Raw genomic sequence first — 59,106 nt, forward strand, 5'->3', positions numbered from 1 at the left:
ATATATTTATATATATTTATATATAAAATATTTCTACAAAGCCTCTTTGTAGAAAGCTTGGATGCTCCCTCACCCCAGCACATTTATCTTTTTGAGAAGAAATAAAGAGTCCCTGAAAAAATGGAGAACAAATGTCAATACTGTTAATTTTATACATACAGCTTTTAACTTATAATCAAAAATTGGGATGTGTTTGTATAACTTTGAGCACATCACTGAACTTTCTGGCTCTAGGAATTTCTCTGTAAATGAAGGGAATGACATTAATCTCAAAGGTTATATATGAGAATCAAGAGACTGGGGACTCAGCCTAAACTGGCCTGAGCGATGAAGGAGACCACAGGCTCTGTCCCAGAGGAGTGCAGAGGTGAATGAATTGCATGCTTGTCAGTGGCCAGTTTCAGATAATGTGCTCAGACTAAGGTTCTTCTTTTCCTCTTGTTATCTCTGTTTTCCTGGAGCAGGTCCTGATGTTAAGGCAGCTCTTCTCTCCCAATGACAATAAGGCTTCCAAAAACACTTAGGGACTCTTTCTCCCTAATCTGTGTGCAGTGGGAAATGAACCAGTGATCCTAAGGAAAGGGGGTCTCATTCACAGAATCCAGTCCAAGGACTCCTCCCATATCATTGATCATGGTGAGATTACAGGTCCACGAATGAGCCAGTCACATACCCCACAGAGGGGGGAAACTGCCTAAATAGGGATTTGTTACGAGTCCTACCTCATAACATCAATGGGGACTTCTTTTAGACTGACATGTTCTTCACATTAATGTCAGTGATTGCCTCATTTTATATTTTTCACAATTTGTAAGAAGACATCAGGATGTAGGTCATGACCTGTACATGTTTCTATATATATATCACATTACAACAATAAGTCTATGAAAAAACATTTCAGACATGTGCTAAAGAAGAGAAACAATTAACATCAATCTCTAATTCAAAGCAACTATGTCACTGATGTAACAATAATCAAAATGTGGATATTTTAATACACTTGCTTCAAAATTTGAGAGACCAAATAGACAACCAAGTAATACCCGTGGAAGAATTTAAATAATAAAATTTTGATAACACTTTTTACCTCATTAACTACATATTTTATCCCAAAACATCTTTGGAATATTTACAAAATTTGTTGAAGTGTTTTGTCAGAAAGAAAATCTCAATAAATTCCAAAATCTTGGCTGTCATATACCCACCAAATTCCTTACAATAAAAGTCCTAAAACTAAAATCAAAAATAGAAAAGGAAAACTAAAGTTTTAGAAACAAGCTAAAAACAAATTTAAAAACAGTTGTATACTCTTCATTATATGAAATAAATTATATGTACATATGCCAATGTTTTTATATGCATACAAAAAACAAGAATAAATGGACATCAAATATTTTAGGTTTATACGAGGAATGATGGGGTTAGACCTGAGAGTGGAGGTATTTTTGAAAGACTTTCATATTTTTATTTTACACATCTACTTCTTGAACTTAAAATATATGAATTACTTTTGTAATAAATAAAAAGAAGTTTTCTAAAAATAGATACTGCAATTCAGGCTTTTATGCAGTAAGGTAAAGATGGTATTTTCCTTTCATTCATTCTGGGAAAGACCACACAGTGATGTAACATAAAGACTATAGAAAATAGGCACCATTAATTAATTTCATTGGTTTTGTACAATAAAACAAAGGAAAGAAACTTTGTTTATAAACAAAGTATGGGAGGGGATTTAGCCTACCAGTAGAAATTTAACAAAAGTTTCTAAAACAGTGGCCTATAAGTAAAAAAAAAAAAAAAATTAATATTAGCAAGTGAGAATGTAGGAAGCTTCCTATGTAGTTCTCTGGTCACCAACACTGGATAGGTATTTGTAAAATACTTATGGAGTATAATTTGTGTGAGTTCATAAAGTAGAACCAGTTTCGGGCCCCCAGAATAGATGATTTTTTTTTTTTTTTTACTCATTCATGGAACAGATGTTCACTCCAGAAATAAAAATTTTATCACTCAACTTGTTGGTTCCTGATGCTCTCTACTCTGTCAGTGAAGCACGGTGGTCTTCAGCTCAGTCTGAAGCAGCTATGATCACTTTCAAGAGTAATTCTACAATAGCTACTAAAATGTACAGGCACACATACTCTTCATCCCATCAGTCCTACTTTAATGAATCCATCACACAGGTATAAAGAAATCAACACATATGAACATATGAAACAAGATGTTTATTGAAGCATCATCTTAATGAAAATAATCCAGTAACAACCTGGATGTTCATAACAAAGAAATAGATGAATAGATAAAACTGTTATATGACATGTTGTAAAAACTTATTTTTAAAAAATAAATATCAGGATGCCCTGATATGTTTTCAAATATAAAATTCTCAAAAAAATCATCATACCAAATAATGCAATCTATTTGCACCATTTATAAAGTGTAAATAGAATTCAGTTGATCAATGATCCAAAAGCCCATAGCTTCTCAACACAGTCAGACTGTATGTAAAAACACTTTCTTTTGCCATAATTTCATCAATGCCCTTTTCATCTCACTATTTCGCAAACTGTAGATAAGTGGATTCAACAGAGGAGTAAGCAAAGTATAAGCTAATGACATCAGTTTCTTGGTTTCTGGAGAGTAGCCAGATTTAGGTTGCAAATAAGTCATGCTGGCTGTGCCATAGAAGAGGGTCACAGATGTGAGATGAGAGGCACAAGTGGAAAAGGCCTTTTGCCTCCCAGTGGTTGATGGCATCTTCAAGATGGTCAAAAGAATTCTAATGTAAGACAAGAGTATCAACAAGAAAGGGACCATTACAATCAAAATGGTGCCTGTGAAGGCATATATTTCAAACAAAAATGTGTCTGCACATGCAAGGTCTAGAACTGGAGGAGTCTCACAAAAGAGATGATTAATTTCATTGGGACCACAGAAAGGAAAACTAAATACCCATGTGGTCTGCACAGTAGCCACCATGATCCCTGAGACCCATGAGAATATTACTAATGTCATGAAAACTCTTCTGTTCATAATCACTGGGTAATTCAGAGGATGGCAAATTGCAGCAAATCGGTCATAAGCCATTGCTCCCAGGAGAAAACATTCCGTCCCACCAAAAAGAAGAATGAAATACATCTGTGCAAAACAGCTCACAAAAGACATCACAGTTTTTTCCGTGGAGAGGACCACCAGCATTTCAGGCAAGATGACTGCACTGAAACTCACTTCCACCACAGATAAGTTCAGGAGGAACAGGTACATGGGAACATGGAGACTCTTGTCCAGGGAGATGACGACTATAATGATGGCATTTCCCATCAGGGTCACCAAGTAAATAACCAAGAAAATTTCAAAGAGCTGCCCTTGGAGTTCAGGGAAATTGGAAAGGCCCAGGAGGATGAATTCAACTACAGAGCTCTGATTTTGCCTTTTCATTTTAATAGTTGAGTTTTATATTGTTTCTATGGACAAAAGTATGAAATCACAATTCCACAGCTTTGAGTTCAAGTCTAAAAATTCTTGACAGATGATTTAATGGCAGGTTTATTTTAATAGAACTTCAGGTTGACAATTTCTTTTTTAAAAGTAATTTAAATAGGGTGGCGCCTATGGCTCAAAGGAGTAGGATGCCACCCCAGCCAAAAACTGCAAAAAAAAAAAAAGAAGTAATTTAAATATTCACTAAAATGTAATCTAAATTTTTACTCTTGATACATGTATGTATTGATATATAACAAAGAAACAAACAGGTTGGCAATCTTGAAGAGTGGTGGTAAGTTGTAATAGTGAATCTTTAAAATACAAATAAAGAACTGAAGAATTTTGTTTCAGAAATCTTGTTTTAAGAATCCTATGTACTGGTGGTGCCTGTGTCTTAAAGGAGTAGGGCACCAGCCTCATATGCCGAAGGTGGTGGGTTCAAACCCAGCCCTGGCCAAAAAACTGCAAAAAAATAAAAATAAATAAATAAAGTGAGCTGCCCTGAGCAAACCAAAAAAAAAAAAAAAAAGAATCCTATGTACTCAATTCTAATATGACAACAATTAAGGTCCTAGTACACAGTAGGGGTTGGGGGATGGGGAGAGCTGAGAAAGGGAAGGAGGGAGGAGATGGGAGGTCAAGGGGTGTGGTACAACTTCTGGAGGTGGGACACCAATATAAGAGGGTCTTTATCTAACAAAAGCAATCAGTGTAACCTGGTTCTGTGTACCCTGAATGAATCCCCAAAAATAAAAAAAAAAAAAAAAGAAATCTTGTTTTAAAAAGTACAAAATAACCGTAGGTGTTATCTGGAAATGTTTTTGCTACGTAGGTTGAAAATTAAACCTATGCTTAAAACATACACAAATATTATATTACTTAGAATCCGATGTACATTACACTGATGAATCCATTTCTGTGTTTATTTCAATTTTATATTTATAAATTAATTTTAAAATGAAGATTTTTAAATTAAACAAATACCAAAAATATGCAGGAAATTTTAAAGCTAATAATTCAATAAAGCACATTTTAATGAATATTTATCATACGTGTCAAGTTGAAAATGCATTATATTACTTCTTAAGGATGGAAAATACAAATCATACATCTAAATGGTTACAGAAACATTCAAAAAGAGTTGAATTTCAAATGGACTTATCTTAGATGAATAAGTAAGTTGGTTTCAAGCATCAATTGCTGGTCAGGCTGGACCTAATTATATTGAAATTTGCTTTAATGGGAAACTTTAGATGTTGGTTCTCCATGACCCATCCTTGTGAACATAAAGTGGTTTTCAGAGCTGTAAAAAAAAGGCCATTTAGAGTCCTTTTGATGCTGTGGTTTAAACCCTGTCTCCCCCCCCCCACCTCCCACCCCACACACACAGAAGTTCCTTAATTCATTAGCCACTCAGCAAATGCTGACTGTGCACCTACCACATCCCTGGCTTTTGTAGGTATTTGGGGCCCTTTGTGGGGCTGCAAATACTACTGAATTGGGAGCTATTCCAGACTAGGGCTCCACTCCTGGTTCTGCCACTAACTCTAAGACAAATCTCTGCCTCTTCCTGCATTCATGTTCCCCACCTGAATGGCTGGAAGCAACAGAATAATTCTGGATATCCTCTGACAAGGATGTTTCTCTAATTTGCTGATAGAAAACTACAGACTACAAGGCTCCATCCACATGGGGGCCAAGCTGAGGGGAGGGTGAAATAGTGGTGGGCAGATACTTCTGAGGCACACATGCTGCCCTAGTCACTTGGAGCCTGCCAGTCCTACATGGAGCTGGCCATTTTCTTCCCATTCTAAATGCTCTTCCAAAGCCCCTCTCTGGGTAAAGCACCTCAGTTCTCCCCACTATCACCCAGATCAACCCTCCCTATCCCCGGCAATCTACTCACTGTCAAGGCCCACAGGACTTTAAAATCTGGAATCCCTCTGGCCTCAGCAAGTCCACCTCCACCGGCAATGCCCAGATCATTGACCCTTTTCCTCCCTTTCATCTGCCCCCCCAGTAAGTGGAAACATAACTGGTTACTCATGTTTTCTATCTTCTCATTCAATCTGTTCCTCAAACCTCTGTCAAAATAATATCATTCTCTCTTCCAGAACCTTCAAGATCTCTCCTTATCAGTAGAATAAAACACCTGACTCTCAGGCTGCCATTTAAGAGGAACCTTAGTGGTAACAACTGTCTTAGAAATTTAAATGAGGAAAAGATTATTTCTGAATGGAGAGTGAGGGTAAAAAAATCATAATCACAGGACCTCATGGGTGAGAGGGTTATTAGGCAGAAGGACAAAAGCAAAAGGAGGAAGGCTGAATGCTGGAGTCCAAAGTATTTCAATGCTTTACTACTAGATTGGAGGCCTACTGACCCTTGAAAGCCAGCAGAATTTCATTTTGGGACATGAGGGAGCAGAGGACAAAAGGCCACAGCAAGCTGAAGACATGTAATGTAGGGGAAACTGAGCCCTGATCCTTACCATAAAACTCACTTCCTGCTTGAGAGATCTGGAGAATCACAAGAATGGCATGTGAGTTGTGTGCATGCCACAGAGCAGAAAACTGGCCTCCAAGGGAGAATGTATGTGTGAGGTGTGGCAATAATAATTACAGTAAAGATTCTCTAGACTCCAAAGGTCTCTTGATGTTGGAGGCAGAGATCGTGCTGAAGGTCTGCAGTTTTGCAAAAACAAAGGTGGAGACATTGTATCTGTCCTTGTCTATGTCCTCCCTAATCAGCACTAATGTCCAGCAAGCAGCTTTTGTCTACTTCTTCCTGTTTTCTGATAATAAATATGGACCTGAGGTTTACTTCGTGGGAGGAGTGCCTCCCAGAGTTCCTCAGTACCCCCCGTCCCCCAACACAGACTTTGTGTCAACTCTTTTCATTCCTGGCACCAAGACCTCCTCATCTGGTGACCCCAAACCCTTCACTGTAATACCTTCAGTTCAGATCAGTAGGATATTAGCTGAGCATAAAAGGTAAGTTGATTTACTATGTCCATAGTGAGGTATGAAAACCAAATGTCTATGTTAACTGAAATAATGTATTTCGGATGTCAAAAATTCTCCTAAAATTAATGTAATGGACTCGTCAGGAAAAAGTGTTTATATACCATTTCTAATAGACAGAAGTGGATATTCAGCTCCAAACTTATAAAATAAGTTTGTAAAATAAGAAAAGTTAGAGTATCTTATTAAAAGTAGACAAACCATAGGAACCTGACAAAGCAAGGTTGTGGAACAAATCTAAATTACTGCTTTAATGAGTGATTAAAAAATACTGAACTCAAGTGCTTCGTCTCTTCCCTTTAACATATTGTCCAAATGCATGCTGATTTGGCTAATTCACTGACAAGGTTTAGTTAATTTAGCATTAACTTTCTGTATGACCTTGAGCAAATAACTCTCTCCTGTGGTTTTAGTTTTCTACTTGATTGCCCTTATTTCTGACAACCTTCAACCCCTTCCCCCTCAACTACATACCTCTATGAACTGATGATTTGTGCAAGCAAACTACTTAAAGACCTAATTATTGCCCATACTTTTAAGTGAATATGAAAAGCAGAGCCATTGACTTTCTTACCTGAGTACAGAGTTATTATTTGATAAATACCTCCAATAATCAGTGAGAGGAATTATAGATGGCCAACCCAGATACCAAACCAGAATCTTCAGTTCCTTATCTATTGACTATCCCTTATTCTCATGCCATTTAATCAGTTATTTGTCCTCTTTGATTAAAAACACTCCCATAAATACAACTTATGATGCAATGAATTGATTTTACAATACTGTATAGCATTGAATTATGTGCCCTGAGAGAAATCCTCCTTGGGGACTTATGCTCAATTTATACAGACTTTCCTATATGGGGAAAAGGAATCTCAACTGCACAACTTGAAGCACCCCTCCCCTTTAGCTTTCCACAGGGAATAAACACCTCTTCACATAGGAGAGTCAATTCCACCAGGAACTTGCCCACTGAGAACAGAAAGCAGAGATTGAGTGAATGCTAGTCAACAGGCATAATGGGGAAGGGGAGAAAAGGATTTGGATATGAGTGAAGACAGGACCTAACTGGACAATACAGACAGCTTGTACAATTGTAGGAAATGTGTTAAAACAAGCAAATTGAAGTTACTTTGGGGGAAGCCTGGATGTCAGTGCCAAAACATTTTCTATTTTCTAGTAGGACTATGGAAACACGAAGTTTGGGTGGGAGAAGTCTTTTAGATAATTTTTATAATCAGAACTTTTTAACTTGAAGTCAAAACATCTGGACAAATTTGAGAAAATCATATAAATTCTCTGGCTGTTACTTTTTTGGTGCAATCAAAATAATGTTATTAACCTCACAGGGTAATCATTAAGAATCAGAGGACTCAGGATTCAGTTAACTCAAATAATCAATGAGACCAATGGTTTAGTCCAAGCAAAGTACAGGGTTGGATGAATCTACAGATTTTGCTTTATCCAAAACTCAGATGATGTGACTATTTCTTATCTACATCTCATCTGTGCTTTCCTTGAGTAGGTTTTTTTCTCAAGAAATACTTCCCCTTTTAGTATCTATAAGGCTTCCGATAACAATTGGGGATACATCCTCTCTACTCTGTCTCCACTGAGAAGTGTAATAGTTATCCTGAGGAAAAGGAGTTTTTCTTTACAAAAACAAATCCAAGGATCCCTCTCATATTACTTACAATGATAGGATTACACGTCTATCCACAAACCAGACACTATGACTGTGAATAGGATGAAAAATTCTACCAAATATTCAATTTCCATGGTGTCAACTCCATAACTGGGTACAGCATCAATCCCAACATGGGATTCATGAATACATGAAAATGTTTAATGAAAAGATTCCCTAAGGGAAGTGAAGTTACCGCTCATAGAGGAAGGAGATTAACACATTAATACCCTATACATAAAGCACTGCACACTTTAAATTATTGTGTAAATACAAAGAAATAAGATGAAAGTTAAGACCCAATAAAATTGCATGAGTTGTTTTTGTAGGACAGAATAGACAAAGTACTATTAGGGTGGAATGGATAAGCAAAACAGTAAATATTGTAGGAAATAAATTTATGAAGGATATAAATTTGGAAGGTAAGGAATAGAGGATTTAAAATGTTGACAAAAGAAAGAATAAGAATATGGCTAAGTGAGGTGGCTCATACCAGTAATACTAGCACTCTAGGAGGCTGAAGTAGATATACTGCTTGAGGTCAGGAGTTCGAGACTAGCCTGAGCAAGACTAAGACCCCATGTCTACTAAAAAAAAAAAAAAAAAAAAGAAAGAAAGAAAGAAAAAGAAAAATTAGCTGGGCATTGTGGTAGGTGCCAGTAGTCCCAGTTACTTGGGAAGCTGAAGCATGAAAATCACTTGAGCCCCGGAGTTTGAGGTTGCTATGAGCTAAGGTGCCACAGCACTCAACCCCAGGTGACAGAGTGAGACTCTGTCTCAAAAAAAAAAAAAAATTAAAAAAGAAAGGATGGAGAATAAACAGAAACATGGATAGAGAATAGGATAGGGAAGTCCATAAATAAATCACTTTAAGGGCTTGCATACCTTTGAGACTGGTTTCCAAGTCCAGTACTGAGAGGGAAAGGGATATACCTGCTCCCTTAAAAGAAATCTACTAATGAAAGAGTCTTCTTGGAATTGACTGTCCCTTCACTGAACATGCTGAGAGTCTGACTATAAAATGCATTGTCATGAGCCCTATACAGATGCCCCAATCTTCTCTGGCACTGTAAAAAATTAAATTAAATTAAAATATGGGTCCACTAAAACCCTTGAAGTGGGCATGGGAAATATGGCATACAGAGATTATCATCATTCTTGTGAGTCTCTTATGAACTAAAGAAAAAAAGCAACGGTTAAGTCTTATTCAGCAGGCAGTGGAATCAGCCGCAGTTGAGGTGGGGGGGGGGGATGTTATGGTAGTGGTTATTGTCCTATCACTCCTAGATATCAGACTCCCTTGAGCATTTCTTGTAAGGCCAATCTAGTGATGATAAATTCCCTCTGTTTTTGCTTGTTTGAAAAAAAAAAAAAACTCATTTGTCCTTCAATTCTGAAGGATAGCTTTTCAGTACGATATTCTGATTCAGTATTGTTTTTCTGATTTTGTTGCGTTATCTGTATGTATTCTCTTGTATCTCACTGAGTTTCCTTAATATTATTATTATTATTACTATTATTATTATGTTGCGCTCCTTTCCTGGCAATTCACTCCTTTTCTTTGAGGTCTATTACTAGATATTTGTGTTTCTATGGTACCGTTGTATTTCCTTTGTTTCAGTGTCCCTGTATAGATTTCCTTTTTTGTGTGTCTGAGCATCTGGTGGAACAAATGCATCTTCCAAATTTTATAGAGTGAATTCCAGAGAAATACTTTCACTTGCAGTTGGATTTTTAAGTGTCCCTATTTAGTCCCCCTCTGGCTCCAAGTAGATGCAATGGCATAGTCACCATTCAGTTGTGCTCAATGTCAGTAAAAACTGTGAGTGCCTCAGTGACATAGGCAATAGACTTTTGTGGCAGAGACATAATTTGTTGAGGTCCTTAGTGGCAAGAACTTTCAGTAGCCACCTTTCTCATCTTCTCCCAAATGAAGAGTCTTACCTTGTTATCAGGTCTGACATGGCTTACAAGCAGCTGTAGCAGTGCTAGCTAGGTTCCAAGTACAGGGGCTCAGAGCAGCTACAGAGCTGTGGTCTAAGGCTCAGGGTCTCATGAACCTATGTGGAACCTGGGTTTTTGTGCGCAGATTCACTCTTTGTGACCAAGCTGGATGTAGATTGCCCACACAGCCAGTATCTGCAACTTTGAGGCACCTCATAACAGCTTGGGCCTCAGGAGCCAGACTGACCCTGGGGCACAGGTCACAGCAATGGTCCAGCTCTGGGAACGGAGTGCTGTGGAGGTTGGAGCCCAAGGAGCAGGGTACAGCTGGAATTCTAGAACCAGAGCTAATAGGATTTAGCAGCAACTTGGGTCCCAGGGAATGAGCCATCATATAGTGGTGATGCTAAAACCTGGAATGGTGTGAGTTGGCAGTATACCAGACTCTGTGTACCAGGTGCAGAATGGTGTAGCACAGCTGTCGTGTGGGCCCTGGGTGTAGCACAACAATGATTCTTCACCCTGGGGAGGGGGATGTTTCAGCAGGTCAGAATCTAGGGAGTTAGTTCATCTCTAGGGAAACAGAAAACTATAATGTTTTGGCCTGTAAGATGGAGTGTTTTTGCTCAGCCACTGCTGTTTCCTTGGGATGTGTGGTACTATGTCAGCTCAGCCCTGAGATGCATGGTTACTTAGCTTGGCCAAGGTACCAGTGGAAATGTGTCACTTCAGCTCTGACCTGGGGGTATAACTACTCTGCGAGGCCTAAACATTTCCCTAGAGTCCAGGGACTAGCCTCAGCTTAGGTGGCCCTAGGGAGGCTAACTACAGTGAGTAGCAGGGCACCATTTCAACTCACACATGGGAGGTAGGTTCCAGCAGTGACTGAGAGTTTCAGCTCCACCATACCACTATTTCCTGGGAGGCAGTGCACAGCTTCAGATGGAGTCCTGTGGGGCACAGTGCAGCAGCAACTAAGAAGGGTTTTTAGAGTGGCTCTGTCAATGCACTGTGTCCCTGGAGGGGAGTGCACAGCTTCTTCTCTGGCTTGAAGCTGCCTGGAGCAGCAACAAATGGGAGGGGTAGGTAGAGTGGCTCACAGCTAGGCCTTGGGATCTTGGACCACAAGGCAAAGGGGGGAGTGGTTTGGTGGTGGCACAGTCTCAGGGATGAAGGTGAGCCCTGGCCACTCACCCCCAGATCAAAACACTCCAGAGGAATTTCCAGTTACAAGCTGACATAATGCAGTAGCTTCTCTGGCCACAGGGGAGGTAGGGGGAGTGTGGGAAGGGTCTGTGGGAATGGAACATGCCAGGGCACAGTGTTGGGAACATCTGGGTTGGGGGGAAGTTCCCTCAGCTAGGCTTAGTGCCTATCAGAACTGTTGAGGTTCCCCGTAATGAGGACTATATGTGCCCGAGGTGTTGAGGGCTGCTAAAGTTGTCTCACTTACCTTTTCCTTACAAGAAGTGCCCACCGGTTTTCTGAGCTGATCCCAAGTGGGGAATGGGGTGATGGAAGCCAGATGTTTCCTTACATTCTCTCTGTGGCTATCCTGAGTTTCTGTGCTGTCCAGGGTTCCTCTGGTTCCTTTCACGTGCTCTGGTCCTCTCCTTTAATTATTTTTATCAGACTATAGTGATTTATTTGTTGTTTTGGCTATCTTTGCAAATGTGGGCAACAAGTGCTAGGGACTTCTAGTCAGCTCTCTAAAGCAGCAATGGAAGAAGTATTCTCCAGGGAGAGGAGGATCCAATGCTCTTGCTTCTTAGGATTCCCTTTGAACACTGTAATCTTATTTACACTGTGGGAAGCAGGACAATAGGAGTCAGCACAGGAGAGGTATGACGGCCAGTTAACATTTCAGACATTAAAAGTCTCAGTAGTATTGTATATCCTCAAATAATTCCCATCCCTCAGAGTTAAAGGAAGAAGCTTATTCTATATATTCTCTGAAAGAATACCTCTTTCCCTTTCTTTTGTATAAAAATGCAAATATATCACACCCAAGAAGGATGTAAATTTCCATTATAAAGTCCTCCAGGAACATCTGTAGTTGAGGGTCCCTGAGGTAACAGCCCTAAAACCCTAAGACCCTCAGGGCCAGCCCCTGGAGAGCCAATCCCTAGCAATTCCTTAGTGCCACCTGGTCTTGCTTGCAGAACCTCATCCATAGAGTAGAGGTTCCTCCATTCTTCCCTCAGGTTTACCTTTTAGAAATATAATTGTGGGAGCATGTGGAGAACATGTTGAGAGGCTGTCAAAGTGAACCAGATGAGCAATGAATGAGCTTCAGAGAAATTAATTGGGGCAGGCAATTCCTGGGCTCAAGCGATCCTCCTGCCTCAGCCTCACATGTAGCTGGGACTATAGACGCACACCACCAGCCCCAGCTGATTTTTGTATTTTTTGTGGAGACAGGCTCTCGTTCTCACTCAGGCTGATTTCAAATTCCTGACTCAAGCAATCATCCCACCTTGGCCTCCCAGAGTGCTAAGATTTCAGGTGTGAGCCACCTCCCCTGGCCAAATTGTTCTTTTAATAAATGCATGCACACATGTACTGTTTCTTTTCATATATTATATATATGCATACAACCCATGTGTTCAATATGCTGGCATATAATTATCAAATTTCAAGCCACCAAATTTCCTGTGTGAAGAATAGTTAATAGTAATTAATGTCACGGGGTCCCAAGTTCCGTTTGTTTCAGACATTCATACATGTCCAGCAAAATTGGTACATGTGGAATCAACTTGTGGGAAGTCAGGGCAGCAATAAAATTGTGTGAAGAGCAAAACGAAGAGAGTCTGCAGCCTTTCTGTGGGCACTGAGGGTCCCACTCTGAGATGCATGGGAGTCGGCAACAACCACTGACATGAGGTGGGTTTGAGGTACCTGCAGAGAGTCTCTGTAGGTCTCTACGCTGTCAGCTAACTGGGGAGAACTAAGAAACCTCTCTGAGAAATCCTGGAAATCAACAGACTCCTAATTGATCCTAAATTTCCTCATCTAGGAAATGAGGGCTGGGAACTGACAATATCTATTACTGGAATTCTTTATTTCTTCTTCTGTTTCTTTTCTATACAGAGGGAACTGCAGCAGAAAAAGAGATTATGCCTTGAAACTGACTGATCTTTCCAAAAAGAAACGTCAGTTAATGGCACAGCTGGTGATAACAAGGACATATTGGTATAGAACTGAATCAACTCACAGTACAGCTTCCAAGACTAAATGACAGGGCTGTGATAAGCCATGACTCATTTTCAACACATAGAAATTCTAGAAGTCTCTAGAAAGAATGGGAAGGCAATCTTTATTTAAGCAGAAATTGATCACAGAGTCCATTATCCCGTGGTATATTTCCTTTAATTGCTAACATTGATAGGTACCACATTTTTCCATGTTATAGAATACACACAATCCACACTTTACTATATCAAATAGTTTATAGGGTAGAGTGAAAGTCAAAACTAAATGGTTGGTTATTGACATTCACAGATGAGGAGCTACTGAAATGAGACTCTATATACATACAGGAGGTTATATACAGCCTCTGGACAAGGGGTGCTAAATAACTTAGGCCCTTCATAGTAAATTGGGGTATTCCTAAGGACTCTTTCCAAATGGCATTTGCCCAGATGCTACGTTCCAAGTCTTTTGATCCTCCATAATCTAACACTCTTTTCTAGTTGTTCTTCACTCCTAGACCCTTTTAGTCTGACCTGTCAGTGCTCCATCCTGTTTTACTTGCTGTCTGTCTTCCCCATCCTCCCGTCCCTCCGTCCTCCCCCATTCATCTGGCTCTTCGGTGCTGTCAGGCCCATTTCTCTGCCTCCCATCCTACTGTTCTTAATTTGCTCATCCGGTTCCTCTGCCCCTCTGCCTTTTCCATTAGAAGCCTCGTTTTGTGTTTCTGCTCCATCACCTTTGCCCACAAGAGGACATTTTGACTCCTCTTTCTGTCCATTATTCAAGCTGCTTTTGACAGAAAATGACGTGCCACTTTGGGAGCTCCTTTCTTTTAAACGTTGCATATTGAATGACACGTTGCTCACCTGAATACTTCTTACCAGATTCTTTATTTTAGCATCATGCAGAGAGAACTCCAAATCCCACATCCTCTTGCACTTCCAAGATTCCATCTGTTCTTTAAAATGCCTCAGATCCTGCATTAAACAGGGAGAAATTTCGAGGCTGAGGTTTAGCCCAAAGCTGGAGAAGCTCCCTTTTTTTGCTATATCCAATAAAAACTGCATGCTGAGGGTCATCTCCTTGCTCTCTTCCAGCTCGTTGACCTGCAGCAGTCTTTGCACTTCTCTGCGGGACTCTTTCCCCAGCTGGCTCTGGTCCTCTTTCACCAGGTAGGACATGGCATGAAAAAATTCCTGGAAGCTGATGTGGTGGAAGCTGTAGAACTTTTTCACCTCAAGCCCCTCTTGGTAATCACTGCTGCTTAGGAAAGCAGCAAGGCTGGAGCCATCTAAATTGTGTTTCCTGAGCTCAGCTTCTTCAAACAGAAACCTCTGGTGCTGGATCCCCTCAGCTGCCAAGGCACACAGACTCCTCAGGACCCTGTGCCGGGAAAGCTCAGAGCAGGCCTCATCATCAGACGGCAGGAAGGTGGACACATAGGCCATGAAGATGTCAGTGCTGTTTCTGGGTGTCTCTGAGACTTTCTGGCCTCTCTCCATCTGCCTCTTCAGCCAGGAGCAGACCACCCAGCAAAGGCCTGGAACCTGGCATGCTTTGTACAGGATGTCATTTCCTTGGACAAATGCAAAGGCACTCTTGGCTTGCTCCTCCTCCATGAAATAGGAACTAAAATACCCCCTTCTCTCCTCCTCAGAGAAGCCTAGGATATGGACATGGTGTGCATTTTCTGGCAAGGGCTCCAGATTCTGCAAAGCCAGGGACCGGGTGGTGATGAGCAGGGAGCAGGTAGGAAGTTTCCTTCTCCTAATCAGAATGTGCAGCACGTCCTCCTTGGAGCCTGCGCTCCTCTTCTTCAACTGTGCTGCAAAGGGCCTCTGCAGCTCATCAAAGCCGTCCAGAATGAACAGGAGCCGCTCTGGCTGCCTCACAATCTCTGTGACAGGGGCTTGGTTGTCCTCACAACACCAGTAGAGGAGCTGGTCCAGCTGGCCCTTGGGCAGCAGTAGCATTTCTTTGCAGCTCACATAAAAGACATAATCAAACCGGCCTGGGTACAGGGTACCAGAGGCCCAGTCCAGCAAAATTTTTTTGGCCAGGGTTGTCTTCCCAGTGCCAGCAGATCCCTGTAGCACTACAAAGGATGGGTCTGGGTAGGGCTTTCCTCCCGAATCAAATAGAGTTTCCACCGTGACAGAGTCCAGCTCCTCCTCCAGGATGGGACAAGCAGGTGATTCTGGGCTCCCCAAACTGGGCTTAGCCACCAGGAGCAGCTGTCTATAACTGCTATCAACTCCCCCTTCTTTCCTCTCCTCTACTTTGCGCACGTGCTCTCGGTATGTTTCTCTGTAATCTGAGCCAGAAAAAATGAGGCATTAGGCAGGGGTTCAGTGGGGATTTAAACAGGCAAAATGGACCTTCTGGACTTTGACTGTACTCTTTAGCCTCATCTTCTTCTGTGCTCCCTAATTTATAACTCCCTGAAGATTACAGTTCTGGCTTCTTAAGGACAGTCCCCTGTATGGGCATGTGAGTGTGTGTGCATGCATGTGGGGTATGCGTGTGCGCATCTGTGTGAGTGTGTGAGGGTGTCTGGGGTGGTACGTGTGGGACGTGAGTGGACGTGCGTATCCACACGTGCCCTCAGGCATGGGCTTGTGGAAGTTTGCCTGCCGTGCTGGGAAGGGCTGTCAGCGTGCAGCAGCAAGCGTGTTTGTAAGAATTACATGTAAGTGAAAACGTCTCTGTATGAGAGAATGCATAAATGTCCGAGTGTCCATGGGACATGTCCCCATGTGAAGAGGTAGGAACAGAGAGAGGAGGAAAGAAAGGGATGCCAGAACATGGTGAGGTGATAGGAGCCTATTCTCGGGAAAGAATGGGCCAGATGCTAAAGATAAACTGGCTTCTGAGCAGGAGCTGCAACTTGGAGTCTGTGACACCCTCCCCTCTTTTTGTATAGCAGAGGAGCTTTTAGGCTTGTGACATGAAGGCTGTGTTGACCAGTTGATGGAAGTATTTCAGATTGCATGTGAAAACCCCACACTGTACCCCAGAAGTGCATTAATGTACATAGTTACCGTTCAATAAAAAAAAAAAAAAAGAAAGAAATGAGCCTATAGAGGGAGCACAGACACCAGCAGATCCTCCCTCCTCCCCGGCACCTCAGGAGAAGGAACAGGAGGCTATTTAGGCTCCATGCCCACCCCACTCCCTAGGGTGGTTCCTTCAGAGGTCTGCGTTACAGAAGATTGTGAGAAGCAGCCTGAGCTGCCTGCCAGGAAGCAGCAAGGGCAGAGCTAACCCGCCAACCTGATGCCATTTCTCCTGGTTGATGGAAATACCATCACCAGCACCATCCAGATCTCTAAGCCCCCCTCTTCACATGCTCCCCTTCTCTGACACCAGAAGTAAGAGGTGGCATGTTATGGCCATAAGATACTATAGTATTTTTATAAATAAACCTCTACCTTTGGCTCAGGCTGCCACCTGATAGTTGTCAGTACCCTCAGCTGGAGACCACCCAAAACCCTGGTGCACTGGGGACTCCCAGGGAAGGGCAAGGGCAGGAAGGCAGAGAGCACAAATTACAGGCCATGGAAGTATGGAAATGCCATGGGGACAGGAGGCCCCAGAGCCACCGCACCCTCCTCTTCTCCCCCTCCACACTCACCATTCAGACAAATATGGCTGAGCTGGTCCACAAGTTCCAACAGGTTCATGACCTTCAAGCCCTTGAGCACCACTCTCACAGCCTCCTGTGCTCCATACACTGAAATCAGTTTAGATGCCAGGTCCACCCGACTCAGACCCTCCAGCTGCCCTCTGGCCAGGTACAGATGGCCTTCAGCCACGGTTATACCCCGTAAGTGGAATTTTAATGTCTTGAAATCATTCTCCTCAAGGTCATGCAGGGCCCAGAGCAATGCCTCCTGGGGGTCATGGGGTAGGAACATGGTGAAGGATCAAGTTCAGACCAGTGACTTGGGAGCTGAAGGATCAAGTTCAGACCAGTGACTTGGAGCTGCTCGGACGGGAGAGCAGCTAAGGCACCGCCCTGCTTCCTGGGTGCTTGGCAAGCTGCAGGGTGGAGGCCAGGGAGAAATCAGAGGCAGGCAAAGGGCCAAGAAAGGTGAGAAGATGAGACAGCAGAGGAATCTGCCTTGTCACTCCCCCTGCCTTTTTATCATGTGGCATGTGTAGCTCGTGTTAAGTGGCATTTCTGTCAGCAAATAGCAAGGTGTGTTGGTGTGTTGGCTTCTCTCTCTCCACCCTCCATCTCTGTCTCTGTCTCTCTCTTTGCTCCCTCCTTTCCTCCCTCCCTCTCACACACATTTTCCAGGTCTTGTATGCTCCTTAGACAAAAAGGTTATGAAAAAAAATTATTTTTAAGTTTCAGTGTTCAGTTTTAAAAGTAAGCCTATCCCTGGCCATGTGAACCTATCCAGAGCTGGTGCACATTTGCTGGGACTGCTGAGGAATGGCAAGAAGGTAAAACTCTGTACTCATCAGCCCACCAGCCTCACATGTGGGCCTCATGGACTCAGTCACACCCTATTTCAAAGCTGGAAGTCTTCTAATTCAGATAAAGTGACAAGCATAAGCAATGATCAGAAGAGAAGCAGCCCCCATTGAGTGCTTATTTTGTGCCCTGTGACTTACACAAATCATCCTTTTTGGTTATTCCCAAAATGATTTCAGGTACTACTCCAGATGTGAAATTCAGTAGTCATGGAAAAATGGTTTTCCAGAGTATTCAAACAGTTAGGCCACTGGACAAAGAGGTGGGATTTCGACCCCAGTCTATGACCTCGGGGGATGAAGAGAGACAGAAAGAATCAAAAGATAAGGACACTGACAACAGACTCAGAACCCAGGCAGCTGAGCTGAGTACAACCGGAAACTGGAGACATTCACAGATACTAAAGTAGCAGAGAAAGGAGAGAGCAGGATTTTGAGCTATTTTTAAAATGTGACACTAAAAAGCAAATATTCAATGTACTCTATACTAATACGAAGCCAGTAGACAAACCAGTGCATGCCCAAATAGGAGAAAAATCATTTCAATTCTAGCTGGGGGGGGGGGGGGGGAAGGGATAAGGGGTTGGGTGTGCTCACTGATGGGCACGGGGTGGGGAGGTGGCACACTTTTGTGGGTGATACATAACCACAAGTCAAACTCTACCTAACAAAATCAAATATTTTGACCTGGTTGCTTGTATCCTCATGTTAACCTGAAATCAATTTACTTAAAAAGATAAATAACACCTGTAGAAAAAAATAAAATAAAATGTGGAACTAACATGCAGACAGGGTAGCAGTCATTGGAAAAACATAAACAATTAATAGAAAGCTCTCAGAAACCAGAACTATGCCTCTGATTTAATGCCAATGGGGAATTCCTCTTGGTGGTACCATGTCACATTTGTCACTGGGAGTTCTCAAAAGAGTATTTGAGAATGGAGAGAGTGGCTGTGATTTAAATATAAGCATTCTGACTGCACACTGACAGGAGAAAGAGAGCTGCCTGGAGTGTGTCAGGATACATGAGACCCTGGCCACAGTCACAGGCCAGTTTGGAAAAGCAGGACTATTAAGGAGGAGTTTCAGCCTGCATGAGAGGACTCTGGGATCCTCAGCAACTCTCTGATGTTGGTAAAGCTAATTCAAGAAAGAGGAGAAGACAACACTGGAACCTGCCAGGAAGATGTCCAGTCCAGACAGCTCACCCCAGCTCAGACCTGGAGAGTCAGAGACGAGGCAGGAATGAATCAGCTCCCCATACAGGGACCCAGAGAGCAAGGCCCTGGGGAATGAGATGAAGCAGATCCCTTCTCTGATCCAACAACTCTTCAGGCCATGCCCGGTCCTCTTAGCCCAAACAAACAAGTTCGCTTATGTTTGCTGGTACTGATATCAAAAATCCAGGTGTGATTGTCCAGACACCTACTGTACAGTATGTGCACACATGGGGCTGGAACAGAAGAAGGGTCCCCCAAGCCTCTGCAGAGCACAAACACCCACACACTTCATCTGTCAGTGGCGTGAGCAACTGCTCACCAGCAGGGACATGACCTCATCCTTCCATATATTAAAGTAGAGAAACAAGGGAGGGGCTGAAGGAAGAACTCTTCTGTCACCAAAAGAAAAAGAGCCCAGCAGCTTTTCACTCCCTGAAGGCCACAGACCTCTTCCACAACCATCCCAATACAGGCTGAACTGTTTGACTCAAGAGACAAACAAATTGGAGAACTGCCACCACCATCCTCAGCCACTGCACCATTTCTTTAAGTTGTTGAAACCACTGCAGAATATGCTCCACCAAAATGAAAAAGGAAGAAGGCATGAGCTCTATGAAACGAGAAACCAAACCAAGAGAAAACCCAATTCCAAGAAGGCAGCTGGTCAATCGGCCTGGAAAGCTCAAAGTTCTCGAAAGCCCTGACAGGTGACTGGGTTTCTCCAAAAAAAAAAAAAAAATGTCCTCAAAAGAAAAGAAAAGAGGATTGATAGATTAACTGACATACTGGCCTCTGAAAGAATCTACTAAGAGGATACTACAGGGTGGAAAAACTAGCAGTAAATTCTAAGAAAACTAGATAAATGGAAGTATAATGAGGCGGGCAGCACCTGTGGCTCAGTGAGTACGGCACCATATATCGAGGGTAGCAAGTCAAACCTAGCCCTGACCAAACTGCAATAAAAAAATAGCTGGGTATTGTGGCGGGTGCCTGTAAGTCCCAGCTACTCGAGAGGCTGAGGCAAGAGAATCGCCTAAGCCCAGGAGTTGGAGGTTGCTGTGAGCTGTGATGCCCCAGCACTCTACCAAAGGCAGCAAAGTGAGGCTCTGTCTCTAAAAAAAAAAAAAGAAAGAAAGAAAGAAAAAAAGAAAAGAAAAGTATAATGAAGAAATTACTAGTATAAGAAGAACAAAAAAAAAGGAAACATAAATAGTAAACTACAAGAATCAGGTGTGAATAATATTTGCATAAATATAATAATGTGGCCAGGCTAAGGTATTATCACACCTATAATCCTAGCACTCTGGGAGGCCAAGGCAGGATGATCACTTTAGGCCAAGACTTCAAGACTAGCCTGGGCAACTTCTCCCTCTCTCAATTCTAAAAAAAATTTTAAGAAACTAGCTAGGCTCAGTGGTTTGTGCCTATAGTTCCAGCTACTTGAGAGCCTGAAGCAGCAAGCTGGCTTGAGCCAAAGAGTTTGAGGTTGTAGCAAGCTATCACAGCACCATTGCACATCAGCCTGGGCAACAGAACAAGACCATCTCTAGAAAAATAGAATAAAAAAGAAATAATAATATGACCACTGAACATTCATTTAACTAAAATGTATAATATGGAGCGGTGCCTGTGGCTCACAGAGTAGGGCACCGGCCCCTTATGCCAAAGGTGGTGGGTTCAAATCTGGCCCCAGCCAAAAACTGCAAAAATAAGTAAATTAATTAATAATAAATAAATAAATAAATAAAATGTATAATATAGCCATATTGAAAGAATAGTGGTAGGATATACTAGAATAAGAAGTCAATAGATAATGCCTAAAATAGATGAATCAAAAGGTAGCAACATGCAGTACACATATTATTTAGAATAAAGCACAGAGATATGAGAAGAAATATTATAAGCTTTTTATTGCTAATTAACTTCTTAAACCATGAGCACGTTTTACTTGAATAAAATAAGAATTAATCTAGCAAAGAAAGGATAGGAGGTAAAGAAATAGAGTTAACCTGTACAGGTAAATCTTTCAGGAAGCTCAGCAACAAAAGAAATTAGAAAGGTCCCAAGGTAAAGTGGAAAACAGAGAGTTAACATGGGAGGGGATGGCATGTACCTAAACCCCAACAGAAAGCATCTGGTAAAGGGGTCAGGTTAGCAATGAGGTGAGAGGAGGAAGTACTGGAGGAACGAAGACAGCATGGAGATTAGGATAGGATTCAGAGCAATGGCAGGAGGCTGGAGGGAATACTCCCCATCCATATGAGGAAAATGAGGCAGGGTGTTTGGCAGAGAAAGGCAGATGTGTGGGGTTTGTTGTCAGAAGATGAGTGCAGTCACGTCTGAGGCCTCTGCATTCTCTGTGCAGTATGAGTAAGAGCATCTTCAGGGCAAGGTGCCTGAAGAGGGGGAAGGCAGCCGGAGGTGGTTGCTACAAGCCTTGCTTCTAGGCACCTCCCTTCTCCTCCAAGGATCTCATGCCCATTGCTCAGCTAGAACTCCCAGAGTCCAGAGCAATAGGCAGGAATGGGAACTGTGGGAGGCAGCCCAGCAGCCTGCCTGGGCCAGGCCAGCTGTAGAAGGGTGGAGTGGCTGGCCACTAAGGTGTAGTTCCTCCCCAGCTGTGCCCCATGAGGAAAGTCTCAGGTCACACTTGCAGCACAGTTGACATAGCCTGGGCTCCCCTCATGGTCCTCCACAGCTGGAGTTCCTTTCACTCCAGCCACTCATTGAGGAGTTAGTGGGTACATCAAACTACAGGTCCCATCTTTTATATGACCCTGGTCTTTTCAGTCAGGAACATCAAATATGTTCCCTAGCACAACCAGGAACCCATGTGTAATGGTCAATTTTATGGATCAATTTGACTGGGCATCAGGGTGCCCAGATTTTTGGTCAAACATTATTCTGGGAGTGTCTGTGAGAGTATCTGGGGATGAGATTAACATGTGAATGAGTAGACTGGGTAAAGCAGAGTGCTCTTTCTATGGGTGGGCTCATCCAATCAGTTAAAGACCTGAATAGAAGGCCGACCCTCCTGTTAATAAGAATGACCTACTCTTGCCTAACTGCTTTAAGCTAGGACATAGGCCTTTTCTAGCCTTTTGACTTAAACTGAAACATCAGCTCTTCTTGGGTATCAAGCCTCCCAGCCCTCACACTAGAACTTATACCATTGGCTTTCCTAGGTCATCAGACTGTCGGCTGCAGACCTTGAGACTTCTTTAGCTTCCATAATTATAAAAGCCAAATCCTTTTATTAAGTCTCTTTCTAAACAAAGAACCCCATTTCTTTGTTGGCAAGAGACTTGAACAGAAACTTCTCTAAAGATGACAGGTGCATGACCTACAAACACATGAAAAAATGCTCATCATCTTTAATCATCAGAGAAAAGCAAATCAAAACCACTTTGAGATATCACCTAACCCCAGTAACATTGGCTCGTATTACAAAATCCCACAACTGCAGAAGTTGATGTGGATGTGGTCAGAAAGGAACACTTCTGCACTGCTAGTGGGACTGCAAACCAATGAGGCCTTTTTGGAAAGAAGTACAGAGAATTTTCAAGGAACTAAAAGTTGACTTATCATTTGATCCTGCAATATCATTACCAGGTATCTACCCAAATGAACAAAAATCATTTTACAACAAAGACATTTGCATCCAAATGTTTATTGCAGCCCAATTCACAATAGTAAGACGTGGAAAACAGCCTAAATGCCGATCAACCCATGAATGGATAAACAAATTGTGGTGTATGTATACCATGGAATACTATGCAGCCATAAAAAAGAGGGAGACGTTCCATCTTTTATGTTTACCTGGATGTAGCTGGAACATATTCTTCTTAATAAAGTATCTCGAGAATGGGGGGGAAGTATACAATGGACTCAATATTATTATGAAACCAATATATAAACACACATTCATATGAATGATAAAACACAAAGATAGTCCAGAAAGAAAGGAGAGGGGGAAGAGAGGAAGGCGGGGGGAGGAGGACGAGTACAGGCAGGGTATTTGGTGGGATCTCACATAATATATGCAATGCAAGTGTACGTTTCAAAACAACTAAGAGTATATTATAAATGTCTTAGCACACAAAAACAAGTAAGTGAGGTGATGGTTATGTTAGTTTGATTTAAGCACTCCACATTGTATATTAAATCATCACATTGTACCCCATAAATGTATACAGTTATGATTTAATAAAAATTAAGTTAAAAAATAAAAAAGAGACACCAAGTTAACAACAACAAAAAAAAATAATGAAACAGAAAAATAAATAAACAAATATCCTGTTTTTTCTGTTTTTCTATAGAACCCTGACTAATACATTTGTACAACACATTTCCCATTTATCCGGGGACACCTACTCTCTTCCCATGACTTTTCCCTTCCCCTGATAAACCTGGGCCACAGTAATCTCTCAGACAGCCACTAAAAATCCCATATCCAGGATATATGCACTCTCTCATCCCAGCCAGTCAGCATCCCTGGAAAGACCATGCCAACTATCTCTCTCCTTCTGCTTCTGAGCTTGGTGGCAGGAGAAAATTCACAAAAGCTGGCCAGATCCTTCAGCTCTCCAGCCTCATCAGACATTTCCATAATTGGTCAATGCCTTTGGTGGCTCACTCTCAGACCTTCATCCAAACACTGTCCATTCCCCTAAGGCCAAATTCTGCCCTTGCACTGCCATTCTCAGCTGATCTCCTTGTCTCAACTTAGTTGAGAAAAACCTCATTTGACAAGAGTTCCTGCAACTTTCCTCTCATGCCAACTCAATACATCTCTGAGTCTTCATCCATCCCCTTCTTCTTTCCTCCTAGAGAGAAAGGTCTTTAGGTCAGTAATATAAAAGCAAAGCTCTTAAAGGTGAAATTTCCACACCTAACTCAGATAACAAAAATGGGAAGTCTCAAGAGTATATGGTCAGCTTGAAGCAGCAAAACCTCTATGTCTGGGTTCTCTCCTCTGGCCTTCTTCCCAGAGGAGATCTGAGGATGATCTCAGAGGACTGGCCATATCCCAGAGCAGTCTCTCTGGCATATCCTTTATCCTGTAAAAGACTATCCCTCTTCTCTAGGCTTCTAAGTTTAGATCCACCTTCCACCCCACTTGATAGATACTTTCTCACATTCTCACTTGTGTCTTCCTCTTTCCTCTGTATATTTGCCCTCAGTTTAAAATACTTAAAACTTTTCTATTCTAAATTGTTTGCCTCTTAACCCTGCTGTTCCCCTGGCTACTGTCTTAAATGTTTCCTTTCTTACCAGATAATTCATTGAAAGAGTGGCCAGTACTCACTGCTTCCAATTCAGACTGGCCATTCTCTCACACCTGAATTCTAGTTTCTGTGTCCACCCTGCACTCAATTCCACTGACACTGCTCTACTAGGGTTGCTGAAGACCCCAGATTATCAGATCCAAGAGACACTTTTTAATCCTCTTCTGATAAGATATCCACCTCTGTTGTGGAGACTTAAGAGAAAAAATATATGAGTATACCCAGAACACTTACAAGAAAGCAGGACTATGTGGATAGTAATTATGGAAATTAGCTCCAAGGAGAAATCAATGCTCAGGTATAAGAGTCAGGGCTAACAAGTCCAACCTTGCTCATCCACTTTGCCAGCTGGATGCTGGGACTTTACCTGCTTAAGGGAATTGGCAGGGTTTTTTAATAGGTAGATATTATCACTGCCTATTATGCCAAGAAGGAAATTAAGCTCAGAAAAAAACATGTTGATTGCCCTGTTACACAGTGAATTAAGATAAGAGTACCTTCCATCACATAGCAATGACAATAGCTACGACTTAATAAAAACACTGTCTATCAGGCTTATACTAAGACCTTTACAAACCATTACCTCATTTAATTCTCTACCAAAGTACAGACTACTATGGACAACTCCACTTGGACATCTAATGGATCCCTCAAAGGTGACACCCGAAATAAAATCAGGATCCTGTTCCAATAACCTGCTACAAATGTAGTGTTCACTATCTCAATTAATAGCAGCTCCACCCTACCAGTCACTCAGCACAAGAAAATGGAGTCATCCCTGATTCTTCTTTCATACCTCACATACAGTTTCTCAGGAAACTGTATAGTCTCCATCCTCAACCATTCAGTCTTCCTACTTCTCACCACTCCCACTGCCACCAGCCTAGCCTGGCTTCCACCACCTCTCACTTAAGATTACCCCATGGGCTCCCAGAAGGCCTTTCTGCTCTTCCTCTCTTAGCTCCTTCTCCCCACTATCCTCCCCCAAACTATTTTTCTCAAGCAGCCAGAGCCATCCTTTTAAAACTCAGACAGATCATGGCTCTTCCCTACTCAAAACTCTGCAAAAGTTCCCCAACAACTCAGTCAGACTAAAAGAAGGAGGTACCTACCTCATCTCCCTCAAGTCTTTGCTAAAACTTCACATTCTCATTGTAACCTACCCTAACCCCCAACAACTCCTGATTCCTCCCAGTGTTCCCTTTTTCACAGAACTTATCATCATCTTAATATATTATGCAATTTATTTATTATTCGTCTCCTTCTGCTATAATGTAGACTTTTCAAGGACAAATAATTTTGTCTTTTTTTGTCCACATATATATTCTAAGGACCTAAAAAAGAGTGTGGAATATATTAGATATTTAAATTGTTGAATGCATAAACTGCCCTATTGACACATTGCTATAGAGAACAAACTCCTTTTACTTATTATTTTTTATTTCAGATTAATGCAAGGATACATACAATTAGGTTACATTTTCATTTCTCTGGTGATTTGGGAAGACAAGCATTTTTTCATGTGTTTGTTGGTCATTCATCTATCTTCTTTAGAGAAGGTTCTGTTCTTGTCTCTTGTCCACTGATAAATGGGACTGTTTGCTCTTTTTCTGTTGATTAGCTTGAGTTCTCTATAAATTCTGGTTTTCAGCCCTATTAAATATTTTCTCCCATTCTGCAGTTTTTGGCTGAGGCTGGGTTTGAACCCACAACCTCTGGCATATGGGGCTGGCACCCTACCCCTTTGAGCCACAGGTGCTGCCCCATTTTCTCCCATTCTGAAGGGACTTTGTCAAACTTCAGGTTACACTACAAGTCTATAGTGATCAAAACAGCATGGTACTGGCACAAAACTTAACACATAGGTCTGTGGAACTAAATAGCAAACCTAGAAATGAAACCAGCCCTGTATTGCCATCTGATTTTCAATAAACCAAACCAGAATAAACACTGGAGAAAAAAAAATCTGTATTTAATAAATGGTGCTGGAGAAACTGGTTAGCCACATGTAAAAGTCTGAAACTGGACCCGCACCTCTCACACTTCCAAAACTTGATTATAATGCTGGATAAAGGATTTAAATTTAAGACATGAAGCAATAAAAACTCCAGAAGCAAGTGTGAGGAAAACTCTTGATATCAGCCTGGGCAAAGATTTTATGAAGAGGTCTCCACTGGCAATCTCAGCAACAAAACAAATTAATAAATTGTACCTAATCAAGTTAAAAAGCTTCTGCACAGCTAAGGACACAACAATTAAAACAAAGCCCTTTTTTTTAATTGAGCAATAATAATAATAATAATAATGCAAAAAAGTAACATTCACATTGTCAAATAAGTGTATGTGTATTATAGAATGCTTTGACTCTGAGGTTCAGTATGGAGCCATCAGTTTACTTCTTAAAAACAAGTTGTTCAGTTGTTCTTAAAAACAAAGACCTTTTTAAAGATGCTTTGACAAAACACAAAGGGTTTAAGGGTTTAAGTCAAAACACAAATTTTAATCTTTGCGCTGCTCTTTGGCTCCACCTGGCGGCAGCTTCACAGACTGAGTAGTTTCTCTTCTGACGTCGGCCCAAGTTTGCTCGGAACTATTTAGCCCACTATTCGCTGAGTGCACATCGGACCAAACACAAAGAGCACAAACCCCGGAAGAAATTACCAGAGAGAGCTATGTTTTAATGCTCCGAGCAATCTCTTCAGTAACCAATAGGCAAAGATGTAACTCACGTGGTACATAGTCGGCCTATCAGGCTCCTAATAGTCGCTAATTCACTCCCATCTGGTCTTGGCTCCTTCTTTCACAAGATGGCCGCCCCGGCAGTAACAGCGAGTGATCCTCCCGCCAATCCCGGCCCAGCCCCGGCGGCGGCTCCAGCGTTAGCCCCAGCTTCAACCCCAGCCCCAGCGCCAACGCCAGCTCCAGCGCCGGCTGCGGCTCCGGCCTCATCTTCAGACCCGGCGGCGGCAGCGGCTACAGCTACAGCTCCGGGTCAGACCCCGGCGTCAGCGCAAGCCCCATCGCAGACCCCGGCGCCCGCACTGACTGGTCCGGCTCTCCCAGGGCCCTTCCCTGGCGGCCGTGTGGTGAAACTTCACCCAGTCATTTTGGCCTCCATCGTGGACAGCTACGAGCGACGAAATGAGGGAGCTGCCCGTGTTATCGGAACTCTGCTGGGTGCGTAGTCGGAGAAAGTTAACTTCCTTTTTTTCTTGTCACCTCACCTTTATCCCACTCCCCTTTTTTTTCATTAACTCTTTCATCTCTGGCATTCTATTTCCCTCTCCTTGGGTCTCAATTGACCCCTTATCCATTTCTCCATCCCATCTTACAGCTGCGACTTACCTTTCCAAGCGACTCGAACCTCTCCTGAGCTTTTCCTGCCTGGTTGCTGTCATTTCGAGTGACATAAAACAGTCAAGGTTTATTATTATTTATGAAATAAATGTTATATGCTAGTAGTTTACATTTTGTTTTCAATGTTCCCAACATTTTACATCAAGTGTGATTGGCCCCAGTCTGTCAAAAATGAGCTCAACCACCAACTAGAAAGTCAGGAACCCTTGGCTCCTTAAGCCTAACAGCCCCTCTTTTCTCTCTTATCATTGACTAAATGTCTTTGTTTTCCAGGAGTTGACAAATAATTTTCTAGCCAGTTGACAAAAGAGCAGGGACATTTATAAAAAGATGTCCCTCTCAATAAGTGAGTTTGGCTGGGACCCATTAAGGATTTTATAATATTATGCTTCCATAAACGTCTGAGACTGCTCCTGTGTCTCTCAGTGTCCCTTTATATTAATACTGAATGTGATAAAACCTGTTCTCACAGTATTGTCTCTGGTTTTTGATTCAAACACAGACAGTTGTATTATCTGCTTATAATTTTATGCTTAACTTTCAAATTGAAGAATAATCTTTACCACTTTACCATGCCAGTGCTCCAGATTTGGGAAATTGATATTATATGTTAAAGTAGTTTGTAAAATTGAAAACCCCTAACGAGGGATTGTTGATAATAAATTATTTTGGGGGGCCCTGCTGATCCCATGAAATTCATTTCCGCTCCATTTAAAACCTGATCACAGGTTTTAAACCTTTGTGAACCCACTTGATGTACATGCATCCTTTCTCTTTTATACTGTTCAACATGGAAGACAATTGATGTATTCCAAAGAGGGTAAGATTTGTAGGCAATCTCCACTAATACTAACCCGGTGCCTTGGGGAAAATTACCTGAAATCTAGTTTAGAAACTAATTTACACTTAGTCTTTATGAGAACTAAATTATTACAAAAAGCTTACACTCATTAGGTATAGCTATTGGTTGCCATCACCACATCAGGCCTGTACCACCTGTAACACATGCACACACATGATCTGTCTTTGACAGTATAATATTTTACAGAAACTTAAACTCATATCTTCCAAACAATGCCATGTCTTTTCTCAAACCAAACCTTTTTATTCTCTTTGCTGCAGGTATCTTCCCTGCTCTCCTTCATTTGTTTCTGTAAGTTCCACCTGCCTTCCTGGTTCCCAGAATCAGTGTTAAGTTTCAGTCCTCTATCTCATACCCTGACCTTCACCTCAATCTTTAACTTTCACAGTACGATAACATTCTGTAATTGTGCCCTGCTCTGAGCTTCTATAATAAATAATTTTTGCATCACAGCACTAGACAAATACTCTTTTAGCTACACTATCAAATTTCCAAACTCAGTGGAGCTATTTAACTAAAATAAATAAATAAATAAATAAGTAAAAGGTCAGGTACAGTGCCTCATGCCTGTAATCCCAGCACTCTGGGAGGCTGAGGCAGGTGGATAGCCTAAGCTCACAAGTTCAAGACCAGCCTGAGTTAGAACAATACCCTGTCTCAAAAAAAAAAAAAAAAAAAAAAAGCCAGGCCTTGTGGCAGATGCCTGTAAGTCCCAGCTACTTGGGAGGCTGACAAAAGAGGATTGCTTGAGCCCAAGAATTTGAGGTTGCTGTGAGCTAGGAGGTCATGGCACTTTACCAGAGTAGACAAAGTGAGACTGTATCTCAAAAATATAAAAAATATTCTCTACCCAAGATTTGTAAGTAATACCCCAGATATTACAGTGACCCTTAGTCAGGCTATAGGCTAGATCCTCAGATTCTCTTGCTGAGTGAAATCATGGCACAATGCTGTAGGTTTTATAGAGGCAATGGTTACAGAAGAATGAAATCTAGATTCTGCATGCTAGGAACTTAAGATTATAAGACATTCATTCATGAAGCATTTGCCTTTTATGTACCATAAAATTGTTAGGTACTTAGAATTTGATTATGTGAGCTCTGCTGTAACCTTAAACTCAAGATAGAATTATGCTCTTATATGCAAATAATTAGAATATAATGTGATAAATGACTTAATAGAAGGGTGTCATAGTGGCAGGGAAATATGGAAGACTTAACTATTTCAGAAGATTGGGGAAGACTTCACAGAAAAGATGACATTTGAACTACACAGTAAAGCAACTTTTGCAAGAAATGTAACAGAGCATGGTAATCCCACCATCTGAAGAGTTCAGGAATGTAGGAGAGAGAAGAAATGTAGAAGGAAATGAAGCTAGCAAAATAAGGAGCCATAAAAGGTATTAAGTAATTACAAATCTAAAGTGCTATGAAAGACAATTACCAAGAGCTATGAGAAGACAGAATGTAAGACTGACCTAGTTTGGGGCTCTTAGGGGAAGATCTTGACCAAGATTACATTTCAAGTAAGACTGAGTAGGAATGAAAAGATCACCCTGGCTACTTTGTAGAGAGTAAGACACAGGCATGAGCTGTGCACAAGACAACAGAAGCTACTCTAGTAATAAGGAAACGCTACAGAAGTGAGAGTGGAATATAATGGATGAGTAGGAAATAGAGTTGATAGGATTTGATGTGATCTGAACAAAAGTGAGGGTTTAGAGAAAAGGAAGTATCAAGGACAACACCTACATCTTTGGTTATTGTGGAAGAAGAAAGGAAATGTAGTGGTTGACTTCTATTTGGGATATATATTCCCTTTGAGATGCCTATTGAGCATTCTGGTAGAGTTGTCAAGTAGAAACTTGAATATAAAAGTCTGGGGTTCAAAAGAGATGTTGCCATGTACATCAATTTAGGTATTATGTCATTGGAATATGTAAGTTCATTAAAACTGTAAAAATAGATGAGATCACTTAGCAAAGATTGGCAAACTTTCTGTAAGAGATCAGACCATAAATATTTTAGGCCTCGTGTAGTCTCTATCACAATTACTTAACACTGCCTTGTAACAAGAAAGCAGCCATAAAAAATTGGAGTGTAAACTTTGCTTGACAGAATTATTTCTAGGTCTGAACCTGACCTAGAAAAGGAGCATAGAATGAAAAGATAGAAGACAAAACCCTGAAAACTTGAGAAGTCAGAGGGAAGAATAGAAGAGACTGGTGTCATGGAAACCCAAGAAAAGACAGTTTTAGGATGGATAAGTGGTCAAGTCTGTTGAACTCTGGTGAGAGGTCAGACAAAATAAAGAATGTATTTGTAATGCTATATCCATTTGGTTTAAGGACATAGTGTCAGCTAAGGGAGCAGAAACAATAGAGACCTGGAATTAGACAAATACTAGTAGGTATAGGCAACATTGTGCTCTGTTGTAGAGAGAGAAGCACTTGAAGCCTACAATAGGAGGTGCCAAGAGATTGGAAGTGATTGGAGAAGTCAAGGAATTAGCAGTCTTCATAGGGTCAGGAAAAAATGTAGTGGGAATAGAGATTTCAGAACTACAGGAACAAAAGTTTGTGATGGAAAATGAACTGTAGACATTTAAGGCTCATAGGTAGAGGACTTCCAGATGATAATTGGATTGAAGATACGACCTTGGGGACCAGATGGCTAAAGGGAGATAGAGGCAAGGCTGCTGGATTTGACATTCTATATAAACGTTAAAATCTTCCATGTAGCTCTGCAGATTACATTATGGGGAGAGCATCTAAAGGCTGAAAAGGGTAGAGTGAGGTCTGAAAGAGGGCTGGTAGTAGAAAGTAGCAGATAGGCAAAAGGATCTGGTGAGGGAAGAAAACCCTCTTTGGTGTTAGTTAGAGGGAGGAGATGGAGATCACTCCAGTTCTTTGGAGAATCCTAAACCTGTGGATTCACATGGCTAAACTTGGAGCTAATGACTTTGGTTTGACTTGGAAGAAACCACCAAATGCATTTCAGAAGTAGTCAGACTGTTGGGAGCCTTGGGATTATATAACACATGGACGATTCTTTCTTTCACAGGAACCGTTGACAAGCACTCAGTGGAGGTCACCAATTGCTTTTCAGTGCCGCACAATGAGTCAGAAGATGAAGTGAGTGGAAATTTGAGCTGCTTCTCTGCAGTTTATAGCTGTTCATTTGCTAGGCTCCCTTCAAGGCCCCTCGTGTACTGTATGTTGTGTTCATAACTAGAGCTTCAGCCAAGGAGCTTCATTTTCCATTTGTTTGTACTTCCTGTGCCTCTTCTGTCTGGTGGTGGTGGTCTCTTGTCCTTTTTATCCAGTTTTTCTGTGGACTTCTCACTTCTTACCTTCCTTTCCTTCCTTTCCTTTTAGGTGGCTGTTGACATGGAATTTGCTAAGAACATGTATGAATTGCACAAAAAAGTCTCTCCAAATGAGCTCATCTTAGGCTGGTAAGTTGGGGGTGGAAAGTCTCTCAGTGATTGCCAAGGTCCTTTGCCACCAGACTAGATTTTGAACTCCTTTAAAAACACAGTATTGAAACATAGTACTTGGGTAATCTGAATTCAGTGTGTTTGCTGGAAGCCCTGAACCTTTGAGGGCAAAAATATTTTGAACTGTGGCTTTTACTATGCAAGTCTTTTTTTGACATGCTGGTGACTTGGAATTTTTCAAGAGCACAAAGTCAGCCTTTGATTTGATTTAACTTAGTTTTTAATGTATGTATGGCTTTCGGCATTTGGTATTACTATGTGTCACTGCACAGGGATGTCAGGTACCCTAGAGACACATGCACCGCTCTTGTGTTTGGTGTTGACTTTATACATGGACACGAGGGTGCAACTATGCTCCATTTTCCAGGTATGCTACAGGCCATGATATCACAGAACACTCTGTGCTGATCCATGAGTACTACAGCCGGGAGGCCCCCAACCCCATTCACCTCACTGTGGACACAAGTCTCCAGAATGGCCGCATGAGCATCAAAGCCTATGTCAGGTAACTACGGTCTTGAGCCAGAAGGACCTAAAAGGCAGTCTGGTTCAGACCATGCTTAGGTGGCACCCCACCCCCACCCCAAGCGAGTTTAATTCCTCAGTATATAACTTGCTGCCTCCTCAGGAAACCTATTCCTCTTTCTCAGCAGTTATTTGAAAGGTTTTATTCTGAAACAAAATATGTCCCTGTAATTTACAGTAAGTAAGTAATCCTCCTTGTACGCCAGGTTTCTCTACTCACTGCTCTTAACCAGTTTCAAATTGCAGCCCTTTTGGGTATTTGAGCAAGCTGTTATGTTCCTTTGAAGTCATCTTTTCTGGAACCTAACTACCCACAATTTCTACAGCCAGTCCTCACAAGGTATTCTTGTCATGACCCTTCACCATGTTTGTTCATTTTTGAGTTACCCTTTAGTTTGTCATTATGTCTAGAACTCAACACAGTACTCAGGGTAGTACAGATTAAAGGATAACCCTCCTTCCTTTGAACACATTTATTAACCCAAGGTTGAGTGTAGGTTAGGTGACAGTGACATTACAGTGCTGGCACACTGAGCTTGGAGGCAGTTAAAATGCAGGTTGATTGGAGTGAGGGGGAAGACCCAGGTGGGATTCTGAAGGAGAGCTGCTGTGGGAGTTGAAAGGATTATATCGTCTGGTGAGAGTAGGGGCATTCGTTGACGTATCTCTTGCCCTATTTAACTTTGTGCTTGTTCTGTGTCTGACACTGCAGTGAGTTGACTATTGTACAATAAGAAAAAAAGAAAAAGATGGTGAATGCCAAGGCCTTGTGAGCCAGTTGGCATACCACTGAAGTCTAGCCATTGCCTGACTTCTTAGCTATTCCAAGTATTTCGGTCGTCTCAAGATCCCAAGTGTATTTGTGTGTGTGTATGTATATAGGGTGTCCTAAAGGTCACCATACATATGTAGGGAAAATAGGAAACTGGTTAAATGTACCTTTATTTACAAATATTCATAACATTATATTTATCTACACTGTATTTCACAATACATAATATTTCTCTACATGTTGGTATATAAATATCAAAAATATAAAATATAATACTGTAAAATATGACTTGGTAAATATTTCCTATTTGTGGCTACCTTTGAGACACCTGTATATACAGTTAACATAAGGGGTATCCAGCCTTTATTCTTCTTTGCCACACATTACAAGAGTTGTCTTGGGCCACACATTAAATACACAAACACTAATGGAAGTTAATGAGAAACCAAAAAGGTCCGTGTGTAATTTTCATGATAATTGACACCACAGATAAACAAAAAGTCCTCACATAATCCACATGCAGCCTGTAGGGCACAGGTTGAACACCCATATGACCAGTACAGAATTGACATAGTAAAGACAATACCTTTAATGAGTTTATGTGCAGTGCTCAGTCTAGTCTTGGTGTTCCAGAGTCATTTGATTTTTCAGTGCTAATGAAGGGCTTAGTCCCAGAAAAGACCTGTCTCTATCTCTTCTTTCCCTGGGGGTGGGTGTCTAGGTAGCCACCTCCACAAAGAAATTCAGAGTCCTATCTTCTCATCAGTGACATTACATGGTCTTCTAACGGGACCAACTCAGATCCAAAAGCCCTTCTTGCAGGCCAAGGGTTTGGTGTGTGGCCATAAGCTAAGGAGAAAAGGTGATTTTTGCCCCCTTGTGACTTTGGGGGTTCAAGTGATCCCAACCTTTTTATCTGGAACCTTGGAAGCCATACCCCTGTCATGACTGCTTTCCTAGCCTGGATTAGGTCTGGAAGCCCTCTCCCAAGGCTAGCTATTTACCTTGACTTTTCCCTCCCCAGCACTTTAATGGGTGTCCCTGGGAGGACCATGGGAGTGATGTTCACACCTCTAACAGTGAAATACGCATATTACGACACTGAACGCATTGGAGGTGAGTAGACTTCCCTTATACTCCTTACAGGTCTGAGGCATTTTCAGGAAAAGGAACTGCTGTTTTGTAACAAGGATGAAGGCCTTGGGTGGTTTAAAAAGGAAACAGTGGGCTCAGTGCCAGCCACATGCACCAAGGCTGATGGGTTCAAGCCCAGCCCAGGCCAGCTAAACAACTATGACAACTGCAACAAGAAAACAGCTGGGTGTTTTGGCAGACACCTGTAGTCCTAGCTACTTGGGAAGCAAGAGAATCGCTTAAGCCCAAGAATTCGAGGTTGCTGTGAGCTGTGACACCACTGCACTCTACTGAGGGTAACATAGTGAGACTGTGTCTCCAAAAAAAAAAAAAAGAAAAAAGGAAACAGTGATAATAAGGTTTATGATAGCTAGAAGTCACCGTCATTCTCCTCTATAAATGGGATTTAGGAATTATTTGAGAAATTGTTAGATGTGGAAAATTATCAGTACCAGAGGCCACATACCCATTTCATATGAGACCAAAACCAGCAGTTGACATAGTAGGTGAAGGGACTGAGCCCTGTCAAGAGGAAGAAAAGCTAGTAAGGGCAGTGCTGGGAGTTTGGGGAAGGTACTGGAGTCCAAAATGGGGTAGGAAGGAGAGAAAGGACAGTTAGAGGCCATGTCTTTTTCTGGTGGGATGACTGAATTCTCTTGTCACTTGTTACCTACCACTACCCCCATGCCTGGCAACCAACTCTCACAGTTGACCTGATCATGAAGACCTGTTTTAGCCCGAACCGAGTGATTGGACTCTCAAGTGACTTGCAGCAAGTAGGAGGGGCATCAGCTCGTATCCAGGATGCCTTAAGCACAGTGTTGCAGTATGCAGAGGATGTACTGGTGAGAGGGGCACCAACAAAGGGGAGGATGCAGATCTCCACTCCTGCTGGGGGACGTGCTGATAAAATGATAGTGTCCAGTGGCTAGAATTAATTGTGCCTCATTGAATCTTTGTTTTGGTGCTTAGTCTGGAAAGGTGTCAGCTGACAATACTGTGGGCCGCTTCTTGATGAGCCTGGTTAACCAAGTACCCAAAATTGCTCCTGACGACTTCGAGACCATGCTCAACAGCAACATCAATGTGAGTGCCATTCCCGATCTCTGGGAGCCTGGTTCTTCCCCCACCTCACCTTTGGGTGAGGTGTCCAGAGTAGGAAAGAGGAGGCAGGGCTTCCTCTCTAGCCCCCTCACAGTCCAGGGAGGCTTCGGAGGAAAGAAGGGGTGGTAAATGTGCTTGGAGACTCCCTTTTTTCTCTTTCCTTGATTCCATTGTCTCAGTTGTTGATACTCCTATGACATACTGTCTAGGTTCATGATGGAAATTCAGAGGTCTAGGAAAATGCAATTTTTTTTTTGAAAATGCAATTTCTTGTTTTCCCCATCTGAGTTCACAGACCCCCCTACATTCCACCCATGGGTCTCAGCTGCAGCACCCCTAGCCCATATGTGTATCCGCAGAGATGAGCAAGTGTTCTCAAGCATGTCCTTCCTGTGTTCCACCTTTGCCTCTTTCTCAGTCTCTCACAGCTATCATTTATACCAAGACTGTCCTCATACCTGGTCTCCACTGTGGAGGTTGCCTCTGTCAGCCTTCCATCTCTGTTCACCCAGCTCCTTATTTATTGTTTATTCTTTGTCTTTTAGGACCTGCTGATGGTGACCTATCTGGCCAATCTCACACAGTCACAGATTGCCCTCAATGAGAAACTTGTAAACCTGTGAATGGGCCCCAAGCAGCACTTCTGCCAGGCTGGTTCTCGCGCTAGGACTCAGAATGAAGTAAAGGAGAAATGGCTTCTTTGTGGTCTTGAGTCGCACTGAGTGAGTCAAGTGCTTGTGACTCTAATAAACATAGCCTACCTTTTGTAAGTGAATTCCATCTAATGTGAGTTTATTGCTGATTAGACGGAAGGAAAATGTTCTAGAGCTCACACAGAAACCAGTGCATACTGTAGTTAGAAACTGGTTACGTGTTTGGTGTGACTCATCAGGAGCTGCACCCACAGCCCAAACCACTTTAGCATCACCTTACCCCACACCAGATACCTTTCTTGCATGCTAGTTTTGCCATGGCACTTTCTCCCCCACTCTTTTGCCTGTGATCAGGGCAAAAAACCAATTTCTGTCACTTCACCATAGCATCTTAAGGGGATGGCAGGATAAAAAGGGTTATTTTGTGCACAGTGTTAATATACCTGGAAACATTCTGGTGAGTGAGAAGAGAGGAAAAAGAAGAGGATGGATACAGATCTCTGTCCTGGGACCCATGAGCCCATGCTGGTGGAAAAACAGCCTTCTCCATGGTGAGGATTAACTGCTTTACCAAATTCTTTCAGTTTTCAATATGGAAAGTGTCCATTGACAAAACTGATGGCTCCTGTGGTTTCCATGGAGAAAAATTGAGAGAATTTTATGCTTAATCTGAATTAAAAGAGTAGAATATGTAGTTGATATCTTAAAATATATTAATAGTAGGATGTAGCTATTCACCACTTTGGTTCAGGGAAGCAGAATTAGAATTTATGAGTTAAAGTTTAAAGAGATTTTCCCCAAATTGTCAGGTACTGTTTAACTTGAGAGCATCCTGGGTTACGCTGAGGTCTGCCAATGGCTGAGAGTAAATGACACTTCCTAGAGACCTCATAGGGTAGAGTGCTTGCCTAGGTAACCTCAAACATGCCTTTCATCTTAGACTCTGGAGTTTTATCTGGCCACTGTGATATCTTAGATGGAGAAAAAATAAGTCTTTATTCAAGGACTGAGGAGCATATCACACATGGAGTGAAAGATGAAGGAAGGCAATTGGGAATCAAAAAGGCCTGGATCCTAATGTTGGTTCTGATATGTGAAACCTTGTGAAAGACAAAGTCTAGGCATCTTAAGATGTGGCATAAAAAGATGTGTATCATCATAATACTTAGTCCATGAGAGTGTTGTGAGGATTTGATGAACTAATGAATGTCAGATTAACACTTGGACCTAGTATACAGTAGGCATAAAGAGGTGGTAGGTACTATGTCTAAAACCGAATGCAGTTTGAAAGTAATAAGCATCTTATGTCCCAGCCTGAATCTCAACTCTGATTCTGAGATATGTAACCTTAGGAAATACAAGTTCTGAGGGTCATAAAGTATGGATAGTAATGATAATTATCTTACATATAGGGAAATATAAGCAGGTGTTATCTGCAAAATAATGATGATTGGCCAAATTATGAGATTATAAATAAAATGCATGATAGGAAGAGGGTTGATCGGAGTTAAAATGTTTCATTGTTCTTTTATTTTTGGGGTGGGCAGTTAATATCAACTTTAGTCTTTAAGGTTAAAATTCCAAGATTAATTAATGGAAACATATAATCTCTAAGTGAGTAGAGATATGAAATAACGAAGAAACAATTTTTTTTTTAATTTGAGAAGTGTAGAAAAGGTGAGTAAAACAGTAAGATGACAAAAGTACAAGTACATCAGGACTCACCATGAAAAGGATTAAACTAGCCAAAGGTCGGGGGTGGGATTGAATATTAAAGCAAAGCAAACCCCAGCCATGCATTGTTTATAGGAGTCACATCCAAAACAAGGGGTAACAATGTTGAAAGAAAAACAGTCTCAGAAGACAATGTATATTATGCTACAGTCAAAAACAAATGAAACTAAACTTATTTAGACATAAAGCTGGTCCTTTGTATATGGGGTCCACATTCATGGATTCAACCAACTTTGAAAAATACTTGGGGAAAAAAGATTGCATCTGTATTCAACATGTACAAACTTGTCATTATTCCCTAAACAGAATAGAATTTGCATTGTGTTAGGTATTTTAAGTAATCCAGAGATAAAATTTAAAGTAAATGAGAGGTTGTCCATAGCCTATATGCACATACTCCACTGTTTTGTATCAGGGACTTGAGAATCCCAAGGATTTTGGCAGGGCAGGCCTAGCACCAGTTCCCCACAGATACTGAAGAACAAGTGTATGTAAAAATACGTGTCTGTGTGTATACAGTGGTTCTTGTTACTCACAGTAATTATGTTCTACAAAGTTGTCATGAACACATTACTCCTAGTAGAAATACAGGGTTAGGTTCCTACAAACCACTGGTCATATTTTCATCAGCTTGTAAATACATACCTTTGTTATATGTGTATTTCTGTTTAAAGATACCTTATTAACACATATGCTTAATTCATTAACATTGGACTCTGCCGATAACACACGTACTTTCTTCATAAGGCACATCACAGCCACCTTAGGAATGCTCAGTTCTATGCTTGGTTGCCATTTTAAGCAGCAAAATAAGCAAAAGCACAAAAATGTAAAAATCATAGCACTAAATAGACTATAAAAAGGATGCTTGTTTATGAAAGCTAAAACAAGGCCTGTTAAACCTCAGCTGAGAAAATAACACTGCATCTCCACAGATAACTGCAAGAGCTCTGCATTGATCGTGGAATTAGAAATAAATACAGAAATGAATTCACAAATACAGAATCTGAATAATGAGAATTGACTGTACGTATGTATATAATACACTATGATAAAAAGGAAAAGAATGAACTAAAAATTCACAGTCATGTTCATCTCAGAAGAAGCAGGCAAGTAGAATAGTAAGTTATTGACAGTGATCTAGTTTGAGGTTGGGTAGTGGCTTTGTTAACAAATAGTCCAGCATGAACTAGTGAGCATAAGAGAAAAAATAGAAATATTGAAAATAAAGTAGAAAGGAGGAGGGACTTTTTATTATTAGTTGATAGTGAAGAAAACTTTAAAATCCCCATAAGAAACATAAGATGTAATCACTTGAAGACATACCAGTGTTATTGGATAAGAAAAATCAACAGGGCTCGGCGCCTGTGGCTCAAGTGGCTAAGGCACCAGCCACATACACCTGAGCTGGTGGGTTTGAATCCAGCCTGGGCCTGCCAAACAACAATGACGGCTGCAACCAAAAAATAGTGAGGTATTGTGGTGGGTACCTGTAGTCCCAGCTACTTGGGAGGCAGAGGCAGGAGACTCGCTTGAGCCCAGGAGTTGGAGGTTGCTGTGAGGCACTCTGCCCAGGGTGACAGCTTGAGGCTCTGTCTCAAAAAGAAAAGAAAAATCAACAGTATTTTTAAAAAGTGTTGAGTTTTCCCTAAACTAATCTATAAATTTGTCATGATTCCAGTAAAATACAAAGATACTTTTTTAGAACTGGGCAAGCTATTTCTGTTGATGTAGAAAAATAAAAATGTCTCCCAAAAATTCCTGCAAGGAGAGAGCAACTAGTCCTACCAGATACTAAAACATTATAGAACTACATAATTAAGGTAATATGAGACATGGTTCATAAAAAGACAAATAATGAAACGAGATAGATCAATAGACCCAAATGCATGTAAGTAACAAGTGTTAGGATATGGAGAAATGGGAACCCTGGTACACTGTTGATGGGAATGTAAATTAATATAGCCCTTATGGCAAACAGAGGAGAGTCCTCAAAAAATTAAAAGTAGAACTCCCTATATGATCCAACAATCCTACTACTGGGTATATAGCCAAAAGAAATGAAGTCAGTCTGTGAAAGAGGTATTTGCACTCCTGTGTGTGTTGCAGCATTATTCACAATAGCCAAGATAAGGAGTCCATCTCAGTGTTCATCAGCAGATGAGTGGACAGGGAAAATAAGATACATACACATGATGGGATATTATTCAGTCATAAAGAAGCTGAATAATACTGCAAATGAATCTATCCTTTGCAACAACATGGATGCACCTGGGGGACGTTACAGTAGGTGAAATGAGCCAGAGAAAAATAGCACATGATCTCACACGGGTATATGGCATCTAAAAAAAGTTGAACTCATGGAAGCCGAGAGTGGAAAGGTGTTCCATAGGCTAGGGAGAGGAGGCGGACAGGGAGATTTGGGCAAAGGGTACAAGGTTTCAATTAGGAGGAATAAGTGCTGGAGGTATTGTGCAGCAGGGTAACTATAGTTAATAATCGTATACGAGAAAATTGCTAACAGAGTAGACCTTAAATGTTCTTACCACAAAACATAAGTGTGTGAAGTTATGAACATGTTAATATCAAAACATCACATTGTGTACCATAAATACATGTTTTGTCAATTTAAAAATAACAAAAATGCATATAAGAATTCTAGAATATAAAGTTGTTTTGCAAATGAATAAAGATGGATTACTTAAGTGAGGAGAAGTGAGTGGTCATTTGGAAACAAAGATGGATTCCTACTTCATGATTTGCATTAAAATAAGTTATTGATGGAATAAAATTTATGAAAAATCCATGTATGTGTGAAGGAGGAAACAAAATGTCTTAATCATTATTTATGAGTAAGAACTTTCTAAAAACTGGAGATCCAGTTATTTTTAAAAAAAAACAAAACTGATAATCTACATTTTAAAAATCTGGATGGCAATATACACAAATAGTCGAGACAAATAGAAAACTGAGAAAATATTTGCAGTTCATATCAAAGGGTTAATATCCTTGTTATATAGAATTCCTACAATCAGAATTTTGAAGTCCAATGATCTATTAAATAAGTATGTGAAAGATATGACCAGTTTATGCACAAACACATAAAAAGATGCTGAAGCTAACTGATAAAAATAGAAATCAAAACTACAGTAAGATGCCATTTTTGTCAGATTAGCAAATTCTGAAACTGGATAACTGATGGCCAGAGTAAGGGGAAACAAGACAAAGGCATACTTTGCTGATAGGTGTGTGATTTGGCACAGCCTTCTCTATGGAGGCACTGTGACTATCAAAATTACAAATGTAACAAGAATTCTGCTAGTTATATATCCTACAAAAGAACCGGCATGGTTGTGACATATTGTAGTACACAGATAATTATTTCAATGCTTGGTTGTAATGCATAAAGATTTTAATCATCCCAAATGACTATTACCAGAAGATAGTTTAAACAAAGTTATATGTTCATGAAATGTAATACTATGCAATTGTTAAGAATGAGACAATTCTCTCTATATAAATATAAACAGTCCTCAAGATATAAGTTTTAAAAAGGCAAGAGAAAATGATGTCTATAATATACTCTAATTGTGTGCAGGAAAATAAGGGAATAGTAAATACCTAGGATATTTGTAAAAGTATATCCAAGTAATTGCTGTCAGCGGTTGTCTTAGAATATACTGGTGGGGCACAGGAAGGAAGAGAAGTACTTTTTATTGTTTGTTCTGGGTAACTTTTGGATCTTATACCATGTTCATGTAATGCCTTTTCTAAAAATATAAAAATGTGAAGAAACAATACCTTATATTATTTACATATATATAAAAAGTAGAAGACATGCAAAAGAATGTTACAATCAAATTGTCGGTATTGACTACTGGGGAGGGAAAGAGGAAGAGAGGGAAGGGTATGGGCAACAGATACAGAAGGGCTTTCAGTGCTATCTTTAATGGCTGTTCTTTACCAAAAAAAATAAGATATGGTTGAACGTGATGGCACATGCCTGTAATCCCAACTACTCAGAAGCAGAGGTAGGGTAATAGAGGCTGTAATGCAGTATAATTGTGCTTATGAACAGGACCCGTGCTCCAGCATGGTTAACATAACAAGACTGTGTCTCTAAAGAAAAAAATAATAAGGTATGGGGCAGCACCTGTGGCTCAGTGGGCAGAGTGCCAGCCCCATATACTGAGGGTGACAGGTTCAAACCCAGCCCCGGCCAAACTGCAACAAAAAAATAGCCGGCCGTTGTGGCAGGCGCCTGTAGTCCTAGCTACTCAGGAGGCTGAGGCAAGGGAATCACCCAAACCCAGGAGTTGGAGGTTGCTGCGAGCTGTGACGCAACAGCACTCTACTGAGGGCGATAAAGTGAGACTCTGTCTCTACAAAAAAAAAACAAAAAAACTAAAGTATGAGATAAATATGACACAATATTGTCTTTATAAAGCTAAGTAATATGTACTTGTCATTTTCCATAATTTTCTGTACATGTATACAATACATGTATTTCATTAAAAATAGAGGGTTTACCTATATCTTGGAAACATGTACATACTAATTTATCATGTGCCCAGAAAATTAGGTCACCACATGAGTTTTCACTTGTGTGTGAAATGGCTCATAAACAAACTAAAAGGAAGAGTCAGCCACATCTCTTGTTTCCAGAGTGCTTCATGCTCTACCGTGGAGGTGACCCCTCATGCACTACTTCCTCTATAGGGACAAAAGAAATGGGACCCTGGCTGTCTCTTAGGAAGCTTAACTCATTCATGTCAAGGGCAGCCAAAAGAAGGCCCTCTTTTCTAGAATTGTGAACTGCCACAGGAGCCCATAGGAGTTACTGCAGAAGATTTGCCCTGAGGAAGTGAGATCAGACCCCTGGAATAGAGCAGACTGGCCCCAGTATACCTGAGGCGAGAGTAGTGAACCAGGCAGAGGGAGGCTGTGGCCTGGACACAGTGAAGAGAAAGAGAATGGCTATGAAGCCATGTCAGACCTGGATAGCTGAAGAAGATCCCCAGAAGTTTCAGAAGATGGCTTTCAGGATGGTCTCACCACTGGCCATAGGAAAAATTGACTGGTCTGGTCCAAGCGAGCAATAAAGACATCCCGAATTAAGGCAGAACAGGTCCAGGAAATGGAGTGGCAGAAATACACAAAAATAATGGCCTAGCACTCCTGAGACAGGCAGGCGCTCCCGCCACCCACCCTGCCTGTGGGTGCTATACACATATCCCCACTCCATGCTAAGTGGGAGATGGAAGCAGTGACCCTGGGGAACATGAAGTTATGCCCGAGGGAGATTTCCACAGCATGAGGAACAATCTGTGGAAGCATTTTATACGAGCCTTTATCTATCACTGAGGTATTATTCTGGAGTTGACCTCCCCCTCCTCCATCAGCCAAGTCAGAGCCTTATGAAAATTAATCAAATTAATTTTTGAAGGGTAAGGCAGGTTCTAGGGACTTGAAAACTGAAGGCAGTTCCCTTTCCCTATCGCCAATCTGTCTAACGCTCTCCTGAGCCTGTGGGTTGCTTGGGGCTAAGTGAGATCTTGAGCTGTGCTGGAATCCTGAGAGATAAATGATCTTAGGGGTTTATCTCTAGTGGGCCAGCACAGTCCAGGGAAGCCAGTAAAAGATCTCTAGCAAAGTCCAGGAAGCCATGAATCTCACAAAGAGTGGGATCTGTGGACCCTTGAGGGGAAGGAATTGTGGGGGCTCTTTCCGGATTCTTGTTCTGGGCAAGGATTGAAGAGGTAAACTGAGGCAGGAGAGTATAATGAGATCAGGGCTTTTGCAGAGCGCTTGCTCTGACCCCACCCCCTTGCCAGATGGAGAGACCAGCATCCGCCTAACAGCTAATAGCAGCTAGCCTCAACCCAACAGGCCTCCCTCCAGCCTCCTTGAAGCATCAAAACATCAGTTCTCATGTAGATTTACTCAGTACAGCCTGTAACTGTGGCAGCAGGTTCGAAGAATATCTGATGAAGAAATTAGCCCTTCCCTCTCACAAGAGCCATAGCCAGCATGTCCAGGAGTGTTCAACCAGAGCCCAAAGTTGTTTAAGATAGGAATCCGACAGTTGGACCTGACTTACTTCTCATTGCCATGTCTAGGAATCCAGCGATGCAAGTCCTTGCAGACTAACAGCGTTCCAGTTGCCACCTTCCCCACTCCACCCCCATGTCTCTCAGAAGGCAAAGCCACTGTCCGTAATGACCTAAGCTGTGAATTTGTCCCTGGTGGTTTGTCTGATTCACTGTCTGTCCTGTGAGGATGTTTTCTGTCTAATAGGGGTCTGCTATCCCTTCCTTACGTTTCTACCCTTGGTGGTCGTCAATTTTGTAACGGTTCTCTGTCCTGCAGTGTTGGTCCTTCTGTCCATGACAAAGGGCCACCCGCCTTGCAAGAAGCGCAGTTCTATGCCTGAGGCGTTCTGAGTGATGGCCACTAGAGGGAGCCCTGATATCACTGAAAGGGTTTGACAATCGCTGGTTGTCAATTACCTTCCCTTAGTTCCTATGCAGTTTTCTATTGGCCTGTCCAATAAAAGCACCTTTAGCTTTGGAGAGGCCAGAAAGGTGCAAAATAAGTGCCCAAAGTGCCCCAGCAGTACATTCAGTGAAAAACTTCCCATGAAGAAGTAGAGCAGTGTAAGACTTTCTTTCCCCAAACCAGGACCTCTAGTCCAACAGAGCCAGATGCAGAAATAGGAAGCAGGGTTTCTGCAAGGAGCTGGCTGGAGTAATGAGGAAAGGGGCCAGTCTTCCTTCCACCGTGGTTGCTCTGGCCCAAAGCTTCTGAAGATGCTTCCCTTGGCCACCTGTGAGCCTCAGAGTAATGACACCAAAACATCATCCATTATCCCCACTCGAAAATCATTCCAAATGAGCACAATCTATCTCAAAACTTTGTTTAGAAACACAGTTTCAAGTAAATTCCCTACGGCCCATTCCCCTTGCAACCAGATTATTATCTACACACCTGTCTATACAGAAATTATGAAACTGCTTCTTCCCAGGGTAAAGTCTAGCTCAGGCCCTAACTACCAAAAATGGGGTTTCCGCGGCTTTCCATCCAGGGAAAGGGTGATGTCAAAGCTAATGTGTGGTCCTAGGGCCCTTAGAAGAGAACCTAGTTTTCCATATGGTGCTAGAGTTTTGGAAAGGAAAAGGAGAGGCTTTTACCAAATTCTGGAGTTTGGAGAAGATGAACAAGATAAAATTATGTCCAACAGTCCCAATAAAATTAATTAAATGATTGGGAGTGCTATGATTTAGGGATAGATTGAGATAAAAGTCAGCTAAGAACAGAATCCCCAGATTAGAATTAGAATCTAAATTAGAATTTCAATCTAAAATTTCAGCTGGAGAGGGAACATGTTGAATTCGGGTCCACTGGAAGCAGAACATGTGACAAGGACTTGGGGAAAGTAGTTTATGTGTTAAGATGATCTGTAGTCAATTCCTATGGTTACCATAACAACAGTCCCCCTTATCCTTTGGGAATGTGCTCCAAGACCCCCCAGGAATGCCTGAAAAAAATGAGGACAGTGAAAAGCCCTATATGTACTATGCTCTCTCCTATGCATACACACCTATGATAAGGTTAATTTATAAAGTAGGCACAGTAAGCGAGTAATGACAAATAATTACGAAAATATACTGGAATAAAAGTTATGAGAATCCCCCCCCCAAGGATACCTTATGGTATTGTACTTGGGCAACAGCAGAAACCCCCCAGAGATAAAGAGGGACTATTGTGTCACAAACTTGGTGGCTTAAAACAACAGAAATTTATTTTCTCACAGCCCTAAAGGTTAGAAGTTTGAAGTCAGGATGGTTTGCAGAGCCACACTGCCTCCGAAGCCTCTAGGAGAGTTCCCTTCCTTGCCTTCTCTGTGTCTTCCATCGCCTGATAGCCCCAGGTGCTCCTTGGTAGCTGCCCACTTCAGTCTCTGCCTCCATCATCACGTGGCAATCTCCTTGTGTGTCTGTGTCAGATTTCCCTCTTCTTACGGGGGTTAGGGCCCACTCTAATGAACCCATCTTAACTTGATTATATTTGCAAAGACCCTGTTTCCAAATAAGGTCACATTCACAGGTAGGGGGTAAGACTTCAACATAACTTTGGGGGACACAACCCATAACACGATCCAAGAAGCAAAACAAGCAAAAATTAATAGAGGCGAGGAAGATAGGGACTTAACACAACCTGAGGCACTAAGCTGGTTATTAGGGCAACAACAGAGACAGTTCCATTGGGGAGCCATGTGTATACCCGTCCGAATTCTCCCACTGGAGACTGGGGCACTGAGCCATATTACTGGACTGTGACACTGAGCAGTTTTCACATTGATTGAAGAATTCTCTTAAGAAGTGAACTCCCTCACACCTACCCAATTAAGAGACTTCGAAGCAATGCACACCCAACTGTCCACTCCACTGTGCTGAAGCCAAGGAAGTGGCCCCGCTGCCTGGGGAGGTACACCCCTCACACTCCTCTGATCTGCTCCTGCCACACACAAGTCCACCCTGCCAAGACTCTTTAAGGTGATAGTCAACTTACAGCTCTTAAAAACAAAAGAACTTTCAACAGGAAGTCGTAGAATACACTATAGTCCTCTGCAGCAGCTGGTCCTCAGCCACAATCAATATTCATCATCCCCCACCCCCACCCTCCTTTCTAGATTTCTCCCACCCCTGGTCAGCACTAAAGCTGGTCTGGGTTGCTTTTCCTGACAGTCCTGAGGCCTTGATTATCTCACACTACCCTGCTTTGTTGGCTGTGATTGCCTATTCACTGTCATCACTGGGCCTAAAAGCTGCAGGAGACAGGTGGCACCCAAGTTTCAGATTAATTCTCCCTGCCCCATTATGCGACTGCAACCTTAATGTCTCAGGACAATGGAGGTTGATGGTCCCTCCAATATGGTAACTCTCTTTTCATCTGATGGTCCACTGGCAAGAGGAGCCCAAAGTGCCCCAGCAGTACATTCAGTGGAAAAGTTCCCATGAAGAAGTAGAACAATGGAAGACTTTCTTTCCCCTAAACCAGGACCTCTAGTCCAACAAAGCCAGATGCAGAAATAGGAAGCACGGTTTCTGCAAGGAGCTGGCTGGAGTAATGAGGAAAGGGGCCAATCTTCCTTCCACCCATGGTCCCTCTGGCCCTGTGTGATCTAACTACTGGAGACACAGCACTATATACCATTTGGTAGTTTAATGCCTATACCACATCCTGGAGGACATTGACCAAATCTACACGGTGCCATCCTAAAGCTGGCTCCTCAGCTGAGCTGAGCTGTAACAGGCCTTTCCTGCTTTCTACTCTTTGCTCCCAAATAATGTGGTATACCCACTGTTTTACAAGACCATTGTAACAATCCTTTATCATAAAATAGATCTTTGAGCTGAGATTTCATCACACTGGATCCCAAACTGATAAATCAGATGCTTTATAAACCACTGGTAAAGCACTGTGGGCGTGGAGGACAAACCAGAAGAGGCGTCAGTTCCCAGAGGACAAACTGCTGCCCTCTTGGGTAGAAGGAATCTCGGGTAATTAACTTACCACGGAGTGCTGGGGCAGTACCCTCAGGAAACGACTCCATGATGAGGACCCAGTCTCTGCTACTGCAAGCTGGGCACTGAGCAGAGGCAGCATGTAAATAAGCCATGGTGACAGCACGTCCCTGTGTTTGGGTCTGTGTGGATCCTTCGTCTCCACTGCAGTCCCACTCCATGTGTGGGCCCAAGCACTTAGCTGATAGACAGGGTAGAAACTGACTGATAGCCACCAGACAAGTCACCTTTACCCTGGTCATCGAGAGCCACCTCCACAGCAGATGCTTCCTGATGGGTGTTGATATGAGGCATGCAGAACTGCACGGTCTGGGCCCAGTCCCATTTGTCCCCCCACATGCCTCTTCCCCAGTCTTCTTCAATATTCCAGCTTCGCTTCCTCCAAGCCTCTGACCAGCCAGCCAAGTTGTTCTCCACTGTCCAGAAGTCATGTGTATTCTTGCCTCAGGCCACACCTCCCTACATGCAAAGTGGATGGCCAAGTGTACCATCCAAGCCTTTTCCCCAAGAGATGTCCCTTGCCACTCACCTTAAGGGCCTCTCCTGAGTCGGTGTGCTGTTCAGCTGTAATTTGTTTTTGGGTCACATGACTGTAGCAAGCCAACCATCCACGTATCAGGCTCAGATTTGTTCCTCCTACAGCAGTGGTCATAGGCAACATACCCACCTGCAGGAAACCTTAAGTATGACTGGGGAGGAATAAGGATGGTGCAATGGCAGTATACAACATGAAGTTTGAATTGTGTCTTCATGGAGTTTACTTGTGCCCTCGGTACTTCTGGATCCAATCCCAAAGTTTCCACTATCATCGTAGAATGCATTGCCAGTTTGTGACTGAGGAACCGGTAAACATAAGCTAGTTCATGGCTAGGTGAACTTATGACTGGTGTCCCCGAATATAATGGGCAGTTTCTAGCCATGCAGTGTCCTGGTGTCCCACTATCAGGCATTCAAGCTCCACCGGGGCCTAAGAGGATCCCATAAGCCTCCTTTTCAAATATGAGTAGTTCTGCGCTGCACAAAGCATGACCCAGCTCTCAAACCTACAAACTCCGTGCAGATTTGCAAAGACTCCATAGTGTCCTTATCTAACAAAGACACCTCTGGCACATGAGACTTGTCAACTCATAGAACTTAAGATTCAGGGCAGCTGGCACTCTGCTTGAGCCTGTGGAAGCTGCCTTTTTGCTTAACTCCACATTTAAAACTGAAACAGATAGTGAGTTCTCTGGTCTCATATAATAAATTGATTCCATCCTACCTCCCTGAGCTTCCTGACCCTCAATAAACTGCCAAGGTAACTCCTTTCTTAGGCCGGGGTCTCCAGAAGCAGACCCTAAAATCAATACTCACATACTACATACAAGTGATTTATTAAGTATCCTAGTGGTATGATGGTACATGACGAACAGCTGGCCCTCTGGAAAGAAAATAAGTGAGCCTTGATTTACAGCACTTTCCAATTTCCATAAACTCCATGGTGAATACCCCCACCATGGCTAATTCAAAGTTACCAACATGATGTCTCTGGACGTGGAGTTGAAAAGAGTTGCTAACTACTGGCTCTTAGGGTCAGCCAGGGTCAGGACATGACTGAAATGCTGGGGAGACAAGTAAAGGAGTGGGTGCAGGAGGACAAGAAATAGGAGGAAGTCAAGCAAGAGGGTGATGTCAGATGAAGTCCCAGAGGCTGGAGTCAACCCAATCCTACGGGGAAACTCCGGGTGCAAGTTACCTTTCAGGTCATCTTCATGAAAGGCAAGGACGCTGCACTTTCTTGCTTCTGCTCCTGCCAGGTACTAGGCCACAGCCACCCCAGAGTGGAAGTTGATTCCTTGGTCCAATAAGCTTTTTGCATAGGTGAGCAAAGTGGCTCCAGCACCGGGAAGGCAATTCTCTGGAGAAGAGGTGCTGGATCTTCTGGGCCCGTGGAATATTCTGTCTGATAAGAATGCTTCTGTATGCCTGAGACCCTGGGACACGCTAGGCCGATTTGAACAGATAAGTGTATCCTAACAAAATGACTTATGATGAATGCTCAGTTTTGTTCTGGGAGCGGGGTGGCAGCTGAGATCAGCCATAAAGGCGTTGCATGTCTCATTACTGACGCTGAATTAGGAACTTTGGATACAAGGCTTCGGTGAGCTTTCCTGACTGGCAACACAACATATGTGTTATCACACATTGTTGCCAGGAGAATGATGTGAGTCCTCATACAACTCCACTGGGACAGATCACCTGCAAGATTGTGGTTTCTCCTGGCTTTTCCCCAAAGCATGTTTCCCTGTGATGACTTTAATCTGTGTTCGTTTCACTGTCATAAACCATACTGCGAATACAAAAGCTTTTTCTGAGACCTGTGAGTCCTTCTAGTGAATCATGGAGCCCGAGATTGGTCTTGGAGACACTGACACAATCTTTTCACCATAATAAACCACACCCATGAGTATAACTCTATGCTGAGCCCTGTGAGTGCTCCTAGTAAGTTATCAAACTCAGGGGTGGTCTTGGGGACCCCTGACACTCCCGATCCTCTTCCTTTCCTAAACTCCTGAGAGGGGCTTCTGTATGACCCTGTCACCTAGAGAAAGGAAAGTATCTGATACCCATTTATCTTCTCCATGAGAACCACTGTGTCTGTCTGGTCCTTATCATACCATCACCTCTCCTCGTCTTTGCCTTCCCACCATGACCTCTCTGGTCACATGGCCTATGTACTTTGCATCTTCCACACCCAAACATCCATGCACACTTGGGCCTACCAATCCTTGTAGCCCTCTCTCCTTCCTCGGGGGAGACCAGAACTATTCATGATGTATCTGACACCAAGCTAAGGAGATGACACACTGTGAGAACCCTGCTTTCAGGACCACTAGCCTTTGTTGATTTTCCCTCCTCTGGCACCAACTTGATAGCAGGGCACCATCGGACTCCCACCAACTTCACTGAGGTTCTATTGTCCCAGCTCTTCCTATATTCTGCCTTTTATTATTTACATCATTATAAATATTTGTGGCTCCAGAAAGAATATGATGCTCTTTCAAAAGTTCCCTAGGTAACACTCTCTTAATATTTAAATGAACTGCCCACTGAAAATTCCTAATAATGGCCACATTCAATGCAGAGCTTTCAAAATTATCATAAATACTGTAGCAGACAGTCATGCAATTATAGATACACATAGTGAGATTTCAACCTACAAAGCATTGTGAGGTTATTTTTTCCTCCAAGTTCTACCTAGAATTGCCTATATTTGAAGGCAAATATTAATAATAAATCCAAATAACATTGTCCCTTCATGCTGTGGCTGCTGTACGCAGGTTTGAGATGATGGTAACCCACCCACAAGCTCAGGGATGCCAGAAATGGTATTTAGTGACCTGAACTTCCACATGCTAAAGTTTGCAGAGAGTTTCTGTCTCTCCGTTCTCTGTATCAGGAAAAACCTGCTATAAAAAGAACTGGGCAACAACAAAACAGCATATAGGCAAGTGTTTTACCAATATCTTTTTCTTAATGCCAGAACCTTAACTCATGACACTCAATAAACATTTTCATTGCATAAACAGTCCTGTCACAATTGCCCTTAAAATCTCTGGCTCTCACACTTACTGACTCTACCATGAATTTTAAGTGCCCCCCTCCCAACTTGGGAACTAATAGCTGAACATTTACCTTCATGACTATCTCTCCCCCTTCAGCCCTGCCCTGCCCTTGCTCAGACTTCCAAATAGCTCATGGTGGGCATCTCCCTCTCGCTAAGAGCTAGAACTATCTAGTATGGGGTTGCCTACCTGGGAAGATATGAAGGCCTGCTCCTGCCGCAGACCACAGAGTTAGAGATGTTAAGAAAATTACCTCTCACATCCTTGTCTTCCCTCTCCTTCCCCCACATTTCTTCACTTGCAGAAAGACCTAAAGACTCAGAGAAGGGCTGAGAGGGTGCTCTGCATGAGAACCTCCTAACACTGTGTGACTTTGGGGTGGGGAGGATGGGATTGGGGGGTATCTTAGTCCATCTGGGCTGCAGTAATACGAATACTATACACTGGGGACATCTATTTCTCACAGCCTGGAGTCTGAGAAGCAATGGTCCATCTATGGTCCAGGGAGCAAGCCCTCGCCAGACACTGAGTCTGCCTGCACCTTGGGCTGCTCCCTGGACCATAGATGTCTGTCTTCTTGCTGTGTCCTCACATGGTGGAAAGGGCTTTCTCAGGCCTCTTTCATAACGGCACTAATCCTATTTATGAGGGCTCTATTCTTACAATCACCTCCCAAAAGCCCCCTGCTCCTAATAACATCACTTGGGGGAGTTAGGTTTCAACATATGAATTTGGGGGGTGTGCATGTATATTCAATCCATAGCAAGGATTAATAGGCAATGTGGTTATTCAGTTGGGCTTCTAATGGAGAAGCCACCCTGCCCCACGAGTGTGGGAGTAGTGATAACTCACCAAATGGTGAGGTTTTCAAAGTGCTGGTCATCTGCACACAAAGCCCATATCTCATAACAGAACCATTTCTATTCACTTCTTGACTTTGGGCATGCAGCTATCAGGATGTTGAGGGAAGAGCTGTAAGTGAGTCCACCTTTTGGAATCAGAGTACAGATGTTTGCAGATGGCCCAGGGAAGGGTGCAGGGTCCTGGACACTGCATTTATGTATTTCATGTGATGGCTCTGTTTATTTTCCGGTCTTTCCTCTAAATTTAAATTTAAGATCTAACCCTTTATAGCTGTACTAAGGGAACACAGGATTGTGTCCACCAGAACTAGAGTGTTTAAAGGAAGCATTGTGTCTAGGTAGCAGTGGAAATGGAAACTAAAGGGGAAAGGTGGTATTAGGGGCATAGTGTGGTGTGCGCTTGGCTCTAGCTAGCAGTGCTTTTGTCCAGAGTTTTACCCTGAGAGTATGGACCTTGTTTTAGCATAGGTGGTGGTTTCTCTTTGTAGTTCTCCAACTGTGCTGAAACAGAGGATTTTTTCTGTAGGAGAGGCCAACATCCGAGCAAGATAATCTGCAGCTGAGGCGTGGACCTCGGGCCATTCGTCCACAGGAGTTCCTTGTGGAAGAAGAGCCCATGCCCTCAGCCTGTAGTCCTTGTTAATTTCTCCCCTCACCTGTGTTGTTCTGGCTCAATAAAAGGCTGGTGCAGAGGTTGCTCAGGGCCACCTGGAAAGTAAGGGCTAGCCCGCCTTCCACAAGCTTGTACTTCTAATCCACTTCTCGCCTGGTTTCTTCCTGCGCTAACCAAGACCAGGGCCACAGGAGCCCAACGGGTCACAACATTTTTTCCTTCTGAGTTTTATTCTTTGGGGACATAGACGCCCAAGTCCCTGTTCATCATTTTGCCATGGTGGACCCTTAGTCCTATGTCCTGGTTTTGGGTTTCTCCATTGCTTATTTGCTCTCTCAGAAACAGACTGGAAAGTTTGGCCTTGAGATGGCTGAGGAATTCCACCTTGCTGTAGACTAGCCAGGTCCCTCATTCCAGGACCACTGGTCACATATCTTCACAGACTGACTGAAACCCTCCAGTCTTTTAAGATTATACTTTCCTTTATATTCCAAATAAACTCTCTCTAGCCTCTGTCTTTTCATTTTGAGAAGTTGAGTACCCTCACTGATATGCCCAAGACGTCCTATAAGAGGTATGCTCTCCTGGTTGCCTTTGCCTTGCATTCCTGCCCCAACTTACCCCTCAGTTTCCAACAGGCTGCTATGGTTTCTGTCCTCCTACATGTGGGCAGTGCCTTACCTTCTGCATTCCCCAAAACATCATTCAAAGGAGCTGATAGCGTATCCGTGTCAGACTTTTACTGAAGATCTGGGGATAGTAGAGCAGCCCCACAGGGCAGGAACCAAATTCAAATAGAATGTTAGACATTTTCATTCTTCGAGTTCCTTGGCCATCCCTGCCCCAGGAATTTCTCACCAGCTACTTTCCTCCTTAGACTCTAGCCTTCTGCCATTTCACCTTCTTTTCCTATGCAAGCCTTTCTCCTGTATTATCTCTTCTCCCACTTCCAGCCACGCATCATTTAGCTGCCAGAGGACAACCACTAAATTCCCATTGCTGTAACTAAGCAGATTTCAGCTCTTCTCTGCAGACTACCTGGGGCCTTCCTGTCATAAGCAAAAGGCCCACTAATCAACTTTCAAGGAAAAAGAACCAGCTCCTCTGAGATGAATTCCGCTTGACTGGTTAATGCTCACAGATTCTGTGGGTCAAGGCAGGGCACAGCAAGCCAGGATGGCTCGTCTCTTCTCTGTGTTATCTGGGGCTCAGTTGGAAGACTCAAGCAGCTGGGGACAACTTGAAGGGCCAGGGGCTATAATCATCTGAAGGCTTCTTCCCTCATATGTCTGACTGTGGTGACTTGAAAAGTGGGTTCAGCTGGGACTGTCAATTGAAGCACCTACATATGACCTTTTCTTCCAGCTTGGGCTTTCTCGCAGCAAGGCAGCTTCACAGTAGTCAGACTTCTAACATGGTGGCTCAGGGCTGCAGTGAACAAGGGGATTCTACAGAGCCTTTTAGTACTTAACCTCAGAAGTTACATAGCATCAGATTAAAGGGGAGGTAACACATACCTTACTTCTCAATGAGAGGAATGGCAAAGATTTTGTGGCCATGCTTTCAAACTGCCATATGTCTCCCTCCCACAGAACGTTCCCAACATTGATAGTGGTCAAGGGTCCTATCTCTGGGGCTTCATTAGGCTCTTCCATCTGCTTAGCCCAGAGTTGCTCTAGAGATGTCTGGGGTACAGCCTGTCTATAGCTTTCAGTCTTGCTCAGGTTAGATGGCCTTGGACTTCTTGTTTGAATTTCTAGCAGGTAACAGGATTTGAAGATAAGGCCTAGGAGCCCTGTATACCTACTATGGAATCTTATAGCTACAGAACTCTGATCTTTTGTCAACTAAATGTTTCCTTAGGGAAACAGAATCTTTATTACTACCACATCCAGTAGCCTCACCAAGACAGACTGGAGGAGCCTGGCAGCTGTACCCAAGGTCAGTCTCAGGAGGCTTTGTGACTGCTGGTTCTGAGTTAGCAGCAGATTGGAGTGAGGTGATGCTGCTGGATGGACCTGGACCTTCTCATGTCCTACTACTTTATTACCATCCCTTTGGAGAAGGGAGATCCTTGGGGCTTGTCTTCTACAAGTCAGGAACAATAGCTTCTGGACCTACAGTTGCTGTGGGAGACCCCACAAACTCCTGCACATTCTCCACATAAAAAACTCAGCCCTGACCCTACCTGTAAACAATGAAATAAGGCTTCACACAATCGAGACAAGTTGATTTTGGAGTGCCAATTCACTACTCCTGAGGTCAAGGGTCTGCCAAGAGTCTATCAAAATGTGGTTCAGAAACAGTAGTTCTGTTTGGGCGTCAATCCTTGCAGGTCAGTCTGTAAACTCCACAAGGAGCATTAACAGTGACTTCTTGGTACATGTAGCATTTTGCTAAGTACCTGGCCTTTGATAAATACTGGTTCATGATGCATTTGGGCATCTCTTCAGTGGTAACAGAGATGACTGTATCTCACAGGGAAGGCAAACTTAAAATCTATGGAGACCAGACAGTTATGTAAGTAAGAAAAGCTGATTGGTCAGGGCCTGAGGCTTGCAGGAAAACAATAGGCTCCCTGCTTTCCCAGCAGAGAATAGCCATTTCTCTGCCCAATGCCTGCCTTGCTGAAGGCAGGCCCAGACTTGCTGGATTTTCTTAGTTTTCAAGAGAAGATGGAGAGCTAGATCTTTCTAATCTCCCAATTTTAAATGGCATCGATTTATTAAATGAAAAAAAAAAAACTATGCAGGATAAACAAAACACATTGGTAGGCTGGATGCAACAGGTGCCCTGCCAGTTGCAACCTCTGTAAGCCACAGAGTTAGCTCTAGCCCCCAGGAGTCCACAGGAGCCCTGGATTAGTGCAGCTCAACAACCCCCCACCCGGCCCCCAGGAACCTTGGCATCTCTACCCACCCTGACCCTGGCTTGAAGTTGGCCGGCAGCCCCACAACAGCTGCGCTGAAAGGTCCTTCTTAGGCTTCTGTGACCTCTACAAGAAGATTATACCTGTAAATCCTCAAGCTAGGAGACAAGGTGCGGGAAGAGGAGGGACAGAGGGGCTGGGCAGGCAGGAAGGCACCAGCTGGCTCTCCCTACCAGGGGAATCCCTCTGTCCATAGCCTTCCCTCAGTCACAGTCAGCCAGGTCACTGTCACTCACTCTCCCCTGCCTGAGCCAAGACAGCTGGATTTTTTCCAAGGATTTTTAGTAATAATGAAGAGAAAGCACAAAGGGACATAAACAGAACAAGATGGCCTAGAAATGGAATGTTTACAGAGCTTGGTTTTTGGAGCTCAAGAAAGCTACAACCTGCCAGATAGCAGGGCTGTGGGAATCCAGAGGGGGAGGCAGGGAGGAGTGGTTTTCCATTCCCAGTAAGAAGGGGAGCCAAGCTGGGGAAGAAGGGCGAAGAGACGGTGGGAATCTAGGAAATTAAGGGATGGATATTCCCATTCCTGAGAAGGGGAGGAACTTAACGGGGCGGGCGGAGGGGGGGGGGGGGGGGTGGGGGGGGGGGTGGCGCTGAGCCGATGAAGACTCCCACGATAGAAGGGAGGGGGCAGCTCTGAAGAATGGGCCGCAGAGGGAGAGCGTCTCCTAGACTCGTAGGCCACCAGGGGAAGGAGCAGCCTCTTAGCAGTCCCTGTCCCGGGAAGGTTTGAAAGCAGAGGTGCCCCGGTGACGCTGGAAAAGATCGAGCGGTTGTCATGGCGACCCGGAGCACACAACGGAAATAAATAAATAAGCCGTCCGGGCTGCAGCAGCCGCGCCCCCGCGAGACCCGAACGCGGGGGAGGGGGCCCCGTGGGCCCGGGTCCCTGCAGCCCGCTCATCTCCGCCATTGGCAGAGCCGGAGGGGGGGGTCACCCCCGGGGGGGCGAATGGTACAGTCCTCCGCCCGCGCCCCGGCCAGGCCCGCGGCAAGCTAGCAGGCGAGCTAGGAGCCCAGCACCGCAGCCGCCGCCGCCCTCCGAGTCCGGAGCGGAGCCGGGAGGCGGCGATGGAGGGAGTCAGCAGCCAGCGGACCCTGTCCTACAGCCGCTGGAGCTATGACAGGTAGGGCGCCCGCCGAAAGGATGGGCATCGCGGGGCCCTTCCAGGTGGCCCTGCGTGGGCGTCCGCGGACTTTTTGCTCTCCTGCGGGAGAAGCCAGTCTCAGGGATTGAGAGCGGGCATGAGCACCCAGACGCCTAGGGTGGACTCGTGGTCCTGGACTGTCAGGCGCCTGGGACCTGAAGCCTCAGATATCAGAGCCTGAGCCCGGCGAGGGTGTCCTCATATCTACCGGGCAGAGCTGTCGGGGGAGGGCATGCTGGCATGAGACCCGTGAGCTGTCACCTCTACCCCCAGCCCCCTTACACCCTACTCGGGTTACCCCGCAGTGGACCGTGAGCGCTGGAACCTGGCGAAAGGGCGGGAGGGGCTGCGGGGCGGGGCAGGAGCCGGGGTGGGCCCGGGCCAGGTAGAGCGCGCAGGGGCGTTCCTCGGCTCCGCGATGCGCCCGTACTGCACTACTGCTGCCCGGGTTTGCTCCCCGCGTGCCCGCGGCGGGGACGAAGGCTGGCCTGGGGTGGGCCCCCAGCTCGCTTCCCTGGACCTTCCCGTCAGTGCCTGCTGAGCAGGGTGGGATAGCAGCCCGAGGCCGGCTGCAGGGGCGCAGGAGCGGCGCAGGAGAGGTACTGGGCGCCCGCCGGGTTGCCAGGCTCCGCGCCCGCCCCGCGGGAATAGAAAGCTACTGCGGCGTGGGCGGTTTGGAGCGGCGCTCCCCACGCACTCGTACTGGAGGAAGGAATCATCCTCCCTGGCGAAATGAGAAAAATAAGGACAACGGGATGAGTTGGTCATAGAGCCAAGGAAATTGATTCCGAGATTATGTCCATCCTACCTTTTTCAGTATGTTAAATGTCACTCCTCTGTTTAAAATGAAACCATGAAGATGAGGGTTTTTTTTTTAATTTCGTAACCCCATATCGATCTCTAGAATTCTGGAATTAAATTTTCTGATCCACGGCCCTAAACCCTGAGGGCTGGAGGAGAAACAGACAGCGCTGTGCTCACCTCCATGAAGTCCTGCTTCCTGCTGTCTTCCTTCTCTTCACTCTGCCGAGAACCCTCCCGCTTCTTTGACAGCCCTTGTTTTCTTACATTGGAGGAACAGGTGTCCCTCCCGCCTGAGGCTGATGCCCTTAGCGCCCCTCACCTTCGCTGGGTCTCTGCCTGTTGCCGCCACCTGTCCTCTCTTCACCTTCCCCTCCTGAGGATCTCTCCTCCGCCTGTAAACCTATTCAAGTTTATCCTGTCGCCTTCCTCAAGAGGGGTGCAACTAGTCTATCTTTTTCTTAGCTTACTCGACTTCTTTTGGGACAAATATCGTCTGAATTGGTTTTCTGTTTCCTCATCACCTCTTCCATGTACAACCCTATCAATCTGCTGTCCACTTCACAATTCCAGCAAATTTGTTCCTCTGAACAAATGGTGCTCTCTAGGGAGAACTCAACATTATTGAAATATTAAACTTAAAATAACAAAACCTACAAGTTTGTGTTCAGATTCCTTCGAAATCACACTTTCTTGCACTTATTCAGCAAACATGTATCCAATGGAAACCATGTAGGCCCTGGAGATAAGGAGATAAAAAGACATAATTCCTTCCCCCAAATAAGCTCACAGTGTAGTGGGGATAAGTGGTAGCATATTCCAAAGGTCTGATATACTTATGAGAGAAAAAAATTTAAATTGAACTAACTCTATATAATAACTATTTTTTTCCTGCAAAAACAAACAAATCAGAAAGATTTTTGAATTGGACAATCTGGATTCAAATTCTGATTCCACCTACCCATCCTTAGACAATCTATTTCACCTTTCTGGGCCTCAGTTTCTTCGTCTGTAAAATGGGAAAGTGGTATGCGTTATAACGCATACTAAGCATACCCAGAGCTTAGCATACTGCCTGGGACATAGTAATAATGCAGAAGTGGTACCTTCTACTGTTTTATTAACAAATATTGTAAATATTTGGGGGAACTCTATAGTCTTCCACAGAAGCTCAGTTTGAAAATCATTGTTCTCCCTTTTAGACCCTTAAATAAAGACATGTCCTGGAATTCTATATTCAGAACTCTTTTCTTCTCATTCTGTAACAACCCTTCACATACAGCCCTTCACACAGGGCTTACCCTTGTCCAAACTAACTGAATCAGAATATTCAGAGGTAGGACCCTCGACTCAATATTTGTATAAAACTTTGCAGTTGACTGTGATGCAGTTGATTTGGCTACTCTCTGAAACCACTGGTTCATACCAGCCGCCTCTATTTTCTAATGAGGGCTTGGTTTTTAAGACACAAAATTATTCAAAAAATTATGCAATCCTCTGTAAAGTTGTTAAAAATATTATACAAGCAGCATATGCATGGAGTACACAGGTATTTAAAAGTGAAATTCTGTTATTCTTTTGCATCCACCCTGCCCTACC

The 59,106-nt window shown here is 43.1% G+C and overlaps 3 protein-coding genes across 3 annotated transcripts; 1 reads left to right on the forward strand and 2 right to left on the reverse strand.

Annotated features, from left to right (window-relative positions):
- Positions 1 to 2,484: 2,484 nt before the first annotated feature.
- LOC100942851 (olfactory receptor 10A3) lies at positions 2,485 to 3,498 on the reverse strand. The gene has a single exon (XM_003781073.2). The coding sequence runs from the start codon at positions 3,436 to 3,438 to the stop codon at positions 2,494 to 2,496; it is 945 nt and encodes a 314-aa protein (XP_003781121.1). The 5' UTR covers positions 3,439 to 3,498; the 3' UTR covers positions 2,485 to 2,493.
- Positions 3,499 to 13,880: 10,382 nt separating this feature from the next.
- Positions 13,881 to 17,243, reverse strand: NLRP10 (NLR family pyrin domain containing 10). The gene is made up of 2 exons (XM_003781507.1): positions 16,961 to 17,243; positions 13,881 to 15,640 (listed from the first exon to the last, which is right to left on the reverse strand). Exons 1-2 carry the CDS (start codon positions 17,241 to 17,243, stop codon positions 13,881 to 13,883), a joined length of 2,043 nt encoding a protein of 680 aa, XP_003781555.1.
- Positions 17,244 to 27,108: 9,865 nt separating this feature from the next.
- EIF3F (eukaryotic translation initiation factor 3 subunit F) lies at positions 27,109 to 36,343 on the forward strand. The gene is made up of 8 exons (XM_003781074.3): positions 27,109 to 27,493; positions 31,598 to 31,668; positions 31,912 to 31,991; positions 32,401 to 32,538; positions 34,355 to 34,446; positions 35,173 to 35,309; positions 35,437 to 35,550; positions 36,114 to 36,343. Exons 1-8 carry the CDS (start codon positions 27,124 to 27,126, stop codon positions 36,189 to 36,191), a joined length of 1,080 nt encoding a protein of 359 aa, XP_003781122.1. The 5' UTR covers positions 27,109 to 27,123; the 3' UTR covers positions 36,192 to 36,343.
- Positions 36,344 to 59,106: the final 22,763 nt, after the last annotated feature.

The sequence above is a fragment of the Otolemur garnettii genome, unplaced genomic scaffold (assembly GCF_000181295.1).
Source record: "Otolemur garnettii isolate 467f Iridium unplaced genomic scaffold, OtoGar3 scaffold00001, whole genome shotgun sequence".
Taxonomy (NCBI): Eukaryota; Metazoa; Chordata; class Mammalia; order Primates; family Galagidae; genus Otolemur; species Otolemur garnettii.

Coding starts and splice junctions, on each gene's coding strand:
- LOC100942851 (XM_003781073.2), bottom strand. CDS start 3,438: ATGAAAAGGCAAAATCAGAGCTCTGTAGTTGAATTCATCCTCCTGGGC.
- NLRP10 (XM_003781507.1), bottom strand. CDS start 17,243: ATGTTCCTACCCCATGACCCCCAGGAGGCATTGCTCTGGGCCCTGCAT. Junction 15,641..16,960: donor CAGCCATATTTGTCTGAATG/GTGAGTGTGGAG, acceptor TTTCTGGCTCAG/ATTACAGAGAAACATACCGA.
- EIF3F (XM_003781074.3), top strand. CDS start 27,124: ATGGCCGCCCCGGCAGTAACAGCGAGTGATCCTCCCGCCAATCCCGGC. Junction 31,992..32,400: donor AATGAGCTCATCTTAGGCTG/GTAAGTTGGGGG, acceptor TCCATTTTCCAG/GTATGCTACAGGCCATGATA. Junction 35,551..36,113: donor TGCTCAACAGCAACATCAAT/GTGAGTGCCATT, acceptor TTTGTCTTTTAG/GACCTGCTGATGGTGACCTA.